Below are 60,948 nucleotides of genomic sequence, written 5' to 3'. Positions count from 1 at the left end.
GGTGTGATTTATTGAGTTAACTGAGATTACTAAAGTGAATATTTATCTTGCAGACACATGCAGATTCATTCTCATCCATGGATAATAATAATGAGACAGTCTTAAATTTATACTGGGTATATTCTGCACAAGTAGAGTCATCCATCAATTAGGTAGATAAACAAAGCCAGATGTTGTTGAAGCATTATAGTACACAATGTTGTATATTGTTTGTTTTTTTTCCTTCTGTGAAACAATGGAGGGTAGAAGGATTTAGTGGAAGCATTCAGCTGGATAATTTACTCTGGGTTGTATGAAAGGCACTGAGCATGTGGATTATTCCTTCTAAAATAAGTCAACTCATCATTTATTCATTACGTCCTACTGCAGCGTTTCTTTATCTGCTGCTGTGTTTTTACTCCTTTCTACTATATTCACCACCATATGATATTGACATACTTTTCCTCAGGTATAACCGTTTTCTATCATATAATGTGTGTTGTTGCAAAACCAATGTAGTAAATCAAATTCTGTGGCAGCACCTTCCCTTGAGCGAAGCAATGTAACAGAAGTGGAGCAATATTTGAAGTAGCCCAGGCTCTGCTGTGTTTTTTGGCATTATCTAGCAGAGGTACGCTGTGCTGGGGTGGCTGTCCTGTCCCCAGGTAAGCTGTACATCATCTTTTGTTTGCTGGAAAAGCGACCATTACTCTGAATTTGGTCCAGTGTTACTATAACAGTTAGCAGCAGAAGCAGGTCCAATATATCGGCTTCTCTGACCAGAGGAAAGTGAGCTGGTCTTGCTTACCTGTTCCCAGACAAACACTATGTAACCGCCCTTGATCGAGGCTGTTTTGTGGTTGATGGTAGAATACAGTGGTCGTACTATGCTATGGTACTTCTTGGATCTTAATATAATTACAAATGCAAAGTGTGTGTTAAAAATGAAAAAGTAAAGTATCAAACGTTCCTTGAATTAAATAAAAGCTTCAAGACATACAGCAGTACACACACAGCAGGAGACCAGGGGCCCTGCTGGCATGCTGAATCAACACTTAAAGGGGTAGCTCACCCAAAAATGAAAATTCACTCATTATCTACTCGATGCAGCCAATTGAAAAGAACTGAAGTAACTATGGACTCCTTCTTCAAATGAAAAAAAACATGCATAAGGTGAGAACTTTGGAGTATTGCAAATAGCTGCAGTTACTGCATCAGTAACTAGGAGGATAACAGCGGCTAAAAACATGGTGTAAATTATGCCGGTTTGAGACTGATTTCAATATTGGGGCTTACAGACAGTTGGATGACACCACAGGAGCAGTATGAAGGCATTTTATGTTTTTGTCTGTTGTTTTGTGGCCACCATTTATTTCCATTTGTTAGATTTGGCTGCTACGGTGTTTATCCCTGAAACTTCAAAAGGTTTTTGTGGACTCAAACACTTCACTCACCCCTTCATCTGCATAGTGTTTAGTAGATAACGATTGAATTTGAATTTTTGGTGAACTATCCCTTTAAGCTTCATCAGGAGCCTCACAAAGCCACAACATAAGGAGAAAATGTATACCAGGTTGGATGCAGAACATTATAACACATGCAATAAGACAAAAAGCTGTAAGTAACCAACTTTGCACTGCTATTTTTTAACAAGGTCACATATATATGAAGGCAGTTTAAACAAAAGGCATTTCATTATTTTATATTTGCTTGAACCTTTTACTCTAAAAGAATAGTACACTTCACAAAGTTGCACTTTTGTGTCATCCTCCTGTTTTCAAAAAAGTGCTGTAGCTGCACATACCCAGTCATATATTTTACCAAATGAAACATTGATGTTCCCTCTAAAACCTCCATCCTTCTTACTACATGTTTCACAGACAATAGCACTTTGCCAGCAATTTGTTTCAGCCAAGATGTATGGTGTGATAAATATTTAAAATCAAATTTGGCAAAAAGACATAGATGGATGTGCCACCCCGGGCTGTCGTGGGAGCCACACACTGAAGTACAGGGACGTCCCTCCCGAACTCTCTCACATCTGCACTTACACACAGACGCACAAAGATGCACACACAATATACAGGACAGTACCTGTAGATCTGCCGGGATCACTACTGCTATCTCTCCCCGTTCCTCCAGCTTTATTTCATTTACTGTGTGTATTGCATGATTGTCAGTATATAGGCTACATATGCTTGTTGTGTGTTATGAGTGTGTGTATGCACGAGGCAGAGGGAGAACAAAACAGTGTATTAAAGACTTGCTCAACATAAAAAATGGAAAGGAAGCATGTGGGCATATGAGCAAGCATGACCATGTGTGTGTGTGATGCATAAAGACTGCGTAAGGATGAGGCAGACTGTTGGTGTTTACTGTCCAAACACTCCTGCAGTGTCTGCTGAGAGGGTTGTCGGCTCTTCGCCAGGGATTTGCTCAACTTGCATGACCCACACACACACACACACACACACACACACACACACACACACACACACACACACACACACACACACAGAATGTTGATTTGTTTGAGTAGGGTATCAGAGAAATTAGCCAACAAGCAAACCCAAGCGAGTGACTACATGCTGACTTCATGCACACTGACAGAGGCAACTAGTATTTCCTGCTGGGCACCAAGTTGTAAAACTACAAGCATAAGCCAAATTTCTACTTCGTCTTCTTTTTTATTTTACTGCATTTTCATCATCTACTCTGCTGCTGCAATGACTACACTATTTAACAGATACATTTATGTGCAAAATAAACAGTTGCAGCTTAAGTATATGAGGGTATGAATGATATAAAGGTTTATGAAACAAAATTCTGAAAATACAGATTTTGCCTATGCAGTAAGAAGAATAATTAATTTACCTCTCTCTTTGTTTCAGCTTTGTAACTTCCAGCCTTGATTTGATGGGTCAAACTCAATCTTATGCGAGCAGTATATATATCTTTTTTTATTAAGATTTTTGGTGTCACAGTTTTTGTACGCCAATGACTTCAAATGTGACGTGCCAATGATCCGTATAGTAAATGTAAACTTTGTCATTGTGAGAGACATGAGATAGATCAGTGTGTAGGTAAAGCCTGGTTGATGTATGACCATTGATTTGCTGCTCCATTCATCACCATTTACCAGTAAATACTCACTTTCCAGGCCTTGCCATCTGCTTCGTGATGACTAATAGCCTCAGTTTAGATGGCTGATAAAGGCACAGTGTAAATAATCTGCTGGAGAACAGATGATGCTCCCTGTACTGTACCTGCGTGGCCCCCTGGAGCAGCTTTTGAAAACCATTAAAAAAAGTACATAGAAGTGCCCACTTTGGGAGTGGTTTGAAAAATACAGCCCAGCTCCAGTCATTAATCAACTTTACCTGTGCCCAACATGCTTAGCCTTTATTAAAGTTGGTGAAGAATGTAGCAGCTTTTTTTAGTTTGGCGAACAATTTAAAGAATTTATCTTGATTAATGCAGTGCAGCTCACTGGAGTGGTAGAAAACCTGCTATTTAAACTTTACGAAGTCAGTGCTCACTGCCCACAAATAGTTTTCATGCAAATCGAAGAGAATTTATGAGATTGCAAATCATGTTTTCACAGTTTGCCACTAAATCAAGAGAAAAAACGTCACGTTACACAGCCCAAACATTGGTTCACTGTTTTCTGGCAACAAGATGTTCCTTTGCATTTAGAACAACTCTACTCCACGCTGTTGACATCAGAATATCCCCCGTAAATGCCATGTATCTTTAGTAACTATATCGACTGAAAGAATCAATGATACAAGGTGGAATTATCCACAGAAACTGAAGTGTGACTGTGTTTACAGTCTGAATCACCCAATAGAAAATACTTACAGTCAATGAAAATTGAAGAGATTATATTTTAGGAAGTGTTGCATTGTGATGTGGGCAAGAGGTCCCTATTGTTTAACATTTCTTTTCAAGTAGCCTAATATTCTTCCCAACAGTTTTGGAAGGCCAGTGATGTTGCGGGGGTGGATGTTGTCTAAGTTACAGACTCAGCTGGACAATCTACTCCATGAAAAGCTGGCAAATCACAGGAATACATTAAGCAACAGACTTCCACAGAGATGCACCACAGAGCGCAACAGGAAGTTAGTCTGTCTTTAAGTTATGTAAAATGTATTATACCGTGATTATACATGTTTTTATTCAGCTTCTTTTTATTTATTGTACAATATGCATTTTTTTGATTTTATACTTTGACCTTTATTTATATTTTTATGCATTGTTATTGTCTTGGTCTGGAGCCACTGTAACCAAACCCAAGGGATCAATGAAGTATGTCTGATTCGGATTCTGGAAGATTTAAGTTGGAGCGACTGACAAACACTACTCAATAATTTATTGTTGAGATTTTTCTATGCTGCAATTTTACGATTTAAAAGCCTTTTGTTATTTATCCTAATGCAGTTTTTATGACGTAAAAATAGAAAGTAAATGATAGACTAATGTAGGCTACGTTCAATAGAGACGTATATATTTGAATGCTCTTCTCCCCTAAACTTCATTCATCTCTTGGTTCACATTTGTTTCATAAACATATGAATCAGGAATAATGTGTTGATTCATTGCAGTGAAGCAGCGAGGATGACGGGAAAAAAAGGCAGAGGTGAAAGGTCACGTTACCTGAAGTAAACAACACAAGCATGGTGGGTCCTCACCCCTCCTCACTAAACATGGAGCAGGAAAGGAAAAGGACACAACGAGCAGAGAGGAGCTCCAACAGCGACCAGAACAAAGTCAGACTAACTCACCTGTCCTGCGGAGACATTTTGAGGAGGATGCTGCTTGATGCTAACCGTGATGCTAACCATGATGCTGCCTCCACCTGCGCAGCCTTCCTCACCTCCACCTGCTCTGCGGCTTCACCACGAGGTAACGTCACTAAGTCTGTCCTCTCACTTTGCTGGACTAATTACATTATGATAGCACAAACTGTTTTTATCTCGACGGTGTTTTAAACACACTTGAGCTAAAGCTAACCTGTTAGCCACAAATAAGCTAATGAGACATTAGCGTCACAACAGGTGTCCTCTGACGTCACTGTAACGGTGCGTTTCTTCCCTCAAACGCCATAATTATTATTTGTATTATTATTTTACCTCTCAAACCAGCCACTCATTTAAATAGATGAGATGTGTTAATATACAATAACAATCTGAGAGTTATAATCATCTTCTTCATTTTAATAATTAAACATCATAAAGCCAGGCTCTCAATGCCTTTGGAGTTGATTTAAAAAAAAGTATTTAATTAATTGCCTACATTTGTTAAGTTATTATATTTAATTATCGTTAGGTAAGTTTATTATTTTCTTTATTATCATTTAGCAATACTGATGTGTTTTCATTTGCGTCATAATGCAGTTGTTGTGATGCACTAAAGTTTCTGTTTTTGTCCATGTTTGTAAGCGAGTCAGTTTTGAACAAGGTTAAAAAAAGAACAAACACCATAAATAACAACATAGAGCTCAGCAGTGGTTCCAAAGGTAAAAATCCCATTCCTTTTCTGATGAGAGGTTATCTGCCGTAATATTAGTATCGTTATAGAGGCCGTTCATATGATTTGAGAAAAACCTGTCATACACTATCCTGAATCCTCATGTGTAATCATGCCTGTCTTTGATTGGTGGAGCTTGCTGTTTCCATGGAGATGTTTATAGCAGGGGCTCACTCAAATATTGGTAGAGGCAACTTTTAGCCGCCCCTCACCTGCCACTGCAGCTGCCACACACAGCCAGTGATGCAGCAGACAATTTTCCCTTTTTCATTCACGCACAGACCACTTGTAATTAGGTTATCGTCGTCCATCATTTCATCAACTCATCGAAACACAACACATGTGAGGCCAGTTACAATATAGCACCAGCAGGTGGGGTGGCTCCCCAATAGGTTTACCTACACTGAATATAAAGATACCTGACAGAAGTTCAGAACTAGAAACAAGCACTTAATAGCACTAATTTCTGGCCGTGGAGCCTTTCCTGCACTGTGGCTGGTTAGTGGCTTCTGTCATAAACTGGGGTCAGCTGAAGTTGCAGGTCTAAGATCGAATCATGACACAAACTACACTATATTCACAACAAGGTTAAATTCAAGAAGAACCAAAATAGGAGTAATTGGAACGGGATCATTTGCACTGGCTTATAGAATGCCCAGTTCCTTACTTTAAAAATGATTTACTATTACAAATATTAATTATTTACACAGTCTTGCCTTTTATCCGTTTTCCAATATTATAATTTAATTTGCTGCGTATCACGTTTTATGATCATGACTCATCTCATGGCTGTTTGGTCTGGTTCCAGTCTCTTTTTGTAAGGATTTTCTGAAACATTAATGGAAAAAATGAATGGAACACTGACCAGGCAGACATTTTGTTTCGCCGCAGCAGGGAAAAAAATTACAGGTGCAACTAATCACATTACTGATGGTTAAATTCCATTCAGTTCCTCAGGCCCTCCGTCATACTATTACACCTTCTAGCTGACTGGCATGGGTCACTTAAATGGAGCACAGGCATAATTGGCATTATTACTCACACTTGTGGGTCCTGTGTTAGGCCAAGTCTAAATGTCCGCTGTGTTAAAGTCATGTTAGGACAGTGTAGCTGCAGCTAGCTGACTAATCCATTGCTAGGGGTCTTTGTCACATGGTGAATTACATGTCTGACAAGCAGAGCAGACACTGAAATCAAAGCTGAGGACTCCTTGATCAGATCCATTGTCTTTAAACCAGCATGTAACCAGGCGTAGGATGTTTGTATTTTTTCATCCTGACTTTCCATGGGCACTGAGGCAAATTCTGTGTCACCATAGGAAATGAATGCGAGAAGCAGTTTCCTTCCAACCCTGTGTTGACCTCACAGAGTTTTATTTCAGAGCCTGGGTAATTGTCAAAGCTTTGCCTCGTTTCCATTTCTTAACTGGTTTGTTATGGGTTTTTAGGGGCTAAGCCAAGTATTTTCACCAATTTGGATTGGAGGATTGGGCAGTTTCTAGAAATATGTTAACTTGCTACACAGTAACTTTAAGCTTTAAGCTAGAAAATGAACTTAACTGTGACAGATAGTCTAACATATGGAACATTTTCTATGGCTGTATTGTCTCGTAATTTATATCTCTTCTTTGAAGTACAACAGCAAAAAGGGACAGGTGAAGTGGGAGATACTTCTTTATACGGAGGGGTCTCCCAAAAGTGAGCATAGGATACCGAAACATGGTCTTGAACGTTCAACATATTGCATATGGAGGCTGAGACATGTCAGCTAATGATAATTTACACAGATTTTGTGTCTTTATGACATTAATTATTATAAATATAAACTCAATCTGTACTTAAACACGTTATCCTATTACAGACTGTTGGTGTTTGATTAAAAGTGAAGTTATAAAGTAAGATTATAACATTCTTACATCTTCCTCTTTGATATTTTTCTACCTTTTCTAGTAGATTTTGAACCCCTTTACAGCAATTAAATCTTTAGTATGTATTGTCAGAAAGGATGAGGTAATAGTTCTGAAATCTCTCTTTTGTTGTCATTACCTTGCATTGCTTCGGACCTATTTGCTCTTCACATACTCTAGATATGAGATTTACTTAAAAACAGGATGTTTATACAGCCAGAATTTTGTTATAATAGAGTGAATATATTTGACAAATATTTTCCAAACCATATTGTAATGTAGGTTATTGACAGTGCTTTTCGGGTTTGTGGCAGAAGGGAAAACTATTTAAGTCTATGAGGATCTCATTTATGGTCATTTCAGCACACACATTTTTTAATGACTTCATCTTTGCTATATCCATCATTAGCATTAACAACCTGAGATTTTAGTGTTAAACTAAATTTCTTTACTCACTCAAAGTGGTGGAAAGCAACACCCATGTTAAGTCATGTTTCCCAGCCCAGCTGTTACGTTCTCTTTCCAATAGCAAGTCGTCATAGCATCCAGTCTGCCCAGAAGTAGAGCCCCTCAGAGGGCAAATTCTAACTTTGTCTTGTAAACAAATAATGGCTAAAGCTCTTGGCAAGCAACCACCACCACCACCAACTGCTCCCGTAAAAGTTGTTCGACTGCAGAGAAAACTGATATTGTACCTTCAAGAGTTGACACATTTTATCCTATAAGTTCAGAGCCTGCAAGTTTCCCATAAATTAGTGTGTCAGAGTATACACTACTTATCATTACACTGGCAGTCACTGCACCACGCTTTACATAATGATTATATTAGTACACTTTGTATAGCGGGCACATTTTCCTCTTTTCTTTAACCAAAGTAACAACCCACATATTATCAGGCAAGTAACTTCCTAAAGGTTCTCAGACAGCATTTGTACTCAAATGAGTGGAGAGGGGGAGAAGGATGAGGAGGAGGAGGAGGAAGCAGGCAGGGGAGGTGGAAACAGTAGAAAGGAGCTTTTAAAGCAAGCTGAGCCACCAACTGCTCCTGCACATCTTTTTGCTTATCTTAATAAGTAATGAGACTGCCACAGGCTGACAATGAAGTATTTTGAAAATAGTTCTAATGTATGGCTTTGAAAGCAGTGGCTGGGCATTGATGTATGGCGCAAACAGGCTTGGAAACAAGTGAAATATTAATGGGCTGTTTCCCAGGAGTTAATGTGGGATTTACCTGATTGCTTTGGTGAGAGACGGGGGCTGGGATGAAGGTGGTTGGATAGCAGGACAAGGATATGACTGAGGGACATGTGTGGATTAGAGTGATTGGGATGTGTGACATTGCTTTTCAGTTATCAGATTTCTAAAATAGAGCCATGAATTAACATTTATCATGAAGCCAGCTTATTGCTACCGGTCGGTTTGACAAATCGAGAACTACATAAATATCAAGCCAAACAGACTGAAGCACTTCAGTTAAATTGTAGACTTCTATACTTTTTTCTGTTAAATTTAAAAAGAGACATTTTTTTAATATTTTAAGCTTTAGTTTGTTCATTAACTCTACAACAATAATATACACAACAGTGTATTTTACTGTTGCTAATCAATCACCTAAGACTATAGATTCACACTTACACACTCACATCATATTATCTTATATGGATACACCACAAGGGAGCAGCAGTGTAAAAGGAAGGAGCTCAGCAGGTTGTTGAAATGAGTCATCGACTAACTCACATTTCTCTTTCTGTTCAGACCACATACATCAAACTAAAGGCCCATGTACCAGGCCTTATTATCTGCAAAACACCTTCATGCCGCCTCGTCCCCTTGATTTAGCTCATCCGCAGCACAGACAGTTATCAGCTAGATAGCTCATTAGCAAGCTAGCCAAAAGCAATATCAAAATAAAATTGCAAATATTTGATTTTTAAAAGACTTTGGCATACTATGACAAAATCACTGGTTAAACATTCAAATAGGCGTTTCATTAAGCTGATTTATGTGTGAGTGCTGCAAGTGATGAAACTGTAGCTTTATCTGAATCAAAATACCAGTTATCTGGTTATATTTGATTAAACTATTTGTCATTGAAGAGATTCAGGTTAGGGTTTGAGGAACAATAAAATGATGTAAAAACTAATGATGCAGTGGACTACTCATGTCATTTTGCATTTTCACATTTTTTCACACAATACACATTTTGATAAAGAAAATTGATTTAGGTCAAAAGCGTTCTATTAATATATGACCCGTATGGCCCTCAAATTGGTTAGGATTCATTTTTAACACAACCTCTTTAGCGATTGAGTTTGACATGTTTGGTGTTGAGTGGCACCTTTCAGATGTCATAGACATGTACTGACTTCTTAGGTAAGTGGCAACAATTCAGATTTATTAAAAAGTCAGAACAGATACATAGATTCTAAAGTTCACTCTTGCAGTTTATAGATATGTTCCTCATAATTAAAAGCCCTTGGATAAGATTTTACAATGTCTCAGTGACGGTACAGGAATAGCAGAAAGGCCATGCTGTTCAAATAGTGCGGTGAACGAGTGAGCATACAGTAATAGTTTAAGTGCCTTACCCAGGAGACCAGGCCTGAAACAACACTGACGCACAGGATTAAAAAGTTCCGTTTTCGAGAGCAGCAGTGGCATCCCAGAATGCTTGGAAATGCCATTCAAGCCCGGGAAAGGTCAATAGTTATAATAACTTTCGTTAGAGGAAAAAGAAAACTTGGCTGTACCATCACAAATTGCTTCCAGATTCTCTCTTTCTCTCAGAGCAAGTTATTACTAAAATTGAGTGCAGACACTGACACCATTTTAGCAGAATCATACTTTTCTCTTTGAAGTGTAGAATGAGTGGGTACTCTCCTAAATCTGAAACACGGCCCCCTTTCTTTCTTTTTTTTTTACAAGTTACCCACTTCCTATTGTTTCATGTGTGAAATCAGTGCTCCTCTGGGATTTCATAGCACACGAAGAAGGGGAATAATTTTTGATTGACGGAAAATTGCCCAATATTTCAAACAAATGACCCAGTTTTCCCTTTGTACTAATCTGTGGTTCCTGCATATGCTGCTCATGTATTAGGTAGAAAATAGACCTCTATTCAGTGCCACAGATTCCAGTGAATTATCAGCACCAGCTGTGGCAGCTCTTTATTGTATTGAAACAGTATCAGTCCCACAGCAATCGGCATGGTGAATGGTACATATGAGTCATAACTATCCTGTGGCTTTCATGGAAATTTTGTGTTGTTTCTTCAATAATTTTAAACTTGGTTCTTAATGTTGTAGTTTTGACCAATGTATGGGAAAGTGTAATAATATATTACTCAAAGTTATTTTGGGAATTGTCGCCACAAATGCTGGTTTTGGAAACATTTAACACAATTCTATGAAGAGAGTTAATCTAGGATGCAAAAAATATAAGACTCAAACCAGTTTTTATTCAGCAAAAAAACATGTGCTTGTTTTCATTTCACCAAAAGTTAGTTTTAATACAAAAGGTAATCAGGTTTATATGTTTATATATGTTAATATGTTTTGAGAGTTCAACTTTAAAGACATCTAAACTTTACATTTTCCTAGATGATGCGGCTTGGTTGGTTGTAAAGCTGCTCCCTCTGAGCACTCATGTTTACAATCTCTTCAATGATGCCGGGTGCAGCATGGAGAGACAGGAAGTGATGCATGAATTCTGCTGTTCACAGGATTTTCTTTACAATACAGACACCAGCTCTTATCACCACAACATTTTCTGGACATCTCCATCAGTGTCTTCTACATGTGTATCACTGCCTTTTTTTTTCTGTCACAGGCTTTTTTGGACTTTAGAGTAGCGAGCCAGGTAGAGAAAGTCTGCAGATAATCCAGACCCTCTCACAGGGACTCATGTTCACACATGCACCACCTCCAGAGAACCCTGCAGACTTTAGTGCACGTCTAAAAGCAGCTTAAGTGTACAGTGCGGTGTTCAGTAAGCTCTACCCAACACTAGTGCTCCTGCTCTCAGCAAGACACGTGGTGGCAGTTGCTGTGACTGGGCCATTTTTTTCATCTTCTGTCAATCATCATTGCACACAAAGAAAGCCTGTACCTCACAGTTAGCTTTAATGAGGTCCTACAATGTGACTCTTTTCATGACCATTTATTTTCATTTTATCTTTGGAAAAAAAATATATCCTCAATCACAGTAAACTTCTATTTCATTGGCCGAATGAAGCACTCTAACTTACTATAATATCCTGTCTGAAGGTGACATTTGCCACACTCACACTTTTTTCACACCTCCTGAACAGAGTACCACTGCTGCTTGAAATGAAAAGCAAATATTAATATTCGCTGGTGTTACTCTGGAATGTAAAATATGGGAGGCCCAGGGAGGTGTTGTGCATTCCCCGTTTAATGACACATTAACGTTCTGTGGGCAGTTTTGTTTTTCAAAAAACTCTGCATCTTCCTCATTGTACACGTGTCAGCGTTCATCATACCTGTTCTTGTTTGCTTGTTAGAAAAAAAAAGCCAAAAAATACAACCTTACAATTTCTGTACTCAGTAAATTTACACAGTGATTTGTTGCTATCAGCATATGCCAGGTTTCAGAGGACCAGTCAACTGCTGAACCTGTATGTAAACCATTTGTCACCAGTGTCTTAAACATGGAGGCATAATCATTTATCCAAGATGTTACAAATGAGTTTTCAGTGATGTTTTCATTCTATTAATGCAATTTTTGGACAACATTGTACAGATGATTTAGAACAGTTGCTTAAAGCTACAATCCCCAACACTGAAAAGCTGGTTAGTATTGAAGTGTCTTTATGAGAAGAAGTGCTAGCATGCTCCGTAATTTCAGTGCAATGGATGGCCTTCACGTCAGCACTCTCACATTAGGAGACCAATTACTGCATGGGGGAGATGAAAGGGTCTTAGTAAATATGAAATAGGTGGTCCCGGCTGACATTAATAGAGTTAACCCAGGGACAGAGAGGGGATCAAACGGCCTCAACCATATTAACCAATCTGTCTGTGTCTGCAAACACAACAGCTGATCGAAGATGATGACAGTCATCAAAACACACTGACCACTAAGGTGTGTGTGTGTGTGTGTGTGTGTGTGTGTGTGTGTGTGTGTGTGTGTGTGTGTGTGTGTGTGTGTGTGTGTGTGTGTGTGTGTGTGTGTGTGTGTGTGTGTGTGTGTGCGCGCGCGCTTGTGGCTGCTTGTCTTCACTGTTTACTTAGACTCCTCCTAATCTAGATGTCTGCTGCTGAAGAACAAAAAAACATGCATGCACTGGCTCTCCATGTCTGTCAGCTGTTTAACATGCCAGCATTCAGTGCAGATGGAGCCTTTGGAGGTTTGTACTTGGCAAACCTCCTCTTTCCATTTTTGTGGCAGTAAGGGAGGTAGACAGCGGAGGTTGTGAGCGAATGGTCTTTAATTAGATTCATTGTAGCATAGGTTTACCAAACCCCCTCCCCTCTTTCTCTCCCTCTCTCTCTCTCTCTCTCTCTCTCTCTCTCTCTCTCTCTCTCTCTCTCTCTCTCTTTTTCCACCCCATGCTCTTGACAGCACATTTGAAATATGGCACTTTTGCTTGTCGGCTGTCTTCAGCTTTGCCATCCAGATTTAAAAGCATATTGGTGTTTATGCACGGAGAGCTATAATGATCCATCATACCATGTGGACCAGAGGGCTGAGTCCTCTGCTCCACATAAATAAGTGGCAATTTGGCCATCTGCTTGGATTCTTTCCGTCTCCCTGGAGACCCCCATCTGCCTTTACATTATCAATTACAGTTCAGCCATGCCACTACGCCCCACCCCACTACCACAGGCTTAGCTGCAAACTCCCACCCACACATACGACCACTATTAGCTCTGTCAACCCCCATATTCTGCAGTATGCAACTAAAACATTTGCATTTTCCCACCAAATAATTATCCAATGGTAGATATCGTTGTTGAATTACTTATCACAAGACTTTGACATGCACAGTTTTTTATGCGATCTGGCCAATATTTTAAATTAGACTATTCTGTTTAAAGAACTGTATTTTGTGGCTGTGTGACTAATATTTGTCAGTGAATAAATGTTTCACTCTGAATGAGACAGGTGTTCTCATAAGGAAAACCTCCAACAATTCTAAACAACAGGAAGTAATGAAAAAAAGCTTAGATGTTGATTTACCACTACAGGAGTTTTGAATGCAGGAGCTATTCAGCTGTTGAACAAATGAACTGCAGAATTTGTAGTCAGCAGCATGCAGGATGACTTGCAGCCTTATGCTGCCCATATGCACTGTTGTTACATGTAGTAATTGTTTTTCAAATATACTGCATATATGCACTTCTGTTTTTCTGATCAGGATTTCTGATTGTTTCTACCTGCACCTGAGATGATCCTTTGAGTCTGCTGTAAAGTCTGAATTAGAGGAGACCCGAGAAGGAGAAGCACCTTTGTTCTGCGTTTTCCAGGAAAAGCGGTGAGGTTCTCAGGAAGACAGGTATGTGTGGGAAGAGGACCCTTGTCAAGTGCACGGTGCCTCATTAATATGGAGACAGGTGCTCTTTTGATGAGTTCATAAGCAGTTCACCAGCAGCCTGGAAGCAGTGCACTTTACAAGGCTGTTCAAAGATCTTTGACATCTGAGGAGAGCCAGTGAAGCCAATAATCCTACTTTCAGAATGTGAGTCTTTCCTCTGAGATCAATCCCAGATCGAAACATCAAATAGAACCGCTGCTTTTCTCTTTCTAAACCCCTCCTCCTCCCCTTACAAAAAATCACTTACTAGATGGTATTAGACAAGCTAGCAAAAGTGTCATTACCGTTGGGAAGAGGGGATGGATAGATTTCCGTCAAATTGTAGAATATTTTCAACCGGTTTAAGCCTATAGTTAAGAGCGCAGCATTATTGATAAGACTCGATCTGGGTCCAGCACTGTGCCCAGGGGCCCAAAGAGAAGCAATCCACAGAAGTGGGCTTTCATGTTCATCTATGTACAAGAACAAAGCGAGGATTAAGTCTGGTCCTTTCATCCACAAAGTGAGACCAGTATTTCTATTTTTTATCTATTTATTTTTTTACTCAACCCTAGGGAGGGCCCTGTGCTCGGCTGGAGCCTTTTCAGGAGTGCCATAGCTCTGTCGCCTTTTGGCAGGTCTGACGATCCTCCACACCATCTTTTGCCTGGCAGACGGGAGTGTGGGAACATTTCTGCCACTAATAAGCATGATAGCGGTTAGTTCGAAAACTGCAGTACAATCAAAAAACATTTTCTGTTGGTCTGCAATATGTTTTATTAATCAAATTATCCTGGTGATCATACTCACAGGTTGTAGTCTAAGTTGTCTTGTCCAATCAGAATTAACAGTCGTCTTTATGCACATGAAATCAAGATAATTATTTCTTGTCTCTCCTTTTATTTGGACAAATTGTCATGTTTTGTTTTGACAACCGATCGTTCAGTCTGCACATATTGATGCTGTCATTTCTGGAGGCAAGAGTGGATCCAAGGTAAATATGCTTGGAATCATGTTTCATTCGTCTCTAAGGTTTATAAGTAGATTACCTACGTAATTCGTTTTGTTACACCAGTCAATAAGCGTCCAATGCAAATGTGGTTCATTTGTATTTGAATTGATGTCCTGTCCCCATTAACTTATGCCTCTAATGCATTCTGGTACATTAGTAAATAGACCTGCCGGATTAATCATTAGTTCATTGGGATCATTTGCTTTCCTCGTGCTTAATCGAATCTCTGACATTGGTAATAAGGGCAGACTTCACCTGCCTCACTGGACATTCAAAAACAAGGAAGAGTAATTTTAGGGGAATGTTGTTTGTCATTAATTTGTTTTTGTTGCATGCTATATTTTACTTTCAGAAAGATGGCACGTGTGAGATGGGCATCTGCACAAAAAACTGATCAGTAGTTTGCTGCTGTTCCTCATATGTGATTTATTTATCGATAAAGTTTATTAGTTTAATTGACATTCAGAATTCCACCTGTTCGGCTCATTTTGATGCGCCCTCTCCTCTCTGTTATCTCTCTCTCTCCCATTGACCCTGATAATTAATGACTTTTATGTCTTGAGAATAAAACCTCTAAATAGGCTCTGTGCCCATTATTTATTTAGTTCTAATTAATTGAAGTATACCTGGATTGAATTCAACAAGGCTAAAGTTGCCGTGTCTTCTCATAGGGAGCTTCTGGTTCTATATCAAGGCTGCACTCTTCAGCTCTATCTTTACAGCTTGACAGTTTTTAATAGAAAATCATTAATGATAAAGCACATATCGTGATTATATTTAGAGTGCTGGTTGTTTTGACCTCTGTTGGTCTTGTGGCTGCATGGTTTATCAAGTAAACCCCAGCCGATATGGTAGTTTAGGTCCAATACCGATATTAAGGAGTAAAACTTTTCCATTAAAAAATTGGCAATGATTTTTAAGATTTCGTTATCAAGAAATGTAATCGAGGCTTGATATTTTACAGCTTAACCATGCATTTTAATTAACAAAGAAAAGAAAAGGCCCCCACAACAAGAGCATGATTGCTGTCTAAACATAAAGGTTTTAAAGCTCTGCACATGTATTTGTAGAGTTGTAGAGTGACACATCATTAAGTGCTGTAGGCTTTGCAGCAGGGAAGTCTTCACCTTTTGATTCAGCAGCAGCAGAGATGATACATGGGGTCATTGCACATCTTGAAGTCAGTGCTGTGAAATAGTAATATATGCTGTGGCTTGCCGAGAATGACCTCAATGAGTTGTTATGAATACACTTCGGATGAAACGGTTGCAGATGATCTTTTTCAAGCAGTCTACAATGCTAATGATAATGATACATTTTTTATGTCAGGTATCTTTATTTATGTACATGCTTAGTGGCTGTTTTGAGATGTGTCTTGAATAAATAGGAGACCCATTGTCTGTGTGGGACATGACTAGGAATACCAATAACTTGCAATGGTATGCTATGACATTTCCCAAGTGTGAATGTGTGCGACTGTATTAATGTGAAGCAGGCCGTTTCCCATAAAGAAGGTTACATTAGAAATAAAGACATCTAGCTCAGGTATGTTAGAAAAATGTCTTACAGCAGACTGACTGTTTGCTTTGCTGACTAGTTGAGGATTCACTCATCAGTAGGTGAAATGTGTTGATTTACAGCAACAGCATGCAGCAGCAGCCATTTTGCCATGTGTGGTATCTTTTAGCACATCCAAACAAAGAAGCCCATTGTAAATGTGCCCTTAACCCATAAACCAACCTATCAGCACTTGTGTGTTCCTTTTGTCTTCCAACCATCCCCAAAATACATCCATCTCCTTAATGGATATTTTTTTCTCTGCTGGATAACATGGCTCAGAATATAGCAACACTAGGCCCAGAGCATCGTAGATGGAGTCAGGCCACACAGGCCCTTTAAAAAGCAAGATTAATAACCTGGTGCAGATGATCTCATAGTTAAGTGTTTTCTGTTGTATTTACACATCCACCCAGGCTGTCAGGCTTCTGCTCGTCTCTGAGAAATGGAAGCGACACATCCGACACTAATGCATCACTGAAAATATTTGAAATGAATAGAGCTCATGCTTTCTAGCAACAGAGAGAGACATTACAAACACTCCATTTGACATTGACACAATGGCGCCTCTGCTCAATGCAAATACTGTTATTCTCCCTTCATCCAACCAACCGACCACCCCCCTCTCAACCTTCTTTTGATGGAGGAGTCACAGAAGGAAAAATCTCCTGCACTCAGTGCAAACTAATGAGACATATTAATGACATTAGGTACTTAATTCAATGCATGTATAATTCATAATAATTGATTACCCTGGTTTGAAGGAGTACCTTTTGTGAGAAAAATGATCCTATTAAGTCAGGTTAATCCAAACCTAAACTGTCAAAACACCTTGCTCTTATTGCATCTCAGACTGTTAATTTTCATAAGCATTTCAGATTGATTATTTGAACATCTGGTAATGAGCCTTCATTCATGATTTTCACTGTTGTAAAATAGATATGTCATTGAAACACCTAATTTCAAATACCTTTATTTCCACATAGCTGAAGGGGATATTTAGCTTAATTAATTTTAAGATAAATATTTCCATACTAAGAAATTCATCTGAAATATCAAACGAATATCTTTTTTTCCTCCACATGATTTCACTCTCTCCGTCCTGCTACAATTACATTATAGTGAGTTTCTGTTTTTCTTAAATCCTTAAGAATCCTTAATATTGCTGGTACAGAACCTAAAACACCAATTTACTGAAATGTTGTGTAATATGGTATAATTCACCACATGGTATATCAAGGAAATGTAAATCTAATAATGCTGTCACGGTCTTGTATTTGGCCTTTTAAAGAGTTCCATTGATTCAGATCAACAATTTCACAATTGGTAAGCTTATTTTAAGTTTGACTTTTAAAAAGAGCATTAATTTTACACAATGTTCTTAACTACTGTGAAGCTAAGATTACACTTCTTAAACTTGTGGGCTGCCCTTCTATTTAACCATTCAAACAAAACCTGTTTTCCTGCTTAATCTTATTCTGCTTGGATGCTTTTAGTGAATCATTGAACACTTTGTTCACCAGCTTTTACCAGTGGGCATTAAGCTCCCAGATCTACACTTCTTTTATGTCATTTGATAACCAGTTTACCATCAAAGCTGTGTGTGGTAATAGAAAATGGGTGTTGAATGGAATAACAAGATTTACATTGTTATGTTTGTGTGTCTCTGCTACAGCAGCTCAGTAGAAGTCAGTTTAACCTGTGACTAAAAAGAATTAGCATGTGAATCATTCATTCTTTGTGATGTTACTGTTGCTGTTTTCCTCTCTAAACAAACCACCAAGTATTTGAATCACAGTATGAATCAGGTCGGCATGAGATAAATCATTATTATAAAATAACCCTGAACAGATTGAATACGTTTGTGAGCAAATACAGGATTGAATTATATGAAACTTGATATGACTCATGACTTTGCGAGGGCAGAAATTATCCACAAGAATCCACAGCAATAACCCACTATTACAATCAGAGGAACATTTGCTTTAATTTCCCTTCATCCTGACTTCTGTTACACAAGCAATCTGTGTTTGATATGCAAATAGGCATAATGTTATAATTTTCATTTCAAAGCCCTAATCATGAGATGTAATGTTTGACGTGAGGCCTCAGTGCCATGCATTGTTTCATCTTTTTTTTGTAAGTGCCCTGTAGTTGCTCCTGTTTCATTCATAAGAGATATAGGTTAGGTGAACTGGTAGCTGACATTGTCCAATGTTGTGTTTGTCTGTTGTAACCTTTTGATTGGTAGTTGACCTGTCAAAGAGGTTCTATTTCTTCTCCAACCTGCATCCCAATCCTTACCAAATGATACAGTGCCAGTGTCAATGAGCGTAGCATGGGTTGAGTTGAAGTGTATGACGGCATAGCGGTGGAGCAAAGGTGGCTGAGTGGGTGGATTGTTGAATGACTGTAAAAATGTGACCTGCTTTCAATTTCCTTTAGTAATAACAAGTCAAGAAAGGTTTTATCTGACTTGGATGACAGAAAATGGATTTCTTAATCAGGCGCGTTTGAGTGAAGGTGCTCTGGGTGTTTAGTGTTCATCAGACTGTATTGTTGTAAAATGACTGGTTGCATCCTGACCTCTGCTCCCTGTTTTATGAACATGTATAGTCTGAAATTACAGGGTTTGGGGGCAGACCCATCGGGATGAAAAGTAATAGCTACTTATCTGTGGACATAAATGCAGTCGTATACTCAACCTACATAGCAATGACTACATACAGGCCAAACTGAGCATTTGTTCATATATCTATATATCTATATATATGATAGATTTGTGCCTTTTTTGGGCCTCATCATCTTCACCTACATGGTTCCTCACTCCTCACACTGAGAGACTATTACATCTCAATCTAAATGGCAGCTCTCAACTGTCAGTCATCTCAGAACTATGCGAGAGCTCTTTTTGAATAAGCTACATGAAAATAAATAACTGTATGTACGTCAAAAAAGAAGCGTAACTGCACATACTTATGGCCTGGACCTATGGTCTAATCTAAAGCACAGCTTTGGTTTGTACATTCCATGACATTGGCATTCTTCTCTATGAATAGAAGATGCAATGACCTCATGCAGTTTAAATGAATTTATTGTCTTTTACATGATAAAGATTTCACTGCAAAGTATTTCCGTCATGAAATCTATGCCGGTGACAGTGATGCTTGTGGCTCAGTGGACTGTTAAGGGCCTCTGGAAAGCCTCTTTGCATAGCATTCTAAACAAGCAGGGGATTTTGATAAATAAGAATTGAATTTAGTTCCAGCTGTGACATGTTGATTGATCAAGAAGCTCATGGCTAAGGCCTCCCTCCTCTCCCGTCTTATTTATCCTTTGTCAAATGGTTTCAAAATCAATACTGGCCTTGTACACAACCTTTTCTGCTGCAGGCACTCAGGGAGGGGGCTGGTGAGTGGGGAGGGAAACACCTGCTCTCTTGGTGATTGTTACTAATTTTTCCTGTCAAACATTTGAACACAGAATAATTATTTGCTGTGTGGTTTGGGGCACGACAGATTATTGTACAATCTATTTAGATAACTTCTGAGAGGGGTTGGAAAATGAAATTGCCCCAAACCACACGAGTCAAGCTGAAGAGGTGATCTATCAGAAACTGCAGCTAATAAGTCAACTTAAAAGATCCAACAGTCTGTGTTGAGCTGGATTCCTCATGTTCAAGGAAAGGAAGCGTGTCCCTTGTCTCCCTACAGACGAGAAATGTGGCGTTCACATGGGACATTTTGAGTCTGTCATGTTCACTGTTTATGTGACTCAAAAGCTTTTCATGTCTGTATACATTTAATTACTGATGCGTAAATAATCTAAACACTTTATTTTGAAGAAGTACACTGCAATAATTTATTATATTATTCTATCATAACACACATAATGAGCTGAAAACGTATCTGTCCGTTGAGCTGTGTTTTACTTTTTCAAATTTTTTCTAATCCTCAATAAAAAGTTGAGGATTATTCTTGGGTTGGTTTGTCCTTTGGGACAAAGGGAAACCTGTGACACAAGCTAATAGTAATACAAAAGTAAGTTCAAACAATGAATATGGACGAGCAGGAGTCATCTCTATCGCTTCCTTTTCTTGCCAGACTCAGATTACAGACATGTGGGTTTATTTATTCCAGATTTTACTTCAAGGAAAAATTCTCACTTCAAACAAACCAGGTGAGAAATGGAGAGAAAATGAGATGAGTGAAAATGTGTGTGTGTTAGTGTCTTGAGCATCTGCATGTGTTCTGATATTTTGCTCCCTCTGGCAATATTCTGTTTATAATAGCATTCGCTTCTTTTATTTTCTATTGTCACTTTGACAGTCAGCATGTTTGTGGTTGCAGAACAGAAAAACAGGATAATGGTGTGTGTGTGTGTGTGTGTGTGTGTGTGTGTGTGTGTGTGTGTGTGTGTGTGTGTGTGGTTAATTTTAAAAGTGTTAGGATTTTTACATATGGCATGTGCATATGTGTGTGTTGGTTTAAAACTCTTCCAGATTGTGCGACAACAAGAAGCACATATTGCATGAATCAAGCATGAATACCTGGTAAACTCTAGTGCTACAGTTTAAGTAGAATTCATTCTATGAGAACTGTTGTCATCCATCTACATCATTCATCAGATGCAGATCCACAATTTAGTTTCTTTGCCAGATTTACACAGATTGTTTTCCCCCTTAAACCTCCATGTTTTTGTTTTTACCCTTGGATGACACATTCAAACTTAGTTTATTTTGTGTAACAAGAGTTGCTCACCCATTATATACAGCAAAGAATCTTTATAACTTCTTACTTTTGAGCTAACAGAATATGCATCAGTGTCTTTCTCTGGCTCTATCCAGTGTCCTCACACAAATATAACAGAAAATATATCTGAGCCAGCTCATTTGCAATATATTTGACATCTACACTATGTATGTGGCATTATATTTTTCATTTTGGTGTATGCTCAGGAAAAGATCTTAATAGTTAAAATGTATATATATATATATATTATTTCTTAAAAGGCTGTGGGAAATAAGATGATACTTTATCTGAAACTCATCATTCAGTATGTGTACATGTAAGGGCTTTTCTGACCTTGACAGGATAAGGTCTGCGTCTTGTTTTATATTCTTCTTCATTTGTTTATTTTACTGTCATGTGTGCTGCTTCTACGTAAAAACAAAGAAGAGAGCCTCTTTTGAGTAAGTCAGGCCTGGCAGCCACACACTAAGTGACTCACCCTGGTGTTTATAAAAAGAAATGGACATTTATGAGCCATTTACTGGACATCTTGAATCAAGTGGAATGACTTGTCTCAAATTTTAACGAGTTTATTGAAATTAAAGTTGCTACATGATATTACCATTAACCTGTCTAGCTGGCTCCACAGCTGTAACCCAAGTACACACTGTACTTTTTCCCATTCACTCCCCTTGGGCGATAGCTACAGATAGCTAAGGGAGTGTTTATCATTCAGGGGTGACTGTGCCCTCGAGCTAGGAGACACATCATAACATTGTCTGTCAAATGATTTGTGGCGTGCTCGGAGGATAAAGGCTTTTAAAGGCATTTCTTCTCAATTCATTTTTTGAGCTAATGGAAACTTGGACAGCCCCATCCTCCTTAAACAATGGGTTAAAGAAAAGTAACAGATGTACTAGTGTGTAATAGTTTGTTCAGGTGTAGTGGGACCTAGTCACTCAGAGTAACGGATGCAAATTGTAGGTCAGCCGTTGGCTTCTCTGTGTGACACTTATGGTGGGATGAATTCTGTGTTTCTTGTTGCAGAAATTTAAAAAAGAGGGAGAAGAGGCTCTAAACCGGTTATTTAGACAGCTGGGGGACATTTTATTTGCTCTGAAATGTCAGTCGTCTGTAACCATTAGCGAGGAAGCTCCAGGAAGTGGCTCTCTGTATGCTTCACAATTAGTCGGGATGGAGGGCAGGCTGAGCCAAACCTTGTTCCGCCTCGGTCAACTTGCGTAATTATTATTGTTTTAGAAATCCATTACAGTCCAGATGATGGAGCTGAAGAGTTTGTTTGAGGAAGTCTGAGTTTTGGTAAGGGTTTATGCAGCTGCTCTGGCACACTGGCAAACACATGCTTTGGTACTGTGGGATTTATTAATTATTATATAGTCAAGCATTGCATACACTTTTATTTGGAAATACATACATTTGTTGAAATTACTACATGTACGAGTGGGAAAACAAAAGCATTGAACTCCAACTGGTTATATTTAGCTTCAAATAGTTGCACTGCACCTTAAAGCACATATTGCATGAATCAAGCTGGAAATGCTCTAAACATCTGAGTTTATTTTCGCAGTATGTTTTTTCTCTTTATTCTAGAGCGTGGTCTTTCATTTTGAATTACTGATTTCAGTTGCACATTTTAATTTCAATTCAAAACCCTGCGCTTAAACCCAAGTCACTGCTTGTGCTCAATGGATGGATTTCCTGCTCTCCAGCTTAAGCTCATGCTGCCTCTGTGTGCACATGAAACATCTGCTCCCAGATCTCTCCTCTGCTCTCGGAATTTTAGTGTTGACAAATACAATTTTGCTGCACTTGTGGGCACGTTAGCTTTACTTCTATGAGAGATGATGAGAGTGATTACTTTAACCGGGTTCATGCAGTACCACCCTCCATGGCTTAATTATTACAGCAATGTCATGGCAGACATTAAGCTAATACACCTACATGGAAGGAGGAACAATTTAATTTGTCAACACCACACCTGGCATTCTATTGTTTGGAAAATTATAACAGATTTGTCGCCCCAAAAAATCCTAGCACAGTAGAAATAAAATTAGAGAGCAGACGTTTCACGTACTGAAGTAGTGTGAGCTGAAGCTGGAGCAAAGGTCACCTTTCCAAGCAATAAAATATCTGAGTGCTAGTGCACAGTTTAAGCACAAGCAGAGCAAATCTCAGCTGGAGCTTGGTATATTGGAGAGCAACAGAAAGGGTTATGAGTGAGAGCATAACAAAATCTCAATGGGAAATCAATAAGTCCTTTTCTCAACTTTTCAAATTGGCCCCTATAAATGTTCGGACAACATATATCATATGCAGTTTAAGACAAATTCAGAATAAGGCTATAGTCAGTTTTACTACAACACTAAAGTCACAGGGAAATTCTTTGTTCAATTAGTGGAGTTGATTATTCATTTGAAAGCCATTGATTATAGTGGATGTGCTGTCAGCATCCTCATTATTCCCTTTGGAGGATAAGAGTGCTTTGTCAAGATGCACGATGAGTCTATGATGTGTACCTCTTAGCCGTATGACGTCTTTATCCATCATGGAAATTTTGGATCTCTCAATCGCCAGGCCCTCAGCTCTCAATCATTGCTCCTGCGGCCCCTGACAGGCAGCCACTGTAACATGCAGGAGGAGCCACAGATGAGCTCTCCATTAATGAAAAAATAACATATCACACATTACAAATGGGTGTGAAGAAGTGAGAGCACTTCAGAAATGCCCAGATAATTAGACTGTCCGGCAGCAGATTGATGGATGCACTATAATTACCTTTGTGTTATTATTTCAGGGCCAGACAAAAAGGAAAAGCTGGTTTCTCTGCTTTGAGCTGCACTGATTCATTAATCTCATTAATGTGTGGAATTAATATCATTTTATCAGACATTCCAGAGCTGCTGGTGGTGTGTGTGGCTTGAGCAATGATTCAGAGCTGTCAAATGGAGGAGATGAATCAATCTAACTCACCGCACCGTCAGCTCATCTGCCTTCCAGTCACGAGACGGCTGAAAAGTGTACACAACAAATATGGGGCTGTGTTTCCATTACGCTCTTTTGTTTAGTGTCTCTGCCAAAGTGTCACTTTTCTATTCTTTTATTCAAAAGGAGGTAACAGAGGCCATTGTTGGTACTTTGTGGTAGTAATTTTCTACAAATGAATTCATTGTAAAATGTTAATATCAATTTACCTGACAGGCATAATTGAGCCATTACAGTTGTAAAACCTTCATATTAATATTGCATGTGGAATATTAAGAATTCAGGCTCATGTTGCCTGCCAGTCCTGTAGATTTGTCTTTTCTCTTTTTTTCTGCAGCTTTGCCTTGAAAATGGTAGAATGAGACAGAGAAGGGTGAATTGATCATTTATATCGACATTCATAATTATTTTCTATAATTATATTTTCACACTAAGAGAGAGAGCGTTAGTTCACTCACTCATATGCATACCATAGCTCTCATAGCATCTAATCCTATTTTGGAATGTGGGGCACTTATGTTTAGATTTTCTTTTGCGCTATAGCTTTATGTTGTGTTTTAACCCTATCACTAAATAAGCAGAATTACAATAGTTGTACAATGAGGAATAGCTAATAACTACAACAGTAATACTACTACTACTACTACTACTACTACTACTACTATTACTACTAATAATGGTAATATAGTAGACATTTTGTGGTTTCTGTATAGTTTTGGCTGCTGACTTTTTAGCTACAAACAAAGCTAATTTTGAGGGTTGAGTTTGATAAAGAGCATTATATTGAAGTGTTAACCGAAACTGTGCACTTGCTCACTGCAAAGCTAGATACTAGTTTTCTGTGCTTCTTGAAAAAGCTGCTGCTACAGCTGAAAACTACAGAGTGGGTCATTATTATTAATTCATTTCTTACATTGTTTTCATATTGTCATTTGGTTCATTTATTTTTTCAAAGCTATAATATATTTTAAAGAAAAGGTAGAATCCTTCCTTTTCTAAGGTATCCTCAATTGTCTACAGATGGTTTAACTCTGAAACATATGTATACTAGGCTAAATTGAATTATTAGCTCTGCCAGGCAGCATGTTTTTACTTGAAATGTAATTGGTACTATGGAAGAAATATTTACAGTGTCCTCCTCAACTACAATTAAGTAACAGTGGTGACACCTAACCTTCTGATTAACTAAAACAAAGATATTGTCAGGTTTTCTTTTAAACCTGAAAAGTGGAAAAAAAAGAAATGTTATAATTGAACACAGATCAATTTGACCTAACTGAACTATGACACACAAATACTACAAAATGCCAAATGCAGCATGAATGTGTTCACTTGTTAATACTACATATATTGGGGTGTGGAACTTTACAGTTGAACTCACTGCACATAGACACACAAGACAAGTTAATGCTATGTGGTATATTCAATGTTATATATTGTTAGGATTACACAGCGCGTTGTGTGTTACATGAAATTTACTGTGACCAAACAAAAGCTCCAACCTGTCAGATTTGCTCACAGCCCTCTCTATTGTAACAGTTGTAACAGATAGAATATCAGTGTCGTAGATGTAGACTTCAACAGCATCATATCCCATCAGCCTGCAGGTGGTTCAGTTTGTCGATGGGAGGAAATGGGATCTTTACACCCAATTTGAGGTGAAGTGACTCAGAGTTTACATGTAGGATATCCCGTGACCCTGGAGTAATGACTTCCAGACTGCAGGTGGTCCTGCTCTTGTGTGGCAGTGATAGGACTCCATAAACAGACTTAATCACATTCCTCCAGCACTCTCTGTATCTATCTCCCCCTCCTCCCCCCTTTGGCAAATGCTTGGTCGCTCATTTTTGTACATCTTACACTCAATATCTTTTGACTTTCTGTGGCTCACTATGTCAAATTTAAGAATCGTCTTCAATAATATTCCCACCTGTACACACATACTACTGATAGACTACTGATGTCTTTGCCCCACATACGCACAGTTGTCAACTCTCACAAACACATACTTTACTTTCTTGTGGCTTACGTCTCCTGCCACATACCTCTACACACATATGACAGAGTAGACTTACAGTAGTTTACTCTGTCATATGTTTGCCATGTGTAGAAAGTTTAGCTGGCTGCCGGGGGTTGTGGTAACTTTGACCCAGTCTTTCGGAGGGAAATCATGGTGAGCAGTGTGAGTTGTCAAAGAAAACAGCTGTTCACGCATCCTTTCTCTTTTTAATGACACTTCCGTGGCATCCTGAAGGTCCTCTAGGGTTGGAATACAACAGCCACTCCTCCAAATACAAATGCGGTTTCTGTTTAATTGTTTTCAGATTTTTTTTTTCCTTTGCCCCCCACCCATTGAAGCCTTTTCCAGGTCTTAATCACAGAGTGGTTTTAGAGGGCTATGTCAGAGTCAAAACTCCATGAACAGAAGTGGTTCTTCCAGCCTTGTGCTGATTCCAGCAGGCAGCATGTTGCCCAAATGGAAGTTTCTTGTGGAACACAATACAATACTCATTAAGACAGATTGATATGTGGACTTTTTAAAGTGTAGAGCAGCCTTCCTGAGCAACTCTGCCATCTTTTCACTTGTATCCATAAATGCACATACTCTGGGTGTCTAATCCAACCACATCATTATCAGTAACATTATCTCAGAAAAAACTACAATTAACAATTAATACTATTAAATAGTATAATTCTCATCTGTATATTATCTTTTTAAATCTACCAACATTTACATTTTGCAGCTCACTAGTTAATTAAGCAGGATTTATTCTTCTTATTCTTACTCTTATTCAGTTCTGTGAAGTGCATTTTACTGTTCAGGTATCTCATGCCTGCCACAGTCTATTTTGTCCCACACTTGAATGAGGCATATTATTTCTTACACTTTTCATAAGAGCCAAAACATTTTTAAAACATTTTTTAACAACGTTTTATGCCATTGTTTTGTTTTTGCATTAATTGCCCTGTCTGTCTGACTGACCACCAGGAGTACTTGGAGAAATCCTGCTGTATTTGAGCACCATCTGAAAATCCACAACGTTGTAACAGACAGAATTTGGCATAACATTGTCCCTTTTTGTGTACCTGTCAACCCTAGCACCCTCCACTTCAGTGGCTACAACTGCAGATCGAAACTAATTCTGTTGGAAACACTGTTGTTGTTCATGTAAGATGAAGCTTTGAGTACAAAAGGCAAGACTAGTTCTTTCCTACATAAACAAACAGAACTAAAGGAGAAAACTACTCTTTGTTGAAAAGTCCAACAAGTCACTCTAAACATCCTTAATGTGAATCTGTGTTAGCAGTGAAACAAAATGATATCACCCTTAAGATGTTAAGGAGTGGAGCGTAACGCTGGACCCCGTCCTGCCTGGACAGCAGAGCGTCTTGTCCCTGTTTGGGATGTTGTTGATGTAGGGGAGTGGAGCTGTTGAGGCACGGATGAGAGAGATTATCATTGGCTAGGGGGGCGGCGTGGGCAGTAGGAACCTATGAAACCTGCCACCCAGGCCCTAATTGGAGGTCATTAATCATGTAAGGCTGTCCTGCAGTGAACAGTCCTGTGATTCTCTTTGCCGTTTGACCATCATGTAGTGGTCTTCTGTGTAGAAGCCAGCTCCAAGTCATGATGGGAAGAGTTTAGTTATGCTCAAGCTGTATCATTAGTAGCATTTGTAACAGTAAAGTAATTGTAGTAATTGTTGAAACCATTAGGGGTGGGACAAATTTTTTAATTGCCACGCTGATTCTTGAATCAATATTTAATTAATTGTTAACCCTGGCCCAGTGTAATAACAGCCAGCAGCTAAAAGCAGTAAAACTTGGGCAATTAGCTCAAGATGGATAATAACTCTGAGACTGCACACCCCCGGGGTTCATTCGAGTCAACAGTGTGGGTGTGGTTGCAATAAATACAACTCTATATGTTTTTACTTTATTACAACAGTGCTTAATTTTACACAAAGGTAGGTGACTTATGTGGGCTTATGGCCTATTGACCTGTTAAGTGGTGATCATAATGACAGATTTTTCATTAGCACGGCTTTAAGACAGAGCAAAGGTGCAGCTAAAATAAAACTCAAAAACACTATTGACATGCAATGTGCGTTAACTGTAGAAATATGACTCATGAGTTACGACACATAGTCTACGGAAGTATATGATTCAACTTTCCCCATAGTCTGCTGTTAAAAAAGTAAGCCATAGAAACTAACTGTGCATTCTTATGTAGATATATTTTATATACTTATTGTACTGTAAGTATAATTTATCGCCTGTAGATTACACCTGACAAAACAAGTTGTATGAAACGATTTTCTTTTTTTCTTTTTCTTTACCTCCTTTAGGTTATGTTTTCATCTGTGTTTGTTTCTCTGGTAGTGCATGACCCAAGGACGAAGTTTAAACATTTTTTGCTACAGATCTGGATAAACGGGTGGATCCAGGATTTGTTTTCACTTTCTGTGACATGGCTGTTAGTGCTCTCTGAGTGCCTTTCTAGTTTTAACTATTTTTGATTTGGACTATGCTCAAGTATTATCAGTATATAAGATGATCAGTCCACTACTTGTGTGCAGACAAAAGGGTATTGAACAAAAATGACTGACTTTTTAAGAAGAGGATTCAGAGAAACTGTCAGATGGCTAATTATTTATACGACCGTGGTGATTAGTCATACAGTAGGTCAGAGAACTATGACAACACAGTGTGATATCCAATGATGACGGTATAGCAAATATAGAATGTATATGTTAACAGTGAGCTCACAGGTTTATCTGTGACAACAAGGAGAAGTTGGGTTTTTACAACGCTGCAGACACACTTTAGTAATCTATCTTTTGTCTATGACATGAAATTATTCTGACTCCGCAAACAAGGTTTTAACTCACTGATATGAATTAGGACTGGAAGTATATCTAAGAGCTGGAAATCATGAACTCCTTCCAACAGCTATTGATTCTAGCAGCAGAAAATCCATAGTAGCTGATTTGTGAACCATTAAGTTTTGAACCCAAAGCTCATAATGTTCATATTCACAGCTTCACTCTGTGCTGATGAGGGTGAGGCTGGGATAAAGAGGCAGGGGGTTAGGGCATTAGATGCTGAGGGGTTAGAGGCAGGCTGTTAGAGAATGAGGGAAAAGCGTTGGAGGGATTGAAGATCATTAAACAAATCAATTCAACTCTATCTGGAAGATTGCCCACAGTGTGCAATAAAACAATGAGGGAAGTGCACAAGGGGAGTAATTTGTTATTATCATATTTACAAGTCTAATTTACCTTTTGGTCTATTGACCCAATGCAAAAGAGCCAGGAGTTTTTATCATCTCTCAACTACAGGCCTCATTTTATACAAGACATTAAGTAGAACCAGCACTGTCAGAGCCCTGTTTATGTTGCAGCAATATTTTATGAAGAACAAATGCTACAATAATAGAAACCCTAAACATAGTACATATAGTCTTGTGTTGTCTATTTTGTCATAAGGAAGCATATTTTCAGAAATATTTAGGTTATACTGTATGTCATGTCTTATTGCAACATTTTGCTTATCATCAGGTTTTACCCTGAGTAAAGATGTACAGATATTATTTTCCTCTTCTGAAACTGATTCTGATACATGGACTTTACATATCGCCCAATACCAACTACTGATCTGATACCGGTGCATTAGAAAAAAACAACAACTTAGATAATGTATTTTAACAGTTTTATGCTACTAACCCCTTAAATATTCAGTGTATAGAATTTAGTGACATCTAGTGGTGAAGTTGCATGTTGCAGCTGAATACCCCTCACGAAAAATGAAAGAGAACCTTTGGTAACCTTTTGTTGTCATTGAAAACTCAAAAGATGTTTAGTTCGTCCAGTTTGGGCTACTGGAAAAACATGGCGGCCTCCATAGAGAGAACCCCCTCCTGATGTAAATATAAAAGGGCAACTCTAGGGTAAAGAAAACAGACATTTGTACAAGTTAGATGAAACACACAAGTGAAAACATTACGAGCATTACTTTATATTCAATTTCTGCCAATAGATCCCTTTCATCTTAATCTCACACACTGGACCTTTCATGGAAGTAATGATTGCTATCATTTTTGTATGTCCTATTGCTAATGTTGTTATTGACAACACACTTGCACATGGTACAGGCATCCATTTTATTTATGGGACCAGCATGAAATATTGCCAAAAACTTCAGAACAAGAAATGTCTTCTTCTTTGCCTCTCTATAAATGGTACTGGCCAGTAGCCTTACAACAAAACTACGTTTTAGGGCAGCAAAGAAAAAGTGATTGCAGGAAAAGAAAATAACAGTTTAATCCGGGTGAAACTAATATGCTTTAAAGACATATCGGATTGGTACATTGATTTTCGTACTTGATGCCTGACCTGGCATTTCTGCTACATTGGAGGCATTTCTTAGGCTGGTATCGGTATCTGAGGCATTTGTCCAACATTGAGTGATGAAATAAAAGTTTGTTGACAACCGAAATTAAACTTTAAGCTCAAATAACTCCATAGGTCTTCTTTATCTGTGTGTTGTGGTTTTTTCTTGTTACCTCTGTAGAATCTGCAAACATTGTGGTTTTGAATAGCAAAACTGTTAATATTGAGATATATTTTATAGCTACATAACACCTGCCTTGTTCCCTCTCCTTCTAGTCAGCCAGAGGTCACTTCACACAGCTGCCTTATTGATACTCTGTCGCTATCTGTATGTAGTTGCCATTAGACTGTGAACATTAAAGATTTTTATGGATTCATAACATTTTCTACTGGGTCCCTAAGATTTTTCCATATGCTGGGCAGCTTTCATGCAAGCTGAACATTAAACTGCCAGAAAGGGAAAAAAATGAAGTGAAATTAAATGATAATTAGCGATTTCTAAAATAAGGACCCACGACGCCAGAGGTGTCAAAAAAGTCATGAAGAGACATTAATCATAGCCTGCCTCACACATTCGCAGGTACACATATGCCCCTCTCTTAACCGTCACCTTAACACCATGTGCATGTACAAACTGTGGCGTGCCTCTGGGGAAACACTAATGTGTTTTTCATACACATTTTGATTTCATCTCACTGCGAGCTGCAAATGAAAATTCTGTCTGACTCACAGAAAGCCATTGAGATCTGCTGGATGTCGTCCATCTGTCCGCAGTAATTGAACCTTTTTTTGGGAGGGGGGCACTCCAAATGTGGTCATGCAACAGTTGAGCCATTTACTGCACAGGCACCTTTTAGAAAGCCATCTCTGTTCTCAGGACTGTATTGTTTAAATAAGTTCGATATAATTGTGGTTTATTATTCAGAGATTAAAACCTTATTTTCTTCACTTGGAATTATTGTCAGATGCATTTCTGGTCACTTCATAGATAAAATACTTACTTCTGTTATATTGCAAGCAAAATAAAATCAACAATGATTGGTTAGGGTTTTACATGGATTTTAGAGCTAATGGTCTGTGCTGTGTAGTTTTCCTGAACAAAGAAAGAATAAACTTATATTGAGTATTACTTTTTAATCTGATTGCAAAACTTTACATTGTGAAGTGAACCAGTAAAATTACAACTTCCTGCTATGCAGATCAACTAAAAACAGCTAGGGTTGGTAATCCTGGAAAAGCTAGCAAGAGCAGGCTACTGCAACTGGTACAACTTATCAGTGACTCCCTTGCTAACATCTGGCTATCGTGCCCGCTGTGTATGTCTGCCTAACGGAAGAGTCTAGTCATGTGCAGGCAGGTTGGTTAGTTGGGTTGTGTACACCAGCCAATCATTTCATTTGGTCAGTCCATCAGGGGCAGAGACACTTTGATGCTATCAGAACATGAAGAGGATTTCAACAAATGAGATTCATTTTCAGAAACACCTAATCGATCATATCTTCAAAACACAAAATATAATATCAAAGTTGAGTTTACTGGTTTCCAGCTAGCACCAACATACCCTGTGGTCTATGGCACGTCTATAACCATAATAACAATGATATTGTCCGATTGTAATCATTGCTGGGATAATCATTAGCTTTGTTTTGCAAGGAGAAATGATAAGTAGGCGGGAAGCTGTGGCTGAGGGGTAGACGATGGTCCTCCAACCACGTCGGCAGTTCGATCCCAGTCTTCCCTATCGGCGTGCCAAAGAGACCTTGGGCAAGATCTATTGCCCCTCCTAGAAAAAAAAGTGCTGCTAATAGATGCACTGTATGAATGTGTGTGTGAATGGGTGAATAGCAAACTGTAATGTAAAGCACTTTGAGTGGTCATCAAGACTAGAAATGCACTTTATAAATAAAAATACATTTACCAAGTAACAAACCGCCAAGAAAACGTTCTGCCTCAGCCTTGAGTCATATCAATGCACACCACTGCTGCGGTTGCCAGATATTGCACAATTGGAAACATCCCTTCAGAAATCTTGAGAAGCAGCCTGATCTGCAGGATATTTTCCCAGCTCCCTTCAAGATGTGTTGAGTGGCGTCCTAATCAAAAATCAATGTTCCCACTTGAGTAGGGCCGCAAGGCTTCTGTAGCGGGTTATGTAATCTGATAATATCAATCATAACTGTGTTAGAGGCAATCCATCTGACTTTCACAGGACTGGGGTCAGTGAGTATAGGGTTGGGGGGGCAGGGTGAGGGAGACCTGGCCTCCCATGCCATCAATTACCACTTATTATGGTGGGGCTCACTCTGCCAGAGATCTGTGTGGCCCCTCTACCATAAATAATATTAACAGGACCAAGCTCATCAATCAATAGCAGCACAGTTGTATTGCTCCAGCCTAAATGGCGGCTTCCATGGCTCTCCAGCCTCGATCAATGACCATGGCTCCTCCAGACTTGCGCATAAGGGGTAAATCTAGCTCTGCTTGAGCCCTGGGGTCTTCAGCCCTCTCCTGCTACTCCAGTGTTCTTTATCCCCCCCCCCCCCCCTTTCTGTCTATGTCTCACTATGCCAAACACCAAACCAACACTACCATCTGAAGCTGCTACTAACTGCTGGTGCTGCAGTCTCTGCCAGGCTCAGGCAGGCTGGCTTGTTAACAGTATGAAGCACACATGGAGGAAGTGTCAGAAAAGTGTCTGAAAGAGTGATTATGTAGAATTAATGAGTCACTTAATGATTCCCTTCCCTCCACCTTCTACCTCCTTCCACTTTTCTGTGCGATTTCCTGCTGGGACGTGGTGTGAAGAAGAGCGTTTTAAGCACTTCGTTGTTGCCAATAGTAGCAGGAGAGTACAGGGTCAGAGTGGTGCAAAGTTACATTTCACTGTTTTTGAAGCAGCTGTCACATATAAAGCCATGTGATTCCTTTTTTTTGACACCATGTTCACCTTAAATACACATTTATGGGTTGTTTCTCAAGCTACAAGCAGGAGGTCGCGATGGGCCACAGTGGTTCCGTTGGGTAACGTGGTGTTCAGGGGTATAATTATGGAAGCAAATAATTAGTCAGTCGACTGCAAAGCAAGATTAATTATACTCATCATCTGCCTGTGACCTTAGCTCTCGCGAATCATTCCCTGCTTGACCAGCCCGGCCATAAGCGAGTCATTCACTCAGGGACTGAGCACCACATGCCCAGCAACCAGTGAGAGAGTAAGTGGCTTAGACAACCTTTGCCTTGTGACTGTTATTTCGGTGGTTACAGCGTTCGTCGGTTTGAAATATGAAATTGCTTCCCTTGAGCCACAGCTGTGAGTGAACGTTTGTCAGACAGAAAAACTATATGTGCTGAATTATTAAATGCTGTACAAGTGTAATTGAAAATTTGAGTGTATTGGATCTGACTTTTTTAATCTTTGACCAGAAACAATAACAGCTACAAACCGTACAACAGACAAGGTTAAATATTTCATTGAGAGCTATTTCACTGCAGTCTTTGCTTGGTACTTGGCATTTCAAGAGCTGACATTTTTCTGTTACAGTTTTCCTACTACATACATATAATGGATCATTTCTGCCATACTGCAAAACTCAAAGTCGATCAGCAAAACATTATTGTACCTACTTTATCGTATTACAAAGATTTTTTTTTTTTATGTTCCTCCTTCCTGTTTTAACAGGAACCATACTGCTGGACCATAACTGCTGCTGAGGGAGACTTTATTTTATTTATTTAGAATCTTTATTTCATTACTATTTTTTTTATTGTTGCTTCTTATTAATTGCTGCTAATTTTCCATGATGGATTACTACTAAAATAATCGGACAAACATTTTTATCTGTGGTCATCACTATTGTCTTATCGTGCAATTTCATCTTGGGAATACAAAAAGATTTTGATAAATTTAGCTCAACTACAGTTAAAAAGTTATGTAGTGAAAAATAAAGCTCTACGGTAAGCCTCTCTGTGTTTTGGCTTACACTGTATTCCTGTGCCTTCACCAGAGAAAATCAGTCTAACCTCAGACTCAGTGACTTCAAATGCTGGCCTTACACTGACCTGCAGACTTCAAAGCTTGATCAAGCCTTCCCCAGACAAGGAATTTTGTGGTTCAGACAATTTGTTAAACAGGAGTGCGGTTTAGTGTGATTTGGAAGTGAAAGGTTGTTTCAGTAGTCCTGGCTAACCCAGAGCTCAGACACTCAGGACCTGAGAGAAGCACTGGTGATCCACCACCACCATGACAGAATAAAATTTCAAAAAAGTAAGGTCAGCTTGGCTCATTACAACAGACTCTTTTTTTCAAAAGAAAGACAAGTTCATTATAACCGTATTTGAAATTGTGTTTGTTACATTAGCTTTAATATGATGCTTTTCTAAAGCAGGTGTTTGGATATCACTTAAAGAGCTTTGTTTATGACCCAAAGTTATGACCCAAAGTTTTGATTATTTTTCTCAAAATGTGTTTTGTGTACCAATAAGAATTTATAGACAAATGTGAATTTGTCATGGAAAATTCTCCCCAGAAAATGTCTTTGTATTAAACAAGGATATTGAAAAACAAATTGATTAAAATGGAAAATGTTAAAACAATTGTGCCTCATTCCTTTTTTCTGGCATAACAACGTATCTGGGAAATGACAATGCTAATGGGCCTTTTGTGGCCTACATTAATTTTTCCTTTGTTTAAAATAAGTTTTAAAAAAAACCATACAATTTTTACTGCAAAAAACAATAAGTCTTCAGGTTACACACTGTAGACAGTGCAGTTGGCATAAAGTCAGAAAAGGGGGGGTGGTGGCGGGGGAGGGAGGATCTTGAGGCATTGTGCCAGCACTTGAACAACTAAAATCCATTGCTGGATTCACAGAAAGATGTACTCCTCCTTCATAGTATGACACTGAGTCTCATCTTAATACCCTGTGTCTGAAATGTATCAGACTGGGAGGCAGACGTTTTACAAACACTTGGTTTGTTTTGATCAAGGCCAAGAAAAAGTTGCCCCCAGAAAATATCTTGCAAATTAAGCTAAACCAAATTTCCACAGAAGCTCTTTTCATGGTAAATTAGATTATTTTATTTGAAATCATTCCACAAGATTTCTTGTTGCAGGCAGTAAAAAATGCATATGCTCTGTTTTCAAGACATTTCATTTTAATCATTTTCAGAGGAGGAAAAGTACAAACCACTCCCCTGATGAGTATGTACAGTTTGACATAAGCACTGTATTTACCTCCAGTAATTGTCACAGTTGGTTGCAACCTGTCAAGTTAAGATGTATGAGCGGGTGTGTAAAGCGGACATAATTTCATGGTAAAGATGGGAAATGTTATTGCTGTTTGATTATTGAACCTTTTGGGGCAACTACAAAAGTCCTTACTCTGGATTCGCACTCAGGTTTAACCCAATTATTTATGTATTCACCAGAGTGATGTTTTGAATTCTGCCTCCCCTTTTAAACACTGTAAACAAAGGCTATCAATCATAACCCCTGACAGCTGTAATTGCTACCAGAGATGGCAAGTCGTCTTGCTCGCTGCAGCATTAAGACATCGTTCAGTCCCACGGTAGTCTTTGCCAGTCTCATCAAACAACAAAGTATCAAGTTGAAGTGAATTGTATTGTAGTCCATTTCCATTTGTTTAAACTTTTAAACTGTTGTGCTTTTTACTGTTTATTGGAACTGATTTCTTAATTAAGTCAGCCTTTTTGTCTGTTATGGGCAAATTGCGTGTCATCTAGGACTTTATGACCCGATGCATTTGGCTGTCCGCAAAGTAAATCTTTGCCTTCTTTGAGTTCACTGTGGATGAGAACATCGAACAAAATTACTTCACAGTCTCTGCTGCAGCTGCACTGATTTTTCTCAGTACTTCACTTTTTAAAAATTGCAGAGCATCCCCTACTTTTTCTGAAATTAACTTAGTTGTCTCTTTAATGACCCTGCACAATTTTTTTCCCATGACACTTTGGTTTATGCGATGGCTTAAATGTTCTGTATAGATTGAATCATAGATGGTAAGTCATCATGCAGACAGAGTTTACTTTCAAATATCACACTGAAGTAATACCTGTGACATTTTCAGACGATATATTCAGTGGTTAGTCTGTAACCACCCTGTTTTCTCTAGATCAGTTTTTTTCTTTTTTATATTTTATACACACAGAGTCTCTCTTTATCATGTATTGTACAGTGGGAATTGACAGGCTGTGGTGGGAGCTGGGCAGGAAGCAGAGATGGTGTTCACTGACTCCTTTCACATTAATGAATGGAGAGGGATGGATTTTTATGGAGCTGGGTTGTATTGACCTGTGGCTGACATCCACTTCTTAGTTTCATAACATAATCAGCACTTGACACATGATTATAATAACCCAATGCAATTTACTGCATTCTCTGCAAACACATTGATTTTTTTGAACAGCTCCCAGAACCAATTACATTAATATTGCTGCATAATTAGTTTACACATTACTAAATTACTGACAGATTAAAAGTGAAATAGCACAGTTCATACCCTGCCCACATAACTGCCAGAGAGGAAATTAATATGGATTCAAAAGCTCCTCAGAGACACGAGCAGTAAAGGGGGGGGGGCAACAATCTATAAGGCATGCTTGCATAAGGATATCCTCTGCAGGCTTGCCAGGTGTTGGTTTCAGCAGAGGCTTTCAGGACCAGGTAATTAATATGGTCTTTAATGAGATTTGCATATGAATATTGATAGGCCCTGCTCCTGTGGGGAGGGTGACTGTACTGGAAGTTTAGAGCTCTGTGGGTAAGACTACTGAGGCTGCCCATTATTATCAAAACGGCCCATTTTAACCAAACTCACACATAATCTGCTTTTCTTCCATAACCTCTAACTACAGTACTAGTTGTAAACCTTCGCCTACTTCAGAATTATTCCTTGTCATTAGTGAGTCCTCTTCAAACAGTTTCACAATATAGGGCCACTTTTTTATTGTTTACATGCTTGACCTTGTGTGTAGAGCTTTTTCTAAACAGTTAACGGTGTAGAGTGAATTTAGAAAACTGTGTGTTCATCCTACCTGGTTTATCTGCAATAAAGATTTTACAGTTGTTGTTTTTATTATTATTGCGTGTGGCATATATATATAAGTCTGAATGATTAACTAGACCGCTGTTATTTTTTTACTGGTTAGATATCAAGAATTCAGAGGTCAAAACCCAGGTTCACACCTTTTCAAAAAAAAACTCAGTTTGATATAAAACTTTTTGTCAGATTTCGACCACTACTGTGACTTAGCAAGAGACATGTTAATCTGTCAACACACTGCCCCACCCCACTGACTACTACATAGTGCTGGTCGTCTGTTTTTTCAATATTTATTAACGTACCACACCTCCAAATTGCGCCAAACTCTGCACTGCACTTTATTGGGCAATTTACAATACACATGCCAAATGCAAAGGTGAACAGTTCCCAAGATATGTATTCCTCATACAGACAGACAGATGGACAGAAAGACAGACAGACGTTGTGGAATTATCAGGTAGATATATACTTAAACATATACAGTATGGTAAAGAGTCACCTTAAGTAGACTTGAGTGTGATTATTTTTTACACAAGCTGTGCTCGTTTGAAAACTGGTGCATGCTAGAAACTGTCACATATGTCTTTCTGTCCGTCTTTATTGCCCCTCACTTCCAGTCAGGAGGAGCTTTGTTGGCAGATGAGCTGCTCGATGGCACACTAACTTTTCAGCAGAAATGTATTGCTTTGACCTTTGATGTCCACATTGATCCAATGTACTGAGTGGCCATTTCCCAAGAAACAAACATATATAATTGGTATTGGGTTCCAATGGTGCTCTCTCAATGTCTTGGGGATGTTTTGCAGCAATATAAATCAGTTCACACTTATAGACACGATATGGGCGCATTAGTGCTGACTGGTCATTTAGGGATGGCTGAGAGGTAAGAATTCAATAGACCTTGATCAGGCACATCCGATCTATCTTCATCAATCCTCAACTTCTTTGTTCACAAGCTCAGGATGGTAATCAAAATGAATTCATCTTTTAGATTTTTTATTGTGACATTTTGGTTATTTTAGTTTATTCTGTTTTAAAGGTAAGAACACTGAATAAGTGCTTCATGAAAAAAATAAGACATTTAGTCAGCTCATGTTGCCCTTTAGCCCTCACCTCACTTACAACTTGTAATGTACAAAAATGATTCAGTTTGGCATAAGAGAGACTATGAACACATGTTTGAGGGGGAAAAAACTGTTTTCTCATTCCACACACAACAGGTCTGAGAGGTGCTCTTCCCTTTTTTTTAATCCTCAAAGTGTTTTGAGGTGTTACATGTACAGGCAGTGATAAAAGCTTGATTGTTAGATTCAAGCTTTGTTGCTTAAAATATTGAATTCTGCCAGTGAGAGGGTGTGATGCAGAAGCACTGCATGATGGGATTCAGCCACTTCAGGTTTAACATGCATCAGTGCCTCTGAGGCTTTTGTGTATTTACTGTCTCCTAAACTGCCTCTCTACAAACGTCTGTGGTGATGTTGCTGGGTAACTCGTTCGGTGTAGCAAAAAATATTTTTTTCAACATCTCCTCAACTTTGAAAAATACATCACCACTTTCCTTTTTAAGTTATTGATTCTGCTCATTTCCCCAACATCTCCTGATCTCTCTGTTCTTGTTGGTTTTCATATCAGACTTTGAAGTGAGCCGAGTAAAGATCTTAATTCTCCTTGAAGTTCTGTGGCTGTGGTTTTTGACACGTGGGTTTACAATGGAGCACTACAGTTAGATCTCTTCATTGTTGTAGATGCATCTTAGTCCTGAAGGGCTTAGAAAACTACCATAACACATATCTGCAATTTGACCACATCAAGAGCACCAGGGTCTGAGTTACACACAGAAATTGTGCAGAATCTTTTAAAGTCCATTGATGAAGAAAATTCCAGGTTAAAAACTGACTCTCAGAAATAAGTCATAGATCAGATCAGCTTTAGGAAAACACCACATAACCATACGTTTATCAAATAAAGACTTTTCTTGTCTTCCCTCCCTTTTTATTCTATGCCTCTATATGTCATGCCTCTAATGTAGGCGATTCACGGATTAAGTTCATTCAACTTCTTTACACATTTGCACTTATAAATTGAGACAGAAAGTGGCCATGTTTTTATTTTGAACCATGAACCCAGTGTCCAGGCTAACAATGGTTTTATTGGTCAGTGCTGGGGGGAGTGGGTGCTGCTCTTTACCTGTCAACTCGTGGCCCTGTTGTTTACTCAGCTGTAGGGCCTCTGTGTCTAGTGTAAGCGCAAAAGACACAGGTCACTAAATATTTCATTTCCCAAGTAAAACATGGTTCCCCCTCCTTGTCAGCTGAAAAAAAAAAAAGAAACAGATCACAGTGATGAATGTGCAATCAGGCTGATTAACTCGTTATTAGTTGTCCAAGGGATCCACTGAAGGAAATGAGGGCAAGAACGAAAACGTTTGTTTATACTTCTCGTGGTCAGAGTTATGAATGTGATGGGAGGAGGAGGCCTCAGTGAACTTTTACCTCTGCAAATCAGTGGTTTGTGATTTAAAGTTGAATTATGATGCTGACATACAGTGCTCAGTGTGTGGCACTTCTCTATTCAATCATGTTGGTGTCTTCATCTAAAGCACCAGTACAGGAGAATTAATACATATGACCCAGGTGAGTACTGAACCTGGAACACTCACATTGGACCCATCTTTTTGCCAACTTCTCTCCAACTTTCATTTTGTTGACTCCATCTTTTGGCCAGCAGATGGTGCTGCAATCTCTTCACAAAGCGTCTCCAGCACAGCTACACAACATATGCTCCCCTCATCTCCTCCTGCACCCTTTCAATGTGTCCCTGAGTTCAGGCAAATGTTTGTTGAAATAAGTGGAGATTTCCTGGTTTTCTTTAAGTTGGAAAAAAAGAAAAGACCCAAAGTTTCTTTATAGGATGAGCTCGGGGTGTTCTGCAATTACCCTTACTTGTGCTCAAGCTGTTTTTCCCCTCGCTGAGGAGGAACAGACAGTGTTTTCCATTCCAGTTGCCTCTAACAGTCGCAGTGAGGATGCCGGTGGGCTCGGTGTTGGGGGCTTTTACCGCTCGCTGTGGAGCATGCTGGGTAGGATAGCTGGGCCAAATATCACAGCTATAGCAGGAATGGTGGGAGACACTGGACGTAAGTAAGAGCAGCAGTAACATCTTTCTTTGTAAGTGGACTGAGAGGAGAGAGCATGCTGGACTTCTGGTAAAGAGGTAGAATAATTAAGCTTTTAACCATCTGCCAGGGTTTTGTTTATCTTCATGGTATAGTTGAATAAAATATAAATTTGAATTAATTTATTATTCTTTCATGAGAATATGAGTTTTTTTAAATCATTAACAATATCAATATTATTATTAATAGTGAGTCCATGTTTTTTATTGAACACCTGTGACTTGTCAAATGCATAACATTTGCTTTTCACACCATGAGGGGAGGTGTAGGCTGACCTGGAGAAGAGAGTTGTGTGTTCATGTGTATAGAGGGGGAGGCGGAGGGTTGCTGGGGTGTATGGTGAGTTGGGGGGAGTTAGCTGAGGGGGGGGGCTGTAGTGTGTAAGCTATTGAAAGTAAGGAATGTGAGAGAGCATTATTGCCCACACTTCATGTGAATGGAAAGGGGGTTAAAGAAATGACAGCGTACAGTGGGTGGTACGGCCTCAGTACAACCTGGGAGGAAATGGAATGAGAAAGTGCAGTCAGGCAGACCACTCATTCACCATGACAAATGGGAGAGGCCTCGGCCGAGGGGGATACCTGATACCCCACGGTGGGCTGCGTGCACCTGTCTGGGCCTCCGTGTGCACCAAAGTGGAAATAAATCTCAGCTACTTGTAGCGGCACACTTCCACTGATTACAGTTACATATAAATAATGATTTAATTTAATAATAAGCTATTATTTTTCAATAAGGCTAACACTTTGCTCACACAAGAGATGAAACATACAGTTCTGTCAAGGAAAACATGCATTGCATGAATGAGTGCATAACATCTTATTTTTAGCATCATAGCATGTGATGTTTACACTTCCTCACTATTAGCAAACAAATATTTAATTAATTTATATTTTGTCCATCTTAAACAATTAAACGAGAAAAAAAACAAACGTTTTAAGGGATATAACCACACTATGACAAAATACACTCAAACATAATGAAAATTAACAGAATTATTATTATTATTTTTTTTTTTTTTTTTTTTATTGACTTAGAATTCATTACCTAATTATCTTCCAAAGTCTAATGACAGCTTCTATTACCGTTTGAATACAAAAATGGAAAACTTCAGATATTTACAATTTGTCACAATTTATAATTTATTATGATGATGATAGATATGAAATAAAATTAATCAATCGTATGAAATGTCAATGTCCAAAGCATTAATATGCTCACAAAGAGTTAATGACAGTTTCGACAGGCAGTCACAAGCTGCATGTCATGAGGTTTCCATCTAAATTAAGTCATATATCAAATTCCAGTGGCATATTAAATCTTTGGGAACTGTTAGAATTAGACAGAATTAGAGGGGTGCTGCTATAATCCAATTGTGTATGAGAACAGAACAAGAGACATACATAGGAAGCAGAGAAGCAGTCCACTGTTCTCACACGTGGTGTTTCAGAAAGTATACTCCTGTCACTCTCTCCTCGGGCGTCCAGGTAGAATTATTGACCTGCTCCCATGCAGCCATATGAGCTGTGGTCACTCTAACACTGGTCAGTCTGTGGCGTCAGGGGGCAACGTAGCGTGCCATGAAAATATTCAATCTCCTCTCCCATTTCAGTGTTTAGATTGGGTTGTGGAATGACCGCAGCAGACAGACAGCAGTGTAGAGCCTTCTCTGCGCAGAGGAGAAGAATAACAAAGGGTTTTTCCTCCAGCCGAACATGAGCCTACTCCTCTGGTTTTGAGTCCTTTTTATTAGATTTATGCATAATCGCCAAAATATGACCTTTCTTTAAATTGTCATTATTAATATTTACATAGCCTTTGTCACATTTCTATATGCCTCTGTACAGACAGGCACAGGTAAATAATGGCGTACACATTATATTAATACAGAAACTGGAAAACAACAATGTCATTGGTTTTCATTTGGGTGATCTGTCATCACTGGCTAAACAGTATTTTTTGTGAGTTGAAGTGAGTTGTACCATTAATGTAGGGTAAAGCATCAGTTTTGTTACTTGCAGTTAAATAACAGGAAGGAGCTCATGAGCACTGATGATGTTGAATATGAGCTGAGTTTTTATAATGCACTTTAATTTGAAATTTAATATGTGATTAAACAAGTAAATCTACTTTGAGGCCTGTTATTTTTATTTAATTCTATGACTTGTGATAATACTTTCTGTAAATATTGAACCCACATGAAATGGTTGAATACAAATTTACATACATTTTCAGACTGTCTTTTTTCTTTATGATCAAGCTGTTACCACAAACGTTTTCATCTAAAAAAGATACCTCTGTGAGAACAACTTTTTTTTTTTTCACTTCGATGTGAATTGTACATGATTTATTTCCCCCTCTTCTCTGCAGCATAAAAATCCTACAAGTTACGAGTTTGTATCATCTCCTCATGTGTGACTTTTTTCAGTTTGCTTTAGTTTCCCCAACAAGAACAATACATTTTTAGATTGTCTCACATTAGCCTCCAGCATTTGTCACAAGCTTCTTCACTATGGCAGCCCATTGCTCCTTAACATTTGAGAAATGCATTGAGTACACCTTTAATTTGATTCTGTGTTGCACTTCTGTCATTGTGTATTTACGATCAGGCTTCCAGCGAGTGTGTTTGTATTCTTGCACAAAGCTTCTGGGTTAATCTCTTATTAGTCAAGAAGAATCATTCTCACAAACAGTCTTGTTTCAGGGATCTAAGTTCTAAATAAAGTGCATCAAGTGTTAGTGGATTACGATGCATCACTTAAAGAGTCACAATTGAAAAGAGGTATTAACATAAAGTCGCATGCTTGAAAATTGTTCCCTGAAGATCTCAACTCAGAGAACATGTTGAAAAAATCCAAAGGTGTACATGCATAAAATGTATTAAAGCATCATGATAGCCTTTACATAGTTAGTCATTAGGTTAAGAGCTTTAATGACATCGTAATTAGAAATCCACATGGTGGTTTACGTGATTCATTTGAACATTGTGCAGCCCTCACTTTGCGTTCTGTAAGTCACTGGCACAGCTCCTGTGTACAGATATGCACTGCATCCTTGTACTTCACTGTATGCGTTACTGTTATTTCATGTGTGTTGTGGTTTGACTCATTCAGTCACTGTATTTATGTCATACTAAACTGCATTTATCAGGGAGCAGTGGGCAGCTGTTGCGTTAATGCCCAGCAGAGTAAACAATATGTTTTGAATTAAGATTTGACCTTGGAATAAGCTTTATCTTATTTATAAATCATAGTGAGTTAAATATGCTTTGTAAGTAGATTAGTTCATCTGGACCCCCTCCCCCTCCCTGTAGGCTCAGTCTTTTAGCAATGAGGGCATAGAGATGTAATCCAGATTCATAATCCAATGATTCTTACAAGCTGTTTTGTGTTGTTAAATACTGCGTATTTGTGTTTGATTTGATATCGTTCTAATCTCCCTTAAACTGCCAGTTGCTGTCTGGCTCATCTTGTTTATCGCTTGCTCTCTACTGTTGACTGAAAATGATGAGCAGTGGACCTTTTAGATGGTCCTAAACTGTTAATTCTGCGAAGTGGAATATTGAAAATTATACTAAATTAATTTTCACACATTTTCTTTTTTTATTTGTTATTTTGTATTGTTTTTGTATTTTGCTCGCACCTCTGATCATGCTTGATCCTCTTCTTAATTTCATATGTAGACATTCTATTACTAAAAACTTCAGGATGCATGGTGTGTGTGTGTGTGTGTGTGTGTGTGTGTGTGTGTGTGTGTGTGTGTGTGTGTGTGTGTGTGTGTGTCAAGATTTTAAGCCAGTATTTGTAATTTCACAATCTTTCTAGAAACAATAGTTATTATGGGTCAACCACATACCTTAATGTTTATGTGTGTGTGTGCTTCACATATCAGAAGCAAAGCTCAGTAAAAGCTTTAGACTGAAACCTTTTTCATTCAGTCCAGTCCAACAGGTGGTTGAGAGTTTTGTCTGTAAGAGGTGTTCACTGTCATTAGTCATTTGAAGTAATTGAGGTCTTATACGTCTGATTAATATCGGTGCTATTTTTATTTGGTGGATTCTTTCTGCAGAGGATTTTCTTCAGCGCTCCAACTCGCATGTCCAATATTATTAGTTCCTATGAGTTCAGCCTGTGCAAATCTGTTAATGCATAAGACCATAAGAGCTTCTTATGTTCCAAGCCAGGTCAGAGTGAAGACACATCAGATTAATATTTGATCATGCAGAAGGGCCCTTAATCAGATTTGCTTATTCCCTTAGCTGAGTGCTCTGCGGCAATTATCATAATTGTTGCGCTAAACATGCTTGTCTTTACGGCTGGCGGCGGGACGTGAGTGTGTGTCGTGAGAGGGGGATTCTAACACCAAACCCAATTAATGCAGGATGGATGGCTGGGCCTGCTGAGGGAGAAGGAGGATATAGGCAAGAGGAAGGGGAGGGATGCTCGTCCAGCCACTGACACAGCCCAGGGCACACTCAACTCCAGCCACCTGGAGCTTCTCAGGACAGCCCCCCCACCACCACCTTCAGCCCCCAGCTCCGGCTGATAGGAGGGGAATGAGAGCTGCAGCAGGAAAATGACGATTTCAGCCAACGGGTGTCTATTCAATATCACAGTTCCTAGATTTTCTTGGCTGGTACATACAAGGTTCTCTCACATTCTCCTTCGCTCTCTGACAGATAGAGAAAATACAAATGTGTGCTTCTAACTGATGCTGAAAGTGTGTAAAATACTGTAATTCTCATCCTGATTAGTCTGTTTTTTTTTTTTTCAATCAATCTGATAATGTCCGCCTTTTTTATTTCATTAGGGTTTAACTTGTATTTAAGGAAAATTCCAGTTTTCATTTGTAGCTATTCCTTAGGACCCTGAAGAGACTTTCTCTAAATAGAAACTATTTGAATGAGTTTATGTAGGCATAGGTTTAAAGAATGAAATAATGATAGGGAAATGTCATGAAAAACATTAACATTAAGGTCTGTGGATGACCCTAAACTTTTGTGTCTGGAAAGAAAAAAAGTAATTTTGAAAAATTGGTTTAAAATCTTGGAATACTCCAACACACACATACACACACCCATTTAAAATCACTTTTGAGGGATTGTATTTTATCCCATAATGAGATATTTTGAATAAAAATTGTTAGAATTATCATTGTTGGTTACATAAAATAATTTGGAATCAGTTTTTCTTTTATTCATATAACCAACTCAATTTCATCTTTTACAGGATAGTATTTATAAAGGAAAGAAAGAAGATTTGACTTAACAGACCCGCTTTATTAACAACGAGTCACCGGTTCTCACAATTTTGACAAAATAGATTCTATATATAGAAGAAAATACACTAAATAAATTAATCTTCAACAAAGTGAATCATCATCAACACTTTCTTGTATGATATGGACAGTCTGTGATATTAATAACCAATCAAATAATTCTGGGATTACATGAAGGTAAGAGGATAATAATATCCCACAGTTTCTGCACCGCATTGTTTCTTTCTGAAAACATTTTGCATGGAAACATTTGAGACTTGAATCTTGTAAACATGTCAAACCAATGAAATAAAACTACCACAGCAAAACACTCGTCTGTGTCATTTTGATTGCTCTCTGATGAAAATGCTGTGAGCTCACCAGTTTGTCATAAGGGTGTCTATTAAACAAATGAGCCGGTGGACCAGTTGTGTCTGTATGGAAGTCATCTATCCTGCTGGAGGCATGGCACTGCGCACAGAAACACTAGGAGAGACGGTTGGCCATTAATCTAGTGTTGACTGGCTGGAAATTGCATCTTTGTAATGAGTATTAGGTGTGCATCTACATGAATTAAAGCTGAATGAGCCTCTGATTGATCACCTCCTCCCAAATGATGCTCCTTCCATGATCATTATTGTTTAAAAGTGACTAAATCATATCGGCATGATTAACAGTCTCAACTTGAAGGGAAGATAAAATAAAGTGAAGATGTCTGGAAATTGTGCTTCTATCCCCAAATTTTGTTTCTATTGTTGTGCACGTTTTTTGTTGAGGTTGTGGATTTATGCTGAAAGAGGACTTTTATTTTGAATCAGTCAATTTAATAACAAAGTACAGTAGAAATGAATGCACAGTAATTATTTGTAGAATTTAACAGCACACAAGGACAAAGACATTATGTGATGAAAAGGAAGAAATGAGAAAAATATTCTATGTATTTCAGCAACTCGAGCTATAGTTAAGGGACAGTCATAAAAAAATGTCAATATTGATTACGTGTTAAAACATGGGTTTTGGTTTATTTCCGTCTTAAATCCATTCACACGTACAAAAATGAAACAACAGAACAGTAACACAGGACTCATTTGCAACCCTGCTTCTATAAGTGATGTACATGTAACAACCTCATATCCCCTTCAGATGCCACACGCTCTGATGAGCTGAGAATTTTCTTTGAACGGCCTGGCCACATGAAACGTCTGTCAGAGTAAACACAGTGCTGAGGCAGTGTTTGAAGTTGAGGCCAACAAGTGCAGGTGATTTTACAGGCATTGTGGCATTTATTTGGTCTAAGCTATAAGTCTGGAGTCGCCAACATCCCAGTCAGGTATTTACTTCTTAAAGTATATTCCACTGCAGGCAGCTGATTTGCTCCAGTTTAATTGTTTAACATCATGTACATGCTGAAAAGTGAAGCGCTCCCTCACCTTGCAGTCTTACCAAATTATCGCATTCACCCAGATGTCTTGTTTCCATCACTGCAGATCAGAGCTGGAGCCGATAAAACCCTGTGTTTACAGCGGAGTCATTTGACCCAGCAGTGAATGCCGATTATATCCATTCCCACTGCATACAGTGGGTAAGCAAGTTTTTTGACCAGTGGAAAATCGGCTTCAGCCATAAAATCTGGATTGTTTGTGAACTTGTCAAAAAATGGCACCACACATTCAAGAACTGGACCTTGAATTTAAATGTTCACATGCAGCACAGGCAGATTTAGAACTTATACACGTGTATATATAAAGCTTTATCAGGGACCCGGTTTCAGGGATAAAATGTAACCGTAATCATCGTAGGTGCAGTTTGGCACATGTTGGAAAAATAGACCTTGTCACCCTGTATCCCGACATATTTACTGTACCTGGACACACTAATGTTCCTCTCTAATGTCTCTCTGGTAATTATACTGCCAAGCACCCTGTTGGGGTAATTATACTAAAAACACCCTCATTAGCTGCATCAAGATGTAAACCCCCAGAAGCCCAACTATCTTTTCCCCTCATACACGCGCTGAAGACAAGTTATTTGGCTTACTTGGCTTCATACTTTAACTTTTCTTTTTGCTTGCTGCAGTATATTGCAGTATTATACAGCTGGCTTTTAGTGTGGTTGCATCAAATGTGCTGCATTATAGTGAAATTGCACAATTGCACAACAAGTAATATTGTTCAACGATGTCACTTAAACTGGCTTGAAACTCACGGATTCCCGGATTTTCTCTGTGGCTCGTTAGCTTGTGGCTGCGCAGCAATTGATTTAAATGAAGAATGCTAACAATGCTAACAGGCTGTTTACCAATTTAGTGACGGGCTTAAACAGAAGCACCCACAACTCATAGGCCACACACACATACAGGCTGTTGATGGAAGTATGGATAAAACTGAGAATATTGTTTTATTAACTTGATTTATAAAAGCTGTTTAGCAGTTGTGCAAATGTATTACATAGCAGATCAGGAGTATGGGCAGATATGAATGTCTATTATTGGATGCTCGTTTTCACTTTACTCACAAATGCTTACTGAAAATTCATAGTCCATAGAAATTGCCTGAATGCATCAGCCAAACCATTTAAGGAAAGGACATAAAGAATGGAACTAAAAATGTTGTGAGATTTTGCTCTGCTCATGCAAAGTGGACATACTACTCACCATAACACACCAGCATCGAAATAACAACAATCCCGAGCCCCTGCATTGTCTGGCAATTTACTCTCTTTAAATTATTCAGAGGCAAGTTTTTTTTTTATGTCAGCAACTGTGTGTTTCCCAGTGACAAACCCAGCCTCACCTAATAGTTTCACTGCGTCTGCCGTTTTATGACTGACATAGCAATAAGCAGATTGTCCAGATATTTATGCCATCTGCAGCTCGGAGAGATAATTAAAGTATATAAATTAATCAAGTGCAATTAATTAGAGACTTTATGTTCGCAGCAGTACATCTTTGCATGTATAATTTATATTTATTGATTTGTTTGGTTTCATTAGCCTATAAGATAACAGTGCAAATGCATTAGAGGGGAAAATGCACAATTAGCATGCAGTAAGGGCTGCTGGTAATTGATAGATCAGCGAGCACTCCCTGCAGATATAAAGCTGTGTAAACTGTCATAAGCAGTTACAATCGATGACTGATATTTTGCGCCATATCTCTCGCTTGATTAATGATGTTTTTGAAAGTGGGCCCCCACTTAATGGGACCCTGATAGGCATGCAGGATTTACTGTTTAATCAGGGGAAAGAATTTATTGCGGTCCAGAACCTGTGTCGTTGCTGGTGGAAATGTATGATTGGTCCCTGTAAGTGCTATCCTGATGTTATTTGCTCCCGTCAGCAGCCAATATGGCGGAGCATAAGAGCTTTGTGCTTCCCAGTTGATTTTTTTCATTGACTGCACTGCCATCGTTCATCACTGGCTGGTTTCCCTCTGTTCTGCAGTGCTGAGAGGAAAGGCAAGCTGGGCAGTCGATACCGGCCAGCGTGTTCACAGCATTCCGCCGTTCCTCGCATCGGTGTGTAAAGTGTACTTAAAAATGAAAGGCACTGACTTATTTCCAAGATAATGAGGCTTTATCCTTGTAAAATCCAATCATAGAATTGCGTTTTGTGTGATTTGAAATTGTTCTTGCACATCCTGCTGACATACACTCACAGAGGGGTAAAAGCACAGCTACGTCAAGGAGTAGGGCCATCTGAGGTTGTGAGAGTGTATGCCCAAAGCGTATTTGGCAGACAGATGCGTAAACACGTAGATAACTCCGTTAATGTTTTACTCCATCATTCATATTCCTTCAGCTCTCACTCACCCTGTGATGGAAACTGCAGTCTTCGGAATCATTAGCTCCTGTTTGGTATGGATGACATATTTTGTGGATGTTGTCACTATGTGTTGCGTCACTGATAATTCATGTGGCTGAAGCAATATAATTACTCTAAATAGGATGTGGGCTTTATGGGCACCACATGTTGCTGTCTGGGAACAGCTTCTGTGTATTTCCACTCTTCTCGGTGTAGGACAGTTTTTCTATTCTGCTTCCATGTTGTGTCTCCAATGTTATGTTCAATCTAACCAGTGTTCTCAGGGGATGAGAGGGGCAGGTGCGTGGCTTAAAACTGTGTAAAGTCGGCCAGACGTCGTTGCCAGCGTAGTATCTTTTACTATATGGCATACAGTGTGTTTTAGGAGCGTTGTCCCACAGCTGGGTGCCAGACATACATACATTTTTTGCTCTGTGTCTCAGGCAATTTCCTCCTCTAATGTCACTGTAAATGCTTACAGAGACACCGCCCCCTGTTTAGGGTTGCAGATATATGCCGTGGAAGAGGAAGCAGCCATTTGCCTTCTGGTGATGTGCTACAAATTGAGATCTTACTTTACACCTGCTGGTATCTGCTCTTCCCATCCTGAGGGCAGCACATGTGATGCAGTGTTAAATATGGACCTTTGGAAGAAAAATAATAAGCACTACACTAAAGCTACTTTCTGACATGCCCTGAGCTCTGGATAATCATAATTATCTGTTGCTGCGAACATTGAATAGTTATTCTTCCTAGCCCCCTTGTCAAGCGAGTGAGCCCATTTGAAGGAGGGGCAGAAGAGGGCAGAAGAGGACATTGGAGCTTTTGACAATAATAGCCGACGTCTGTGTTGATATGCCGTCAGCAAAAATGTGATCTCGCAGCAGAATTTTGTTCTGAATACGTCTGACCTATGAAATGCAAACTCCAGAGAAATTCTGAATCCAACATTGCGGACATTCTGAAAACGGCTCATGTATACTTAGTTTCAAAATCGCAACAAAATCACTGGATTTCTTTTCAGTCAGCATGTGCAAATGGATGAAAGATCATTTGAGCTTGTTGACCTCTAAAGATAATTGTGGTTAAAAATGTCTATATTTGCAATGTGAGTATGGTGCTGTTTGTGAATAATGCAAATGTCCATTGTCTTGGGAGTAACAGAAACCCTTTCACCTTCCTCTCCTCTCTGTTCTGAAGCTAGAGCTGAGATAACAGATGGAGATGTTTGGAGTTCGCTTCTCTCCGATCCTCTCATCTCGCTGTAGAAGCATTTGGAGAGGTGGGCCGCCCAATAGTAAGGGCCATATTGACACGGCTGGACTGCTGCAGCCCTTAAACCCACAACAGGCTATCTGATTACCTTCCAAGGGATCCCCAGAGAGTGAACACTTCCATTTTTCTTAACTTGTGTATAAGTAAACTGCAGGACCCAGCAGGGAGGTCAAATCAATCTCTGCTATTTATTACATAGAAATGTGACACTCCGTCTTAAATGCTCCTGTCCCAAGTGATTTAGACCCGTGTCTGCGTTATGTCTGCAGAGTGTGTACTGGTGTGTATGTGTGTGTGTGTGTGTGTGTGTGTGTGTGTGTGCATGCCAGCGAGGTGGAGAACGACATTTTATGACCATTGTGCCAAATTGTCTTTTTCTCCGACCCGTCTCTTGTAAACAAAGATGGGTTAATATGCTCTTTGAAGACAGTTTTATGTAAAGCTTTTAGCCCTGGTGTATGTATCATATTTACTGTAAGCACTTCAAACAAAAGGACCAGCTAATGCAACGAGAATGAGTAAGGATTGTAGTCATGCACGGGTCACCTCTTGAACACTGCTGTTTAAATATGATCAGTATCTGATGTTAGTTCAGTGTGCTTTGATGCTCGTTCAGGTTATGTCCACGTTATGTGTTTTTTAGAGTGCAGGAAAATAAGACGGTGACACAGTCATTAGCCGCTGAAGACGGATGCAGTGCTGTTTCTGTGGGAAGCAGAGGTCTGTTTACTGCGTGACAATGTGATATTGTGCGGCTCATGCTGTCTTAATTGGAAACAGTCTCACCCCACAGAAGGTGCACAAGACCCCTGTTTTTGCGAGGCAGTCTCACCCCTCCCCTTTCCCACCACCAGCACCTCCCTCCTCCTCCCTCCCCCTGAAGAGCAGCAACACCCCCTGAAGCATTTCCTTAATCCTCCGGAAGATCATGCTCTTCCACTAAACGCGGTACCTGTGGACAAACAATGGATTTTTCCATAATAATAAGTTGAAGATTTCCTTATGAGTGTCTAATGGGTGGACGGGTCTAGGTCTGAGCAGACACACGGAGAAGCTTCCTTTTGATCAGCAGCATAGGGTTAATCCATGGTAAGAAATAATGGAGGTTTAGATGTGAGGGGGGGCGCAGTATTGAGCCAGGCTGAATTTACAGCTGAGAGGGCTCAGTAAAAGGATGATTTTTAGAGCCTCTCGCTGCGTATTGAAGGGAAGACCGTCTGACAAGTCATCAATGAGCCCCGGCGCTGTACTAAACTAATGAAAGCTGCATTTGATCTTCTGCGAAGGGATTCAATACTGCTCCTGCTATTATTTAAGTCCTCAGCTTCTCCCAAACCTGTTTTCAGATCCACAAAATCATTAAATTGCACAGTGAAGTAAACTGTGTTTGTAAGTATCGGGAGGAGGAAATATCTAAACTGCTTATAATGTATCCCTGTTGATTGCATCCAATAGACACTTCCTGACTTGTTTAGTGGCTGTCTTAGTCTTTCAGCTGGGTTAGATTCACTTATCGGTATCATCTGTACATTTATGCATTTTATATTTAAAGGTCCAGTGTGTAAGATTTAGGTGAAAGGGAACTAGTGGCCGAAATATAATATAAAATAATTCTCAAGACGTTTTCACTAGTACGTTTCATCCAAATGGTATGAATTGTTGTTTTCTTTAGCCCAGAAAAAGCCTTTATATTCAAATACTTACATACTTACTTATTTACATCGAGGGGGTCCTCTCTACGGAGGCTGCCATGTTTTTTACAGTAGTCCAGACTGGACAAACTAAACATCTTTTGAGTTTTTATGACAGCTGAAGTCCACCACAGGTTGTTTTTCATGAAAGGGGAGGGTGAGGTAAAGGGTGTTCAGCTGCAACATGAAATTTCAACACTAGATATCACCAAATTCTAACCAGGATTAAAATTGTCATAGAGCCAAAATGCTTTTGTGGACAGAGATTTTTGTAGTCTGAAAAAGGCTGTTTCCAAATGAAAACAGTGCGTAGCCTTCAACTTTGGTTGCCTTGTGCAGTTTGATCACTTTAGTCCTTGCAACGACACTTAATTTCAAATGGTCATGAATGTAAACTAGTCTGTAGTCTGGCACTTGGCGCTTTTTATGTGTGTTCTGACCTTGTCTATATTCTGCCATTTTGCTCTCGGAGCATGCGACCTGAAAGTCAAACTCTTACAACTACGCAACAAATCTGCTCACACATTGAAGAAGACCTCTAAGGTATTCTGCCTGCTGTATTATTTTATCATTGAACCTAACTTAAATGAAAGCCTGTTTGTTGAAGTTATATTCAAGCTCAAACGTTGAGGGCCACCCTGACCACACACTCGAGAGGCGAGCAGGATGAAAGATTTTGGTCTGAGCTCGTGCCAAGGAGCAGGTCATGCATCATCTGCTAACATCAATGATGGGTCTGCACCGCAAACAAAACAAGCCCATCCTCGCACTTGAACTGCAGTGATTCAAGGTTATGTTAACTGAAACATGCTGAAGTAATAATATACACACTGTGATAAACCACCAGTTCGGAAGATTTCAGACATAAATCTGGCCAGGGGGGGTCTCAGCGAAATTTCTGATGACATCAAGTGGTTGTTAGTGTAAAAGTCTCCCATTATGCATCTGTTCTGCATCTATCCGCTGTTCGTCCAACAGCAGGTTTAGTGGTGCATTTTAGTGAAAGCTGTAAATAAGTATTTAAATAAATTAATGCATAAGTCATTAATACTCAAGATCGATTATTATTATTATATTGATTATTAACCAATAAATATGGCACATCAGTCTGTAGATTTTAGTCTTGTTGCGCTGGAGTCCTCCAATGAGAACAAATAAAAAGGCAACAAAAACATCATGACTTGCTTCAAAAACCCTCAGAAAAACACATGAAAATGGCCTTAAATGGAACTAAATCCAGCAGGAAATCATTTTATTTTTTTATTTGATTTGTGATCAACAATTGATTACCGTAGATGGAATTCGCGATATTTGAAATAATTTTCGGAGCAAACCAAACAAGCAAACCTTGAAATAATGATTCTCTCACAGAAGGTGGTCATACAGTTTCACCTCAAGGCAGTCATGGAGAAGTTGCCTGAGGATCTGTCATACATGTCAGGAGAGAGAAAAAAGATGCAAGGCTCCAGAGAGAGAAGAGTGAAATATAAAGGTAGCAGAGCTGGATTCACACCAGCAGAGAGAGGCTAATAGAGCAATACAGAGTAAAGAGAGAGAGAGAGCTGCTGGGCCATGCAGGGGATAGGCCTGCTAATCCTCACATATATATTCTCCTAATTAATCCTGATTACCACTTTTTAATCGGCCTGCTCAGGCTGCCCTGGAATAAAGTTACACTTCCTAATGAATTAAACCTGCAATTTACAATTGCCGCACTATTCTCTCTGTTGTTTTTTTTCCAGTCTCCCATATTAGTCCTGTGTGGGAGCCTCCACTCTGTCAGTGGCGTGTGGTCTCTCTCCACACTAGTTAACTGCTAAATGCTTGGGTCACACCTGTGCCCTTTTATGGGGTCTGGCAAATCAGTGGGGTTAGTGTTGTGAAGAGCGTGATCGGTGCGGCCTCCCCTGTCGTTAAGGAGATGCAAGTCTAAGACATTTGTAGGGACAGTGGCAGCTGTAAATATCCACAAGCTTTTTTAGGATATTACAGATGAAAGCTTGCTGAGGAAGGCACATTGTGTGGTCCTCTGTAGCTTTTTAGTTACCTAATCCTCCGTCCAGTTTCGAGCTCCGGCTGAATTTTGAAACGATCTCATAAACATTTCCCTGCCTCTTTACTGCTGCCCACCAGAAGTGTGATCAACCCCAACCCCTTGGTCAGTCTAGTGTCTAATCTGATGAAATGCGTTTAGGTGCAGGAAAAAGTAAACAGATAGATTGCTGACCCTGCCTTTACTTCCGGGTCAACAGCACCTGGTGGCCGAGCAGCTTGAGACGCACAGTGATAATGAACTCTGTCCCCCTGCGGTCGGGCCCTCTGCCTCCCTCATTTGAGTGGGTCCATCCCTGGGAGATGGGATCCTGTGAAGCAGTGATTGTTTCCACGATTAGGTGGGAAGAGCAGCGGTGCCGCGCTTGTGGATCCCTCCCATGCATTCGCTCCCTCAACACAGGCCTGGCTGAAAAACAATAGCCAGCTGTCGCCTGCTGGCTGATGTGTCTTTGATCAGCCAAATGAAGGCTGCTGGCATTTCTTATGGAGTGGAGATTGCTTATCGATCTATATCAAAATATTCATGCTAATCCCGGGCAGCGGAGACTATTTTCAAGCCGGGTTAGCAATCAGAGCTGCGGTCCTGTCTGGAGCAATTCGCTGAGCTGGGAAGTCTAATCAGCTCAAGGTCCTGCAGTCAAATGCACTTTGCTGTTTAAATTTGGACCCCTGACATTGATGGAGGAGTCCAGAGAAAGGTGTTGACAAACCAAATTGTTTGTTCCAGCACTATTTTGCTAGAGATCAAGTCCAGAGTAATGCGCAGTGAATTTGTTCATTACTAGCAGTGGGTTGGAGAGGAGAGGGCTGAGGTTTCACCCACACAGCTGCAGGGAGACTAGTGTTTCAAGGTTGGGGGGGCACCTTGATGGTGGTGGTGAGTTTATGTATGTGTTATGTGTGTGTGTTTGGGTGTGTGTGGAGTTGCAGGGGATTGGTAGCTTGGATGTAGTGTGTGTTTGTGTGTGTATTGTTCAGACACATTGGGGTTGTGCTTTATAAAGGGGTTGTGTGGGGAACGTTACAGATCGGGGAGGTTGAAGGGGTTTGGTGAACATTGGATACTGGATCTTAGGGATGTGAGAACTCACTGATACACCGGAACAAACATTCATAATGCATAAAAAAAGATTGTGAAGCGATTATTTAGGATGAACTCTCAATCAATCAAACCTCCGAGAGTCACAAGTGAGGATCCTTCTCCTATGACGAAGTGCTGATCAACAAAACAACAACTATATTTGCAACATTCATGAGGAAAGACAATGTCTAATATAAGTAAACATCACTCTATTTGCATTGTTTCTTTGAATCTGTAAAATCAGATTTATTCATATTATTGTTATTAGAAGCACTTAGTGTCTATTGTCTCTATCATTCAAAAATATGACCAATCATTTTCAATTCTTCCCATTCTGCACTGCTGATCAGTAGCTGATTCTCATCAAGTCTCCAGTTTCAAATCAAATGTTTGGCGGGCGACACCTCTGACTTTTTAAAGAAGATGGACAATCTGACGAATGCCGTTAGCAAAATATGCCATTCCACCGCATATAGTATAGAAACAGCAGCACTGCTCTGTGCTTACTGATGAAAGTGTAAAGCACATGTGTCACTGCTGGCAGTATTTACGGCACATGGCACTGTTCTTTGTTGTTTATCCTGAGCATCGTTAAACTGTTAAATGTGTAAGGAGTTAGAGGGAAGTGTAACTGGAGACCGGCTGGACTGGTTCGAGGTGAGATCCAGCCCTGGTCTTATTTTGTTCTTTGTCAGAGACTTCTGTGTCCTTTTGCACCACAAATGACTTGAAAAGGTATTGTTGTAAAAGAAACAGAATGCATGAGTAAAGATGAAGGATAGCACTAGGGGTGAATCATACCATATTACAAAAGTTGTAGTTTGCTTTGTATGTATCTTTATTTTATCATTGGCAGTGTAGTTTGTGTGTCTTTGTAAACTCCCTCTGTCTCCTCAGCTGATGAGGTTGTACATTATTTTCACACCTTCGTAATCCTTCATTTGTACTAATGTGTCCTCTATTAGGGACACAAAGCAGATACTATAGATTCAAAAAATTTTCAGATATCTTCCATTTTCCCCCAAATTATTAGATATGATTGTAATAACAATCATAGTAATAATTTATATTTGCTCCTTAGTGTTTCTTAATGCATAATATCAGAAATATTAAATGTGTCTGATTAAAAATAAATCAATCATGTAAGTGAATAGCATTAGTCGTGTACAGGATGTGTGCATGGCTTCCTTGATCACAGATTATGTTTCCTTCCTTTTGCAGAAGCCCCTCCCCTCGTCCAGTGACGCAGGCCGTGCTAAATCTGTCCAAGTACGTTAATACTGTCATGCAATTATTGTGCAAAGAAATCTGTGAAGAAAAAGCATTGCCAGAATGGAGAGATTATCCTGCTGGAGGGTTGAAGGGCTAATGTCTTGCCATATGGCCCAGATTGTAATGTGCAGTGTCCTGCTTCAGGGTCAATCATACATCAAGTATTAGTGTCAGGTAGGGATTAATGCTTAATGTTCCCTCACCTTCGACATAACACACTGTACTCTACCTGGATCTGCTCTCTGCCCTGACATCATGTATTTCTCATGCTGGATAACTGTCGTGGATAAACAATGGGGATTTGTTCCATTTTGTGAAAATCAAATCAGCAAAAAAAGGACAAAACTAGAGTTGTAATGATAATTTTTATTATAAGGAATTAATTCTGGTTATAAAGCCACAAAACAACTAACTCATGTCTTGTCTGTTTCGCAGCCTGTCACCTCTGAAAAAGTCTTCCTGTTTGTGTTGCTGTTGCTGCAGAAAACACCGATTAGTGAGATTATTGCTATTGTTGACTGATGGCGGGGGGGCCATACATTCTCACACAGGGTGATTTACCCACACACTTATAGCATAATGCGAGTCTTGTACACGCTGCAGACAGGGATGTGTCTGTGCACATAATCAAGATTTACATTTCAGTTTCCACCCTGATATTTAGTTTATATAGATTATTATTCATCCAATATAGCTCGCTGATATGTACGGGCAAAAAGGAGCTGTAATTTGATGCAGAGTAGAGCACATTATGCATAACCGTATATTATTTGATTATTGCTGCTGTTAAAAGCGCCTTAGTTTTTTCCTCGAGGCGTTTCTCTGTCACTTTATAAGGAATGTGTATACAGTATTTCTGTTGGGTCGTAATTGCTATGGATCTTGTGGTTGCCTTAAATGGCCCAGTGTACCCAGCCTGCCTTTGTCACCTGTTAGTGTGTTAAGCCAAGGCCGGGCTAGGGCATTAACCTAAATGACTATATAAGTAATTAACCTCATAATCCCTTTTTGACTGATTAGAAATGATAGGTTGCTGCTCAGTTGACACGAGCGCCTCGCCATATGATTCCTCACCAAACAAACACAAATGTCAAGGGGCCTAAACATATTGTGTATTGTAACCTTGAGAAGCACGGTGATGGAGAGAGTTGGCTGTGGGGAGGGTGTGACATGGAAAGGTGAGATGGGAGATGTTTCTGTGTGTGTGTGCGTGTGTGTGAGGTTCACATATGTCAGACGGCAGGATGTAAGGTGCAGGTGTCGCCAGGCTTTGGTGCTGCCTGTCACCTTGTGAATAAACAGCAGTTGTTCTTTGGGGAAGGCGGGACTGATTCATGCGAGACCGGCGGAACATGGCAGATGGATGTACTTTTTCATATGTGTAAATAGTCGCAGCTAGCTATTAACATACCTCCGTGCAGATGGCAAACTGTAATAAAGTACAGGTGATAAAACAAGCCTCCTCGTCGATGGCTGACGCCCAGCCGATGTTTGTTCATTTTTACATACAGTGCAATATGTTCTGTAGCACAAGGGCACAATAACTAGTGGGGATATTTAGGAGCGCTTGTTGTTCCTGAATAGTAAACAGTTTTAATGCTGCAGTAAAAACAGTTTGATCTGGTTTGGCCTCACAAACCAGAAGTTGAAAACTTGATTTTGTATTCCACCTACATTGACTTGTTTCACATCATATTTGATCCAATGAAAAGCTTATTAACCCAAAAAAAATCCCAAAGATGATTAAATGTTTTATTTGACACTCCAATGTGAGGTTTAGGTTTGTGTTTCCTGATTTAAACAACATGCTATAGAGCCAGCTAGTGAAGGAGCAGCAGCAGGAGAGGTCACATGTTGGATCGCAGTTGTAAGCTGACGTCGGAGCCACTCTGGCCCACAGCTGGTTCCCCTCCAACTAGATGATCCGCTCCCCCCTGACTCCAGAGACCAGAGGAAGAGGCTAAAAAACCCAGACGAAGAGTGAGAGCAGCAGAGACAGACGGATGGATGTGTAGAAGGGGGTAGAGAAACAGTTGAGGGGGAGTGTGACTGAGGAGTAAAAAAAAAAAAAAAAAGTGGGGGTGTGTGGCGTCAGCATCCAGATGCATCACTACCACTCGCCGCAGCGACGTATGTGTGTGTGTTTGTGCAAGGCGTGCATGCATTTTGTGGAGCCCAAGGACTTGTCGTCTGTCTGCTGCTGGTTGTGGCAGCCAGCTGTCAGGGGAGCTCAGGGAGAGAGTGGAGCCCAGGTGAAAGGAGGGCCAGCGGCAGACGAGGACTGGAGCCAACGCTCGCTCACTCCAAATGAATGGTGACAAGAGCGCAAGAGCCATTGATCCACTGGTCAAAGCACCCCTAAGGCTGCAACCTAATGTGCTGAAAAAAGAAACATCAGCCCCAGTTGGGGCTGTGGGAGGGAGACAACCCTCATCGGATGAAACACACCTTCCACACAACACGCAGGAGATCAATAGAAAGAGCTGGTGGACGTGATTATCCAATACATTTACATCCATTGTGGACAGAATCATATGCAGACCTATACATTTACATGCTGTAAGACATAAAGTGAGCGGATTTGTATTACAGAATAGCAGGCTTTGTGTTTTACCTTATGTTTAGGATTGTTTGTATAGATTGTTTCTGAGAATTGTGTTATTGTAACAAAATACAAATGCGGCCTGTAGCAGATAAAACAACTTTTAAAACAATTAACTATATAACAGCTCTTTTGCCAGTACAGCTAACACTGTGTAAAAAGTCTTCTGAGAAGTGTTATTCATTAAATGTGTAACATTGATTGTTATTTTCTAGAGGTGTTAAGAAAGTTACGATTTAATTTAACCCCTAACTAATAATATCACATCACACAGATCTTTGACTTATAGCCATTCCCTTAGGATTTCCAGAGACATTGTTTGAATGATCCCTCAGAGCTACACTCCATGTGTTGGGGTTAACAAATAAATATGCTGTAAAAATACATGTAAAATGCAGGAGGAGGAATTAGCCTAAAACTCTTTGCAAACAGCAGGCGAGCATAAAACATAACATTACAACAGCATTGTTAGATGTGTGTAATTTCGACCACTACCCATCACCAGGGATAATTACCTGCTGTGGTCCACCTGCCTCTTCACTATTCATCCGTCATGAAAAAAAGAAGAAAGAAAGAAATTACATGAATATAAAACATTGAGTTTTTTAGATGGAGCAAATTAAAATTCATCGGTCACTCTGTGAATATTGAGTTTTGTGCGAAGTGCTCTGATGTGGGTCTTACTCGTTGCGGTGACACTTGATTGGCTGCTGTAACCCGAGCCAGGCGGCCAGGCGAGGAAGGGCCCTCTGTGGGCGTAGCGCCGAGCTGATTGATCGGTGATGCGGGCTGAGGGAGATGATTGATTGATTGATTGAGGTTGGTTGGGTGACAAACAATGCAGCGCCTGGCCCATCAAGGTGCAGCCCTGTCAGTGACAATAATCCCTGATTGCCTCTGCTCCCGGCTTCCTCCCCCTTCTCTTACCCACTCACTCTGTCCACCTCTCCATCCCCTCCTCAGGGACTACATATAGAGTCGTCTATTACCATGTGCAAACATAAAGACACTAACTAATAAATAAGCTTGGGTACAA

At 39.5% G+C, this 60,948-nt stretch overlaps 1 long non-coding RNA gene across 1 annotated transcript; it reads left to right on the top strand.

The window, feature by feature from the left end:
- Positions 1 to 4,589: 4,589 nt before the first annotated feature.
- On the top strand, positions 4,590 to 46,454 carry LOC138405397 (uncharacterized). The gene is made up of 3 exons (XR_011239141.1): positions 4,590 to 4,884; positions 13,794 to 13,931; positions 45,260 to 46,454. It is a non-coding gene; the product is annotated as an uncharacterized lncRNA (long non-coding RNA).
- The last annotated feature ends 14,494 nt before the right edge of the window (positions 46,455 to 60,948 follow it).

This window comes from Paralichthys olivaceus, chromosome 1, assembly GCF_024713975.1.
Source record: "Paralichthys olivaceus isolate ysfri-2021 chromosome 1, ASM2471397v2, whole genome shotgun sequence".
NCBI lineage: Eukaryota > Metazoa > Chordata > Actinopteri > Pleuronectiformes > Paralichthyidae > Paralichthys > Paralichthys olivaceus.
This window is presented reverse-complemented; position numbering and strand designations above follow the sequence as displayed.